Source organism: Oncorhynchus kisutch, unplaced genomic scaffold, assembly GCF_002021735.2.
Source record: "Oncorhynchus kisutch isolate 150728-3 unplaced genomic scaffold, Okis_V2 scaffold1157, whole genome shotgun sequence".
Taxonomy (NCBI): Eukaryota; Metazoa; Chordata; class Actinopteri; order Salmoniformes; family Salmonidae; genus Oncorhynchus; species Oncorhynchus kisutch.
The window spans coordinates 1,748-72,937 of record NW_022263102.1 but is presented as its reverse complement, the minus strand read 5'-3'; the positions used below and the strand labels follow the sequence as shown (position 1 = coordinate 72,937).

The 71,190-nt window shown below is 42.5% G+C and overlaps 4 protein-coding genes across 6 annotated transcripts in view; 3 read left to right on the top strand and 1 right to left on the bottom strand.

The window, feature by feature from the left end:
* LOC109878618 (collagen alpha-1(XXIII) chain) overlaps positions 1–21,558 on the top strand; it is a 24,328-nt gene extending 2,770 nt beyond the window's left edge. Inside the window, exons 6-28 of the mRNA XM_031817802.1 lie at positions 466–537; positions 624–659; positions 762–821; positions 2,174–2,218; positions 2,506–2,541; positions 3,126–3,161; positions 3,246–3,302; positions 3,515–3,586; positions 3,766–3,837; positions 3,941–3,976; positions 4,105–4,185; positions 4,296–4,349; positions 4,444–4,497; positions 4,752–4,814; positions 5,061–5,123; positions 5,275–5,391; positions 12,347–12,424; positions 12,563–12,616; positions 12,738–12,786; positions 13,261–13,491; positions 14,797–14,877; positions 15,678–15,863; positions 20,588–21,558. Coding sequence (XP_031673662.1) covers positions 466–537; positions 624–659; positions 762–821; positions 2,174–2,218; positions 2,506–2,541; positions 3,126–3,161; positions 3,246–3,302; positions 3,515–3,586; positions 3,766–3,837; positions 3,941–3,976; positions 4,105–4,185; positions 4,296–4,349; positions 4,444–4,497; positions 4,752–4,814; positions 5,061–5,123; positions 5,275–5,391; positions 12,347–12,424; positions 12,563–12,616; positions 12,738–12,786; positions 13,261–13,491; positions 14,797–14,877; positions 15,678–15,863; positions 20,588–20,607 — 1,653 coding nt within the window. The 3' untranslated portion in view covers positions 20,608–21,558. The remainder of the gene's footprint in view (positions 1–465; positions 538–623; positions 660–761; positions 822–2,173; positions 2,219–2,505; positions 2,542–3,125; positions 3,162–3,245; positions 3,303–3,514; positions 3,587–3,765; positions 3,838–3,940; positions 3,977–4,104; positions 4,186–4,295; positions 4,350–4,443; positions 4,498–4,751; positions 4,815–5,060; positions 5,124–5,274; positions 5,392–12,346; positions 12,425–12,562; positions 12,617–12,737; positions 12,787–13,260; positions 13,492–14,796; positions 14,878–15,677; positions 15,864–20,587) is intronic.
* Positions 21,559–33,467: 11,909 nt separating this feature from the next.
* LOC116365062 (urocortin-3-like) lies at positions 33,468–33,926 on the top strand. Its single transcript, XM_031817809.1, has one exon. It carries the CDS (start codon positions 33,468–33,470, stop codon positions 33,924–33,926), a length of 459 nt encoding a protein of 152 aa, XP_031673669.1.
* A 4,579-nt stretch (positions 33,927–38,505) lies between these two features.
* On the top strand, positions 38,506–51,204 carry LOC116365060 (coatomer subunit gamma-2). The gene is made up of 21 exons (XM_031817805.1): positions 38,506–38,651; positions 39,324–39,457; positions 39,545–39,616; positions 39,876–40,031; positions 40,243–40,335; positions 40,445–40,531; positions 40,732–40,889; positions 43,776–43,909; positions 44,069–44,136; positions 44,233–44,421; positions 44,708–44,803; positions 45,026–45,269; positions 45,592–45,667; positions 45,761–45,864; positions 46,078–46,272; positions 48,971–49,152; positions 49,476–49,605; positions 49,912–50,009; positions 50,172–50,310; positions 50,398–50,496; positions 50,715–51,204. The coding sequence occupies exons 1-21, from the start codon at positions 38,615–38,617 to the stop codon at positions 50,843–50,845; spliced, it is 2,622 nt and encodes an 873-aa protein (XP_031673665.1). The 5' UTR covers positions 38,506–38,614; the 3' UTR covers positions 50,846–51,204.
* LOC116365061 (mesoderm-specific transcript homolog protein-like) lies at positions 50,795–69,733 on the bottom strand. Of its 3 annotated transcripts, none has more exons than XM_031817807.1 (12): positions 69,656–69,733; positions 69,120–69,312; positions 66,991–67,070; positions 66,648–66,725; positions 66,199–66,335; positions 65,869–65,927; positions 59,143–59,183; positions 58,972–59,042; positions 57,109–57,210; positions 56,633–56,709; positions 53,943–54,006; positions 50,795–51,905 (listed from the first exon to the last, which is right to left on the bottom strand). In XM_031817807.1, the coding sequence occupies exons 2-12, from the start codon at positions 69,271–69,273 to the stop codon at positions 51,788–51,790; spliced, it is 981 nt and encodes a 326-aa protein (XP_031673667.1). In that variant the 5' UTR covers positions 69,274–69,312; positions 69,656–69,733; the 3' UTR covers positions 50,795–51,787. The 3 variants fall into 3 exon arrangements, with proteins under 3 accessions (XP_031673667.1, XP_031673666.1, XP_031673668.1); XM_031817806.1 differs by having other exon boundaries at positions 69,584–69,669; XM_031817808.1 differs by lacking the exon at positions 69,656–69,733 and adding an exon at positions 69,437–69,539 and having other exon boundaries at positions 51,214–51,905.
* Positions 69,734–71,190: the final 1,457 nt, after the last annotated feature.

The following is a 71,190-nucleotide window of genomic DNA, read 5'->3' as shown; positions in this document are numbered from 1 at the left end:
CACCTTGTACTGTAGTTTTAATAAACTCAACACCTTGTACTGTAGTTTTAATAAACCCAACACCTTGTACTGTATCTATAAGTAACCCAACACCTTGTACTGTAGTTTTAATAAACCCAACACCTTGTACTGTATCTATAAGTAACCCAACACCTTGTACTGTAGTTTTAATAAACCCAACACCTTGTACTGTAGTTTTAATAAACCCAACACCTTGTTCTGTACTTTTAATAAACTCAACACCTTGTTCTGTAGTTTTAAGAAACTCCTGGCCTTGTAGTTTTAGTCTATTTCCTGGTCAGATCACGTAGTCCAAAAAATGTTGCAGACAAATTTATGTCAAATTCACCAATAGCCAGAAACCCAGAACAAAGATAAGTGTTTTCAAAGAGCAAGAATTCTGCCTACTAAGTAGGAAGATAATTGTGATAAAGTATGATGTGTACTGTTTTTGTTCATCTGTAGGGAGACAGGGGTAGAAGGGGTAAGAATGGATCACCCGGGACTCCAGGAGCTAAAGGGACACCAGGAATAGAGGTATGGTGAAATATAACTTGCCCTAGTCATTGTTTGCCTTCCTATGGTTATCATGTAACATAATGGATGCTTTCTGTTTCCCAAAGGGTCCACCTGGTCTACCTGGGACGAAAGGAGAAAAGGTAAGACAATAGCCTGTTTGGTGGTGGTGTTGTTGTTGTCGTTGTCATGTTGTATATGAGGAGATAATAACATTAGCACTCACTTCTTGTTGTTCCCAACAGGGCGACAGTATCCCGGGGGAACCAGGGGCCAGGGGTGTGGTCGGCATCACAGGTCGCAGGGTGAGACGGAACAATGGACTTAATTACCACAGAGAGATGGACTTAATTACCTCAGAGAGATGGACTTAATGATCTCAGAGAGATGGACTTAATTACCTCAGAGAGATGGACTTAATGATCTCAGAGAGATGGACTTAACCTCAGAGAGAGATCCTAGGCAGCATTGTAAAATATGGAAAAGCTGCTCGTCGCAACAGGATGGCACAATATGCACACATTTACACTGGACATAAATATAAAAACAGCATGTAAAGTGTTGGTCCCATATTTCATGAGCTGAAATAAAAGATCCCAGAAATTATTTTTTTTGTCTCAAATTTGGTGCACAAATTAGTTTACATCCCTGTTAGTCAGAATTTATTCTTTGCCAAGATAATCCATCCACCTGACAGGTGTAGCATATCAAGAAGCTGATTAAACATTATCATTACACAGGTGCACCTTGTGCTGGGACAGTAAAAGGCCACTCTAAAATGTGCGGTTTTGTCACACACAATGCCACAGATGACTCAGGTTTTGAGGAGTGTGCAATTGGCAATAACATTTCTCTACCATAAGCCACATCCAACGTCGTTTTAGAGAATTTGGCAGTACGCCCAACCGGCCTCACAACCGCAGACCACCTGTATGGCGTTGTGAACAGGGTGCCCCATGGTGACAGTGGAGTTGTGGTATGTTATGATATGGGCAGACATTTTATCTATAGCAATTTGAATGCACAGAGATACCCTGATGAGATCCCGAGGCCCATTGTCGTGCCATTCATCCGTCACCATCACCTTATGTTTCAGCATGATAATGCACAGCCCCATGTTGCACGGATCTGTACACAATTCCTAGAAGCTGAAAATGTCCCAGTTCTTCCATGGCCTGCATACTCACCAGACATGTCACCCATTGAGCATGTTTGGGATGCTCTGGATAAATGTGTACGACAGCGTGTTCCAGTTCCCACCAATATCCAGCAACTTCGCAAAGCCATTGAAAAGCGGGACAACATTTTACAGGCCACAATCAGCAGCCTAATCAACTCTATGCGAAGGAGATGTGTAGCGCTGTATGAGGCAAATAGTGGTCACACCACATACTGACTGGTTTTCTGATCCACACTCCTACTTATTCGTTTTTTAAAGGTATCTGTGACCAACAGATACATATCTGTATTCCCGGTCATGTGAAATCCATAGATTAGGGCCTAATGAATTTATTTAAATTTACTGATACCAATTGACCTCATATGATACCAACTGACCTCATATGAAGTGTAACTCAGTAAAATCTTTGACATTTTAGCATGATGCATTTATCTTTTTGTTCAGTATAATATTTGTGATGTGTTTTGTTTGTGACAGGGTGAAAAGGGCATTGCAGGAGTCTTAGGAGCCCCAGGACACACTGTGAGTTAACATCATCACCTTTTATGACATGGACAGTCCAGAGGAGGCCGGTGGGAGAAGATATAGAAGGACGTGCTCATTGTCATGTCTGGAATGGAATAAATGTAACGGAGTCCAACGTGGTTTCCATATGTTTGATGTGTTTGATACTGTTCCATTTATTCCATTCCAGCCATCACAATGATCCTGTCCTCCTATAGCTCCTCCCACCAGCCTCCTCTGATACAGTCATGCAGTTACGGACATTTGTTTCATAGCTACCTTTACCTTTGACCTCTTTTACTTAGGGTCCAAAGGGCTTCCCGGGCAGCAAAGGAGCAAAGGTAGGTTGACGGTTACTTCTTTGATGACATGATAATTTTGGTGGAAATGTCTGCGATTGAGTGGCTCTTACTAAATACTTTGATATTTGAGATTTTCATACCCTCATACGTCCACTCAGGTTCTCCAGATACTTTAGATATTTTTACTTCAGAGACCGTTTTAAAGGTGGTTTTGACAGCCCGGTGTTTCAGCGTTCAGTCAAATTCTCTGCTCGTTCTATTGAAGTGTCATCACTCTAGTCACTTCTGTCTCTTCAAACCCTCTATAGAACCTTCTTTTTGAAACATGTTTCAACGCTCACCATGTGGCCAGTCTATTTCAATTAACTTCAGTCCATTTTTCTATGTATGTTGGGATGTGGACAATGAAAATGAAGAGTCAATGTTTTTATGCAACTACCTGATACAGCCATATAGTATATAGTTTGTGTTTTCTACACACAGACTACAAATGAATAGTGTCTCATAAGCCCATACAGGCTGGGCACCATTTGGTGTATGACACTAAAATACAAATATTGTCAATCAATTATTGTATGAATGTTATAAGCCATTGATTCCTTTCATAAAACATATTTTCACAGGGCGACAGAGGTTTAGCAGGAATACAAGGAGAAAGGGTAAGCCAAACATGACATAAGTACTACACAAACAGTATTTTGTATATGATTCATTCATATATGATGTACGTTCTTTATGTTTAGGGAAGCCCCCTCCAAATCCAGGGACCGAGAGGCTACAAGGGCTTAAAAGGAGAAGGGGTGAGAAACAAGTCCCCTAAAACAAGTCCCCTAAAACAAGTCCCCTAAAAACAAGTCCTCCACAATGTATTCTGAATTCTAGTTTTAGTTCCAGAGCAATCCTCATTAAAAAAAAAATATTTTAGAGAGACAGATTTTGCAGTTTCACTTTGTGTGTTTTCCCTTTTAAGATGCTGTTTATCTCTTTTTGTTTGTTTGGTTGTTTGTTTTAGGGAGAGCGAGGCTCCCCAGGTTTCGATGGAGATAAAGGAGAGAAGGGCGAGGATGGGCCCCCGGGGTTCAAGGTGCTTCCAAATGCTTGATGACAGAAAATTTTATGTGGAAAAAGAGAAAAAGAAAGATTGTTAAAAGATGTAATGAAAGAGAGACAAACAACAACAGAAAGAGAAAATACATTTTCCAAATGGCAGCCAAAGAACATAGTGTTCTCACATTCAGCTTTTTGTCTGTTCTCCATCTGAAGGGCCTCAAAGGAGAGGCAGGGGCCAAAGGAGCCATGGGGCTGTTTGGGGTCCGTGGACCAGTGGGCCAAAAGGTCAGCAGGAAATACAGCATGTATCTATCTACAGGCTACATGGAACCACTGTTATCAGATCTATGCTGCTACGTGTTTGCTCACTGTTGCTCTGTGCCTCCAGGGAGATACTGGTGAGCCTGGAGTCAATGGAGAAGTGGTGGGTATTTATCTAACACACTTTAACAGTTTAATATAGAAACAGTATCTGTATAACTGTATATATACTATGGTGGCTTGGCATGAGGTCAAAAACAGGCTTTGTTGATTGGCTTGTTGTTGTCACAGGGTCGTAACGGGGACGATGGATTGGACGGAGCCACAGGAGCCAAAGGAGACATGGGACTCCAGGGACAGAAGGGAGATCAGGTGAGGAGAGTGTGGCATAGAGCATAGAATTTAGAGTCTAGACAAATAGAACCTGTCATCTGTGATTCATTATACAGTAATTCTGTTCCGTTCTGGTATTCTATTCCTAGGGTGACAGAGGTGAACCTGGCTTACCAGGGGATACTGGGCAGACAGGAGTGAAGGTCAGGGCTTGATCCTAATGCATTAGGCATGTTAATGAGATGGTAATGCAATGATCAAAGGTAACTCTTGGTGTCGGTTGTGGTTGTTGCACAGGGATTCCGAGGCTTACCTGGACGCATAGGAAGCACTGGGCAAGACGGAGAAAAGGTGAGTTGCCTGCTGTGGGATTCAATACAATGATCACAACAACACAATGTGCTCCAGGAAGAATCGTCAGTACCACTGACCTGCAAAAGTAAAGGTTTACAGTAGTGCCAACTAGCTGCCACACGCTGCATACAATTTAGTATACGGTTCAATTGTCTGACCTAGTAGGCCACTGTCAGACTATGGTCAATGGTTGCACAGTTTCAGACACAGTTTCAGTGAAAATGTAAGTATTTAATCGTTGTTTGACACAGGGAGAGATGGGTATTCCTGGAACCCCAGGACATCCAGGGCTCAATGGACTCACAGGACGGAAGGTAGACACACACACACGCACACACACACACACACACAGACACACACACACACACACACACAGACACACACACAGACACACACACACCACTCTCCGAGGGTGCCTCATGGGGTTGGGATATGCAAGAAAATGCCTTTCCTATTCACATGTATAATACACACGCATATTTATTAATTAATTATTTATACACACACAAATCAAAATCATTCTCACTGATCTTCTGAAAAGTGTTGATTGTGATGTGTAGGGTGAAAAAGGGGACGGGGGTATCAATGGAGTAGAGGGAGCACCAGGACTAAGAGGAGAGAAGGTTGGTTCAAATCACATGTAAAAACAATATTGAAATGATGACTATTAATAGTCTATGTACTACAGAGGAATGTGGAAATATTCATGTAGTTCTTGAAGCGTTCTGTTTTTCTTCCATCATGCACCATTCATGTTGTCCCTGTCTTGTGCAGGGTGCCACTGGTTTCCCAGGGTTCCCTGGGTTTAAGGGGTCAGCAGGGACACCAGGCAGTGATGGAGCGGAGGGGCGACCAGGACGTAATGGGTCCAAGGGAGAGACAGGAACCAAGGTAGATTGAGGTTGCCTTCCAGTCAAGGTTTTTATAGTAAACGAAAACTGAACCTAAAATAAAAACTCAAACTTTATAGTAAATTGAAATAAAAACAAAAAACATTTGAAAAACTAAAACTATACTGAAACTATCATCTTTGCCAGCAAAACTAACTAAAATAAAAATAACTCAAATAAAAATCTCATTTCAAATGGGGTTTTCAAGCTTCTGAATCTGGTGGTATAGGCCTAGTTTGTGCATCACTATCACTAGCCAGCACTTGCTAACAGGGAAGAAATCCAAGGGCGAGCACGGAGCGTGAGTGGGCCAAGCTAGAACAGCTTGTGAAGTTAATGGAGCCGTTTGCAATCCACACCGACCAACTTCAAACTGACAGCCAAACTGATGTGGTGCCGTGCCCTCTCAACCTTGAGGCACACTTGCAGTCAACAACTGTTGCAAAACAGTTGTCACAGGTCCTGCTGAAGTCACTGCATGACTGCTTCGCATGCATACTGAATGGCAGCCAACTTCAGTCCAACCCCTGCAGCAGCTTGCCTGATGGACACAAGTGTGTCTCTGGCACTTGGCTCAACAAAGATGGAGGGCAGAATAATCTTTTGTACTTCAGCAAATCAGAGATTACAGCCGTGGACCAGCAGGACCCCAGGAAGAATCCGGCAAGCATCTCGACCACCGTGCTTCAGAAATATAGCATCCTCGCATCGAAGATTGTGTCTGAGGTCACGGTCCAGTCAGAGGGTCAACCTGACAAGGCATTAAGTGCCCCGTGTGACCTGCGGAAATACCTGGAAGAGGTAAAGGAGAGCATGTTTACAGAGTCATCTCTCCAGTTCTGGATGGAAAGGATGGCTGTTTATCCAAAGCTGTGCACTGTGGCACTGGATCTGGTTTCTGCCCTGGCATCCCAAGCGTTTGTGGAGAGAATATTCTCTCTGTGGACAACTGTCATCAGGCTTGAGAAACTGAACCAACACCTCTCTTGAAGATAAACCAGAAAATATTGTTTGCTCGAACAGAAACAGAACACAAACAAGCTGGCTGGCTGTGAACTGATAGATTTGTGAAGTGTTGTATTGGTAATGTTTTTGCTGTTGTTGCAACTGTTTTATCAACCCTATTGGAAGGGGTTAAATCCAAGTCACAATAGGATTGACTTATAATTTACACCTAACCAAACGTGTGTCCTGGCCATGGAGTTGTACAGAGTCCTCTAGTGGCCAAAAGACTGTGTTAGCATGGGCAGTTCCATGGACGACTTTCGCCATTTTGATTCAGTCAACTGGCCGGGACTTTCAACTTCATTGGCTGATCCCACCTGATGACCCGGTTGCCATGACCTGATGACCCTGTTGGAGTAGTGACAGCCGGGTCATCAGGAGGGATCAGCCAATTCATTTCACTTGTGAAGAATAAAACTGACTATTTCAAGATTGCGTCTGTGAAAGCTGCCTTTGCTTTTACAGATGACAATTTGACACAGATGGAATGTTATGTTTATCCAAGTCTATGGTCCTGGCCCATCACCTTACTGCCCCCCACTGACAAGAAGTGACATCACAAAAAAAACTATAGGCCTACAACACATAATGGCTCCTTGCCATTGAACACTGAAACGAAATCCTCTAGAAATGAAATAGAAAGGTTTATATCAAACTGAAAATAAATAGATACTAGTAAATCAATTCTGAAAACTAACTGAAAATAAATAGATACTAGTAAATCAATTCTGAAAACTAACTGAAAATAAATAGATACTAGTAAATCAATTCTGAAAACTAACTGAAAATAAATAGATACTAGTAAATCAATTCTGAAAACTAACTGAAAATAAATAGATACTAGTAAATCAATTCTGAAAACTAACTGAAAATAAATAGATACTAGTAAATCAATTCTGAAAACTAACTGAAAATAAATAGATACTAGTAAATCAATTCTGAAAACTAACTGAAAATAAATAGATACTAGTAAATCAATTCTGAAAACTAACTGAAAATAAATAGATACTAGTAAATCAATTCTGAAAACTAACTGAAAATAAATAGATACTAGTAAATCAATTCTGAAAACTAACTGAAAATAAATAGATACTAGTAAATCAATTCTGAAAACTAACTGAAAATAAATAGATACTAGTAAATCAATTCTGAAAACTAACTGAAAATAAATAGATACTAGTAAATCAATTCTGAAAACTAACTGAAAATAAATAGATACTAGTAAATCAATTCTGAAAACTAACTGAAAATAAATAGATACTAGTAAATCAATTCTGAAAACTAACTGAAAATAAATAGATACTAGTAAATCAATTCTGAAAACTAACTGAAAATAAATAGATACTAGTAAATCAATTCTGAAAACTAACTGAAAATAAATAGATACTAGTAAATCAATTCTGAAAACTAACTGAAAATAAATAGATACTAGTAAATCAATTCTGAAAACTAACTGAAAATAAATAGATACTAGTAAATCAATTCTGAAAACTAACTGAAAATAAATAGATACTAGTAAATCAATTCTGAAAACTAACTGAAAATAAATAGATACTAGTAAATCAATTCTGAAAACTAACTGAAAATAAATAGATACTAGTAAATCAATTCTGAAAACTAACTGAAAATAAATAGATACTAGTAAATCAATTCTGAAAACTAACTGAAATAAATAGATACTAGTAAATCAATTCTGAAAACTAACTGAAAATAAATAGATACTAGTAAATCAATTCTGAAAACTAACTGAAAATAAATAGATACTAGTAAATCAATTCTGAAAACTAACTGAAAATAAATAGATACTAGTAAATCAATTCTGAAAACTAACTGAAAATAAACCGAATTTCAAATAAATATCTAAAAACAAATATAAATTAAAACTGATCTTAAATCACCAAACTATAGTAACCTTGCTTCCGGTAACCTATTGTATATTAGTGTCATGGAAGCACAATATTTGTCCTGTCTGTCTGTCTGTCTGTCTTTCTGTCTTTCTTTCTTTCTTAACAACAACAACCACAGCCCACCAACCCCAAAACATAGTTTTACCCAGTCAGAGTGCACCTTAAAAAATCCACTTTTCACAAAAATAAAAGAAGAACCACACATTGTGATGATTAGATAAAACAAGCCTGATTCTGTCAGGCACATTGTCCACCTAGCAGAATGCCTGTCAGATATGTAGATAGACAGGCAGTAGACAACATTCCTATGTATAGCAACGCATAGGAAGGAATAGAATAGAAGCATAATTAAGACACAGAAATGGGTCTATTTTCTGATGCGGCGGGAGCGCTAACCAAACCTCTATGCTAATAGACCCTTTCAGCCACAATTAGCAGCCTCTTGATGTTGATAGGAGAGAAGGGATGGAAAGGATGCAATGACGTTCCTATGGGACGTTTTATCACAAAACATCTGGATATGTTTGATATTTATAGGATAACTAGAGGGGCAAGGTAAGCCTAATGATCAGGTTGAGCTTTATTTAGGCAACTACGTAGTAGGGAAGTACGTTATAAGGAAGTACGTAGTTGGGAAGTACGTTATAAGGAAGTACGTTGTAGGGAAGTACGTAGTAGGGAAGTACACAGTAGTGAAGTACGTAATAAGGAAGTACGTAGTAGAGAAGTACGTAGTTGGGAAGTACGTAGTTGGGAAGTACGTAGTAGTGAAGTACATAGTAGTGAAGTACATAATAAGGAAGTACGTAGTAGGGAAGTACGTAGTAGGGAAGTACATAGTAGTGAAGTACGTAATAAGGAAGTACGTAGTAGAGAAGTACGTAGTTGGGAAGTACGTAGTTGGGAAGTACATAGTAGGGAAGTACATAGTAGTGAAGTACATAATAAGGAAGTACGTAGTAGTGAAGTACGTAATAAGGAAGTACGTAATAAGGAGGTACATAATAAGGAAGTACGTAGTGTGGAAGTACGTAGTGTGGAAGTATGTAGTGGGGAAGTACGTAGTAGGGAAGTACGTAGTTGGGAAGTACGTAGTTGGGAAGTACATAGTAGGGAAGTACGTAGTGGGGAAGTACATAGTAGGGAAGTACGTAGTGTGGAAGTATGTAGTGGGGAAGTACGTAATTGGGAAGTTCGTAGTTGGGAAGTACGTAGTAGGGAAGTACGTAGTTGGGAAGTACGTAGTGTGGAAGTACGTAGTGGGGAAGTACGTAGTAGGGAAGTACGTAGTGGGGAAGTACGTAGTAGGGAAGTACGTAGTAGGGAAGTACGTAGTAGTGAAGTACGTAGTTGGGAAGTACGTAGTAGGGAAGGACGCGGAAGGGAGGTACGTGGAAGGGAAGTAAGTAGTAGGGAAGTACGTAGTAGGGAAGTACATAGTTGGGAAGTACGTAGTGTGGAAGTACGTAGTAGGGAGGTACGTAGTTGGGAGGTACGTAGTGGGGAAGTACATAGTAGGGAAGTACGTAGTGTGGAAGTATGTAGTAGGGAAGTACGTAATTGGGAAGTTCGTAGTTGGGAAGTACGTAGTTGGGAAGTACGTAGTTGGGAAGTACGTAGTGTGGAAGTACGTAGTGGGGAAGTACGTAGTGGGGAAGTACGTAGTGGGGAAGTACGTAGTAAGGAAGTACGTAGTAGTGAAGTACGTAGTTGGGAAGTACGTAGTAGGGAAGGACGCGGAAGGGAGGTACGTGGAAGGGAAGTAAGTAGTAGGGAAGTACGTAGTAGGGAAGTACATAGTTGGGAAGTACGTAGTGTGGAAGTACGTAGTAGGGAGGTACGTAGTGGGGAAGTACGTAGTGGGGAAGTACGTAGTTGGGAAGTACGTAGTAGGGAAGTACGTAGTTGGGAAGTACGTAGTAGGGAAGTACGTAGTTGGGAAGTACGTAGTAGGGAAGTACGTAGTTGGGAAGTACGTAGTTGGGAAGTACGTAGTGTGGAAGTACGTAGTGGGGAAGTACATAGTAGAGAAGTACGTAGTTGGGAAGTACGTAGTGTGGAAGTACGTAGTGGGGAAGTACGTAGTTGGGAAGTACGTAATAAGGAGGTACATAATAAGGAGGTACGTAGTAGGGAAGTACGTAGTGGGGAAGTACGTAGTGTGGAAGTACGTAGTTGGGAAGTACGTAATAAGGAGGTACATAATAAGGAGGTACGTAGTAGGGAAGTACGTAGTGGGGAAGTACGTAGTAGGGAAGTACGTAGTGTGGAAGTACGTAGTAGGGAAGTACGTAGTGGGGAAGTACGTAGTGGGGAAGTACGTAGTTGGGAAGTACGTAGTAGGGAAGTACGTAGTGGGGAAGTGCGTAGTGGGGAAGTACGTAGTTGGGAAGTACGTAGTTGGGAAGTACGTAGTGTGGAAGTACGTAGTGGGGAAGTACGTAGTGGGGAAGTACGTAGTGTGGAAGTACGTAGTAGGGAAGTACGTAGTGGGGAAGTACGTAGTTGGGAAGTACGTAGTAGGGAAGTACGTAGTGGGGAAGTACGTAGTTGGGAAGTGCGTAGTTGGGAAGTACATGGTTGGGAAGTACGTAATAAGGAGGTACGTAGTAGGGAAGTACGTAGTAGGGAAGTACGTAGTTGGGAAGTACGTAGTAGGGAGGTACGTAGTAGGGAAGTACGTAGTTGGGAGGTACGTAGTAGGGAAGTACGTAGTTGGGAAGTACGTAGTAAGGAAGTACATAGTAGTGAAGTACGTAATAGGAAGCACGTAGTAGTGAAGTACGTAATAAGGAGGTACGTAGTAGGGAAGTATGTTGTTGTGAAGTACATAGTAGGGAAGTACGTGGAAGGGAAGTCCGTAGTAGGGAAGTACGTAATAAGGAGGTACGTAATAAGGAGGTACGTAGTAGGGAGGTACGTAGTAGTGAGGTACATAGTAGGGAAGTACGTAGTGTGGAAGTACGTAGTAGGGAAGTACGTAGTGGGGAAGTACGTAGTGGGGAAGTACGTAGTTGGGAAGTACGTAGTAGGGAAGTACGTAGTTGGGAAGTGCGTAGTGGGGAAGTACGTAGTTGGGAAGTACGTAGTTGGGAAGTACGTAGTGTGGAAGTACGTAGTGGGGAAGTACGTAGTGGGGAAGTACGTAGTGTGGAAGTACGTAGTAGGGAAGTACGTAGTGGGGAAGTACGTAGTGGGGAAGTACGTAGTTGGGAAGTACATAGTAGGGAAGTACGTAGTGGGGAAGTACGTAGTTGGGAAGTGCGTAGTTGGGAAGTACGTAGTTGGGAAGTACGTAATAAGGAGGTACGTAGTAGGGAAGTACGTAGTAGGGAAGTACGTAGTTGGGAAGTACGTAGTAGGGAGGTACGTAGTAGGGAAGTACGTAGTTGGGAGGTACGTAGTAGGGAAGTACGTAGTTGGGAAGTACGTAGTAAGGAAGTACATAGTAGTGAAGTACGTAATAGGAAGCACGTAGTAGTGAAGTACGTAATAAGGAGGTACGTAGTAGGGAAGTATGTTGTTGTGAAGTACATAGTAGGGAAGTACGTGGAAGGGAAGTCCGTAGTAGGGAAGTACGTAATAAGGAGGTACGTAATAAGGAGGTACGTAGTAGGGAGGTACGTAGTAGTGAGGTACATAGTTGGGGAGTACGTAGTAGGGAAGTACATGTCCCTCTTATAATACTATACCATTTTTGTACAATGGAATTTAGATTGAAGGAAGTTGTAGGTTTGTATGTATATTTGAGAGAGTGTGTGTCTGTGTGTGTGTCTAACTGTGCGTGTGTCTGTCTGTGTGTCTGTGTGTTGTCTATTTGTGTGTGTGTGTGTGTGTGTGTGTGTGTGTCTGTCTGTCTGTGTGTGTCTATCTATCTGTGTGTGTGTGACTATTTGTGTGTGTGTGTCTATCTTTGTGTGTGTCTATCTGTGTGCTTGCCTGTTTGTGCATGTGCCTGTGAGAGCACATGTGCGTGGGCTCACTAGCACGCGCAGCACCTGTGTGAGTAAGAGCGTTCTTCATTTTGCTGTGTTGTTGTCCCAGGGAGAGAGGGGCAGGAGAGGCAGAGGGAAGCCTTGTCAGACAGGACCACCTGGAAGTCCGGGACAAAGAGGAGGCAGTGTAAGCTCCTTCATAGACCAGACACATAACACTCACACACACGTTGTTGTTCATGTATCAATACCTAATGGGAGTTACTGTCACTAGGCTGGGTGACAGTAATAATTGCTGTGATAATAACCACTGTGTCTTTTCCAGGGAGAGCTCGGAAACGAGGGACTAAAGGGAGAGAAAGGGGAACCCGGACTCTCTGTAAATACATCTTATTCCCACACACACGTTTCACACCTGCCTGGCCTAAGACATATTTGTATTGACAGACAGCTTGGTTGAAGACAAGGTCTAAGCAGCACTCTGCTCTCTCTGTTTTCAGGCCGAGGAGGTGAAGGATCTGGTCAACCAAGAGGTTGTGAACCAGTGCGGTGAGTGTTTCTGTGTTTTGCTGTGTGTGCGCATGCAGGTCTGTGTGGCTGTGTGACGGTTCTACATTCCAAAACTCCCACTGCTGCGGCATGGCACCCCTGTGTGTTCTGCCATCTGGTGTGCCCACTCTGTGGAATGGCCCGTTGAGAGAGGGGACACCGTGACCGTCCGGAGTCATTCACAAACACCAGACTCATAAACCACCCACCAGAACCCATAGGGCCCTACAACCACAGGGCCAAACGCATCTTTAGTTTACACCTCCACAACTTTGAGGAGAAAGGCATTGTTGCCTTATCCGTAGTGAACATCATTAAAGTAGAGAATGCGTTTTATGTCAACATATCATATCAAATTTCCTCCATTAGTTTCCAGGTGTGAAATTGTCAATTGAATCCAGTAAAAGCCTGTTTAAGCCTCATGTTTATTCAATGGCAGGAAAACACTGACTATTCTGTCTGTGATTGTTGCAGGGATGGACTTGAAGTTTATGGTGAAGTCCAAGGACCCGGATGCTGAGAGCATGTTGTTTGAGAGGGAACCGGACGAGCCTGTATCCATCTTCACTCGCAGCCTACCTGAGGGTGAGATGGGAGAGGAGGAAGAGGACAAGAAAAGACTTGTAAAGGAGCTGGTAGGATCAACCACTCCTCCCCCCGTCCCCTTGCGAGAGGAGGGGACCCCAGGTGATGACAACCTTACCGGTAAGTCAAAGTTAGAGGTTTGTGCCGTATCAGGTGTGGTGGTCCAAGCTCCTGACCACATATATGCCCCTGGTCCTGATGCGATGCTGCTTTCCATTCCTGTACAGCATAGCCACACTTTCTTACACAGAAGAAAACCTAAACGTCTCTTGTCTGTCACGAATGTTGAATAAAGTTATATTTAAACTGTGGGATTGGTTCTTATTCGGGTCGAAATTCCAGACAAATATCCATAGAGAACTATTGTTTATCCCCCACCTATTTGAGTAACTAATAAATAAAAAGCTGTTGTTTTTCCCTTCATGTAAACACTGCCCTTGTCCCTAAGTGAGACCCTCGCTTAGACCAATCTAATATCCTATCCATCTTTTTACTAACCTCCAGAGTTCACCCCAACCCTGAAGCTAGACTCTCCATTCTGAGTGCTTTATTACTGTGAGTAGAAAAAGACGAGGATAAAGACAGAGGGAAAGAGAGAGAGAGAAGCAGAAAAAAAGCAATGAAAACACAGTGTTTATCGCGGGTCATTATCCTAGCCAGCCCTAGGCTTGCCAGCCGTAGGCTACTGGGCTTCTCATCCCATTTGAATCCCTATTTCAGGTTCCATTGAACCAAAGGGATCGGAAATAATCAAAGGCTCACATTGCCCCTGTCAATGTCATTGTGTCCATTGTTAGGTGTAATCCCGCGCCCGGGATCGTGACATCTAGCTTAATCTACAGGTATATATACATATGACCTGAGTTCCAAAATATTTGATATTTTCAAATGCACTGAGCGTTTGATTGAACTTGCCAGGTGTGCCAGATGGGCGGGGTTTTCACTCTTGGGAGTATTACATTGATTCCATTACACCAGACCTGATTTGCCCGATAAAAAAAGTGAAATAAGAATATAATCCAAACTCCATAATCTCCCCGTAAATGCAGTATATTTTACATGCAAAATGTATCAGTCACAGACAAACATCCGACTTGGAGATTCGTAGACATTTCCATCTTTCATCATCCTTTCCTCCATGTCTCCCTGTTCATCCTCCAGTATGAACCTATAGAGAGTCAGTACAACAGACCAAGTCAGTCGGACAGACTTAAGAGGGTCAGTGCCGAGTCTGCAGACCAATACAGGCTGTATTCCAAATGGCACTCCATTCCCTGTATAGTGTATTACTTTTGACCAGGGCCAATAGAGTAGACATTTATCAAGAGCCCTGTGTGTTGATTAGAGGAGTGGGACGCAGCAGACCCCACTTAGTAATAAATAGTTGAATCTGCCTTTCTGTAAGCTAATGAGTTCTCTCTTCAGACTCTGGAGCCAACAGGGGAGCGGATTGGGGACTGAGGCACAGGAGAAGAAGGGTTCCAGGAGTTGGGCCACGCTCATCAGGTGAATGAATGGAACTTGTTTTCCATCTCTCTTTTCTCTCTCCGTCTTTCCTCTTCCTCTTGTTCCTGCTTCTTCCTCTCCTCTTCTCATTTTGATTCTTCATTTTTTCTCTTGCACTCTCTCGCTTTCAATCCCTCCCTCCCTCTTTCTCCCTCTCTCTCTCTCTCCCATCTCTCTCTCTCTCTTTATCTCTCTCTCTCTCTCCCTCTCTCTCTCTACCCCCCTCCCCTATCTTTCTATCTCTCTCCCCCTTTCTCTCTCTCGATCTCTCTATCTCTCTTCATCTTTGTCTCTCTGTCTCTCTCCATTTTTTTTTCTCTCTCTCTGTCTCTCCCTCTCTCTCTTATATTAGTTTGTAATGAGGAGGGAGTGTATGGGGCACAATGCGGGACGAGAAAGATAAGAGTGTGTGTGTTGTTGTGCACTAGAATTTATGAATGAATGTTCAACCCACATTGAAAGGCAAAACTATTAAAAACCATTATTCACTTAATTAATGGATGATCTAACAATGACTCATACGCTTGATATCACAGCACAATGGACATCATTTTTTGGTTTCCACAAAGGATTTTAATTCACTGAGGATAATATTCCTAATTCTACGTGTTTTTGAACATGTTCACTCTTGTCAAACATGCCTCAGAAAAGATTTTCTTAATTATCTGCTACTTAACTCCTATAATTTAGTGATTAGCCTGGTCCCAGATCTGTTTGTGCTGTCTAGCTCCTACAGTCATCGTCATGTTTGGCACAAACAGATCTGTGACCAGGTTATATTATCTCTACTTTTGCTTTAGACTTGACCCCTGACCCCTGCCTGCTGCCCATGTCAGAGGGGGGATGTTGGGAGCATGTCCTGCTGTGGTACTACCACCCCCACTCCGGGGAGTGCCGGCCGTTTGTCTACGGGGGTTGTGAGGGCAACCACAACCGCTTCAACACCAAACAAGAATGTCAGAGGTGGTGTGGGAAAGAGAGGAGAGGTAGGGAACTACTTGGTGCCGGTAGTAGTCTCCAGGTTAGAGTTGACAAGGAGGAATCCCTTAGTTTACAGGGGACATCTGGGGGAGGTGAACCAACAGCCGGAGGGTTACTGGCTTCAATAACCCATGTGCTGTCTAGCGCCTTTGTGCCCTTGAGCATGGCACTGTACACCTAATTGCTCCAGAGGCAGATTGGGTACCGTGACAGAAAAACAATAAGGACGTTTCAGTCCAAATGGACCAATAAAGCAAATATTTTATTCTATTGGAATAACTCCAGAAGATTTGGGAAGCAGAGGAGAGGTCAGGAACCGCTAGGGATGACTAGGGAATGACAAGAGGAGATTTGGGAAATATTGATCAGAAATACAGTGTAGACATTGTTAATGTTGTACATGACTATTGTAGCTGGAAATGACAGATTTTTAATGGAATGTCTACACAAGGGTACAGAGGCCCATTATCAGCAACCATCACTCCTGTGTTCCAATGGCACGTTGTGTTAGCTAATCCAAGTTTACCATTTTAAAAGGCTAATTGATCATTAGAAAACCCTTTTGCAATTATGTTAGCATAGCTGAAAACTGTCGTTCTGATTAAAGAAGCAATAAAACTGACCTTCTTTAGTCTAGTTGAGTATCTGGAGCATCAGCATTTGTGAGTTCGATTACATGCTCAAAATGGCCAGAAACAAAGCACTTTTTTCTGAAACTCGTCAGTCTATTCTTGATCTGAGAAATGAAGGCTCTTCCATGCGAGAAATTGCCAAGAAACTGAAGATCTCGTACAACGCTGTGTACTACTCGCTTCATAGAACAGCGCAAACTGGCTCTAACCAGAATAGAAAAAGTGGGAGGCCCCGTGCACAACTGAGCAAGAGGACAAGTACATTCAAGTGTCTAGTTTGAGAAACAGATGCCTCACAAGTCCTCAACTGGCAGCTTCATTAAATAGTACCCGCAAAACACCAGTCTCAACTTCAAGAGTGAAGAGGCGACTCTGGGATGCTGGTCTTCTAGGCAGAGTTGCAAAGAAAAAGCCATGTCTCAGACTGGCCAATAAAAATAAAAGATCAAGATGGGCAAAAGAACACAGACACTGGACAGAGGAACTCTGCCTAGAAAGCCAGCATCCCGGAGTCGCCTCTTCACTGCTGATGTTGAGACTGGTGTTTTGCGGGTACTATTTTCTTATGGCTGCAGGGGCAGTATTGAGTAGCTTGGATGAAAGGTGCCCAGAGTAAACGGCCTGCTCCTCAGTCCCAGTTGCTAATATATGCATATTATTATTAGCATTGGATAGAAAACACTCTGAAGTTTCTAAAACTGTTTGAATGATGTCTGTGAGTATAACAGAACTCATATGGCAGGCAAAAACCTGAGAAGAAATCCAAACAGGAAGTAGAAAATCTGAGGTTGGTAGATTTTCAACCCAGCCCCTATTGAATACACAGTGGGATATGGATAAAGTTGCACTTCCTAGGGCTTCCACTAGATGTCAACCGTCTTTAGAAACTTGAATGAGGCTTCCACTGTGTTGTGGAGCCGGATGGGAGCTCCTTGAGTACATGGTCTGGCAGAGAGCCAGGTCCTGGTCATGCGCATTTCACATGATAGCGACCTGCGTTCCATGGCTTCTCTACAGACATAGGAATTCTCCGGTTGGAACTTTATTGAAGATTTATGATAACAACATCCTAAAGATTGATTCTATACTTAGTTTGACAAGTTTCTTCGACCTGTAATATAACTTTTTTATAGTTTTCGTCTGATGTTCGGATGGACCTGCACGAGCGTTTGGATTTGTGTACTAAACGCGCTAACAAAAGTAGCTACTTGGACATAAATAAGGGACATTATCGAACAAATCAAGCATTTATTGTGGAACTAGGATTCCTGGGAGTGCATTCTGATGAAGATCGTCAAAGGTAAGGGAATATTTATAATGTGATTTCTGATTTATGTTGACTCCAACATGGCGGATAATTGTATTTATTTTCCGAGCGCTGTCTCAGATTATGGCATGGTGTGCTTTTTCCGTAAAGTGTTTTTGAAATCTGACACAGCGGTTGCATTAAGGAGAGGTGTTTCTATATTTCCATGTCTAACAATTGTATTTATCGACATGTATAATGAGTATTTCTGTAAAATGATGTGGTTCTCTGCAATATCACCGGATGTTTTTGGAACTAGTGAACGTATGTATACGTTGTATACTGCGCCAATGTATACTGAGATTTTTATTATATAAATAGGAACTTTATCAAACAAAACATACATGTATTGTGCAACATGAAGTCCTATGAGTGTCATCTGATGAAAATCATCAAGGGTAAGTGATTCATTTTATCTCTATTTGTGCTTTTTGTGGCTCCTATCTTTGGCTGAAAAATGGCTGAATTATTCTGTGAGTTGGTGGTGACCTAACATAATCGTTTGTGGTGCTTTCGCTGTAAAGCCTATTTGAAATCAGACACTGTGGAGGGATTAACAACAAGATTACCTTTAAAACGGTATAAGATACATGTACAGTGCCTTGCGAAAGTATTCGGCCCCCTTGAACTTTGCGACCTTTTGCCACATTTCAGGCTTCAAACATAAAGATATAAAACTGTATTTTTTTGTGAAGAATCAACAACAAGTGGGACACAATCATGAAGTGGAACGACATTTATTGGATATTTCAAACCTTTTTAACAAATCAAAAACTGAAAAATTGGGCGTGCAAAATTATTCAGCCCCCTTAAGTTAATACTTTGTAGCGCCACCTTTTGCTGCGATTACAGCTGTAAGTCGCTTGGGGTATGTCTCTATCAGTTTTGCACATCGAGAGACTGACATTTTTTCCCATTCCTCCTTGCAAAACAGCTCGAGCTCAGTGAGGTTGGATGGAGAGCATTTGTGAACAGCAGTTTTCAGTTCTTTCCACAGATTCTCGATTGGATTCAGGTCTGGACTTTGACTTGGCCATTCTAACACCTGGATATGTTTATTTTTGAACCATTCCATTGTAGATTTTGCTTTATGTTTTGGATCATTGTCTTGTTGGAAGACAAATCTCCGTCCCAGTCTCAGGTCTTTTGCAGACTCCATCAGGTTTTCTTCCAGAATGGTCCTGTATTTGGCTCCATCCATCTTCCCATCAATTTTAATCATCTTCCCTGACCCTGCTGAAGAAAAGCAGGCCCAAACCATGATGCTGCCACCACCATGTTTGACAGTGGGGATGGTGTGTTCAGGGTGATGAGCTGTGTTGCTTTTACGCCAAACATAACGTTTTGCATTGTTGCCAAAAAGTTCAATTTTGGTTTCATCTGACCAGAGCACCTTCTTCCACATGTTTGGTGTGTCTCCCAGGTGGCTTGTGGCAAACTTTAAACGACACTTTTTATGGATATCTTTAAGAAATGGCTTTCTTCTTGCCACTCTTCCATAAAGGCCAGATTTGTGCAATATACGACTGATTGTTGTCCTATGGACAGAGTCTCCCACCTCAGCTGTAGATCTCTGCAGTTCATCCAGAGTGAGCATGGGCCTCTTGGCTGCATCTCTGATCAGTCTTCTCCTTGTATGAGCTGAAAGTTTAGAGGGACGACCAGGTCTTGGTAGATTTGCAGTGGTCTGATACTCCTTCCATTTCAATATTATCGCTTGCACAGTGCTCCTTGGGATGTTTAAAGCTTGGGAAATCTTTTTGTATCCAAATCTGGCTTTAAACTTCTTCACAACAGTATCTCGGACCTGCCTGGTGTGTTCCTTGTTCTTCATGATGCTCTCTGCACTTTTAACGGACCTCTGAGACTATCACAGTGCAGGTGCATTTATACAGAGACTTGATTACACACAGGTGGATTGTATTTATCATCATTAGTCATTTAGGTCAACATTGGATCATTCAGAGATCCTCACTGAACTTCTGGAGAGAGTTTGCTGCACTGAAAGTAAAGGGGCTGAATAATTTTGCACGCCCAATTTTTCAGTTTTTGATTTGTTAAAAAAGTTTGAAATATCCAATAAATGTCGTTCCACTTCATGATTGTGTCCCACTTGTTGTTGATTCTTCACAAAAAAATACAGTTTTATATCTTTATGTTTGAAGCCTGAAATGTGGCAAAAGGTCGCAAAGTTCAAGGGGGCCGAATACTTTAGCAAGGCACTGTATGTTTGAGGAATTTTAATTATGAGATTTCTGTTGTTTTGAATTTGGCACCCTGCACTTTCACTGGCTGTTGTCATATCGATCCCATTAACGGGATTGCAGCCCTAAGAAGTTTTAATGAAGCTGCCAGTTGAGGACTTGTGACGCGTCTTTTGAATGGTTATCTACATGTATTCAAAATATGTCCATTGTGACAACTAACATGTCCGTTGACAACTACCAACAGTACATTTCCTAAAAGAAAATGCAGCACTTGAATGCACCATCAATCAGGGCCAAGGATGGTATTCAGGAATAGAAGGGGTCAAAGATGGAAGGAACCAATCAGACTAGCCGGAGCAGGCACTAGAAAAGAGAGCGGTGATCTAGACAGCCATTGTGAATCTTGGGATAAACATGGGAAAACACCAGACAGCCTGGTCAAACACATTATTTGAAGTGCACTTGATTTAGCTTGCCGTTTGACAATTGTATTTGACGTCAGTCTGGCACACACAAATGCATTCTCAAAGGAGGGGCATCACGCTATTGTTGCATTACATAACACATTCATTGTTTCTTCACAGGTCTTGAGCCTAGAAGGTGAGAGGGAGCTGCCAATCAAGACAATTATTTTTTTTGTAAATGTCACACTGTAAAATGTTCGAATTTTTGTGCAGATCTGGATTTCTTAAATATTTAAAGTTAACTAATGATTTTCCACACTTGAGAGAAATGCCCATATAGAGCAGAGCTGCATGGGTTTCATATATTTGCAAAATCATTCGAAATGCTTTATCTGTGCCTGTTTGAGCTTGCCTGGCTTAATTACCCAATAGAAAAGTCCCAAAACTGCAAAACCCTGTCCATCTGGGACTCCAGGCAGTCTTTTAAGGTAACGCTCAAATTATTTTAAAAGTATTTGAACCCAGGTCTAATACAGCTATTGTATTTTCTATGGACTATGCCAATTACAGTTGACTCACCATGTGAATGTTATGAATGTGTTCTTTCATGTTTTAATCAAAAGGTAGCCTTCACATTCTATATTAGTATAGTATAGCACATTCTATAGTACTATAGTATAGCACATTCTATAGTACTATAGTATAGCACATTCTATAGTACTATAGTATGGCACATGCTATAGTACTATAGTATAGAATAGCACATTCTATAGTACCATAGTATAGCACATTCTATAGTACTTTAGTATAGTATAGCACATTCTATAGTACCATAGTATAGCACGTTCTATAGTACTATAGTATAGCACATTCTATAGTACTATAGTATAGCACATTCTATAGTACTATAGTAAAGCACATTCTATAGTACTATAGTATAGCACATTCTATAGTACTATAGTATAGAACTTTCTATAGTACCATAGTATAGCACGTTCTATAGTATAGCACATTCTATAGTACTATAGTATAGCACATTCTATAGTACTATAGGAAAGCACATTCTATAGTACTATAGTATAGCACATTCTATAGTACTATAGTAAAGCACATTCTATAGTACTATAGTATAGCACATTCTATAGTACTATAGTATAGCACATTCTATAGTACTATAGTATAGCACATTCTATAGTACTATAGTATAGCACATTCTATAGTACTATAGTATAGCACATTCTATAGTACTATAGTATAGCACATTCTATAGTACTATAGTATAGCACATTCTATAGTACTATAGTATAGCACATTCTATAGTACTATAGTAAAGCACATTCTATAGTACTATAGTATAGCACATGCTATAGTACTATAGTATAGCACATTCTATAGTACTATAGTATAGCACATTCTATAGTACTATAGTATAGCACATTCTATAGTGCTATAGTATAGCACATTCTATAGTGCTATAGTATAGCACATTCTATAGTACTATAGTATAGCACATTCTATAGTACTATAGTATAGCACATTCTATAGTACTATAGTATAGCACATTCTATAGTACTATAGTATAGCACATTCTATAGTACTATAGTATAGAACATTCTATAGTACTATAGTATAGCACATTCTATAGTACTATAGTATAGCACATTCTATAGTACTATAGTATAGCACATTCTATAGTATTATAGTATAGCACATTCTATAGTACTATAGTATAGCACGTTCTATAGTACTATAGTATAGCACATTCTATAGTACTATAGTATAGCACATTCTATAGTACTATAGTATAGCACATTCTATAGTACTACTTCTAAGTGCATCATTTTGTTCTAGTTGTTTTTAACACTTAAACCCTGATACTACTGAAAGAGTTTTTAACACTTAAACCCTGATACTACTGAAATAGTTTAAACCCTGGTACTACTGATAGTTTAAACCCTAATACTACTGAAATAATGTTTAACACTTAAACCCTGATACTACTGAAATAATGTTTAACACTTAAACCCTGATACTACTGAAAGAGTTTTTAACACTTAAACCCTGATTCTACTGAAATAGTTTTTAACACTTAAACCCTGATTCTACTGAAATATGTTTATTGTATTGGTACATGAATCTACACCAATGGCACTGTTAATGTGAATTGATAATGAGTATTTACTGTTTTAATGTGTGTCATTAAATCACAACAGCCTATGAGCCTATGACGTTCCTTTACCACTGTGTGTGTCAGTGAATCACAACAATGAGCCTATGACGTTCCTTTACCACTGTGTGTGTCAGTGAATCACAACAATGAGCCTATGACGTTCCTTTACCACTGTGTGTGTCAGTGAATCACAACAATGAGTCTGACGTTCCTTTACCACTGTGTGTGTCAGTGAATCACAACAATGAGTCTGACGTTCCTTTACCACTGTGTGTGTCAGTGAATCACTACAATGAGCCTATGACGGTCCTTTACCACTGTGTGTGTCAGTGAATCACAACAATGAGCCTATGACGTTCCTTTACCACTGTGTGTGTCAGTGAATCACAACAATGAGTCTGACGTTCCTTTACCACTGTGTGTGTCAGTGAATCACAACAATGAGTCTGACGTTCCTTTACCACTGTGTGTGTCAGTGAATCACTACAATGAGTCTGACGTTCCTTTACCACTGTGTGTGTCAGTGAATCACTACAATGAGTCTGACGTTCCTTTACCACTGTGTGTGTCAGTGAATCACAACAATGAGTCTGACGTTCCTTTACCACTGTGTGTGTCAGTGAATCACAACAATGAGCCTATGACGTTCCTTTACCACTGTGTGTGTCAGTGAATCACAACAATGAGTCTATGACGGTCCTTTACCACTGTGTGTGTCAGTGAATCACAACAATGAGCCTATGACGTTCCTTTACCACTGTGTGTGTCAGTGAATCACAACAATGAGCCTATGACGTTCCTTTACCACTGTGTGTGTCAGTGAATCACTACAATGAGTCTGACGTTCCTTTACCACTGTGTGTGTCAGTGAATCACTACAATGAGTCTGACGTTCCTTTACCACTGTGTGTGTCAGTGAATCACAACAATGAGCCTATGACGTTCCTTTACCACTGTGTGTGTCATTAAATCACAACAATGAGCCTATGACGTTCCTTTACCACTGTGTGTGTCAGTGAATCACAACAATGAGTCTGACGTTCCTTTACCACTGTGTGTGTCAGTGAATCACTACAATGAGTCTGACGTTCCTTTACCACTGTGTGTGTCAGTGAATCACAACAATGAGTCTATGACGGTCCTTTACCACTGTGTGTGTCAGTGAATCACAACAATGAGCCTATGACGTTCCTTTACCACTGTGTGTGTCAGTGAATCACAACAATGAGCCTATGATGTTCCTTTACCACTGTGTGTGTCAGTGAATCACTACAATGAGTCTGACGTTCCTTTACCACTGTGTGTGTCAGTGAATCACTACAATGAGTCTGACGTTCCTTTACCACTGTGTGTGTCAGTGAATCACAACAATGAGCCTATGACGTTCCTTTACCACTGTGTGTGTCATTAAATCACAACAATGAGCCTATGACGTTCCTTTACCACTGTGTGTGTCAGTGAATCACAACAATGAGTCTGACGTTCCTTTACCACTGTGTGTGTCAGTGAATCACTACAATGAGTCTGACGTTCCTTTACCACTGTGTGTGTCAGTGAATCACAACAATGAGTCTGACGTTCCTCTACCACTGTGTGTGTCAGTGAATCACAACAATGAGCCTATGACGTTCCTTTACCACTGTGTGTGTCAGTGAATCACAACAATGAGCCTATGACGTTCCTTTACCACTGTGTGTGTCAGTGAATCACAACAATGAGTCTGACGTTCCTTTACCACTGTGTGTGTCAGTGAATCACAACAATGAGTCTGACGTTCCTTTACCACTGTGTGTGTCAGTGAATCACAACAATGAGTCTGACGTTCCTTTACCACTGTGTGTGTCAGTGAATCACAACAATGAGTCTGACGTTCCTTTACCACTGTGTGTGTCAGTGAATCACTACAATGAGTCTGACGTTCCTTTACCACTGTGTGTGTCAGTGAATCACTACAATGAGTCTGACGTTCCTTTACCACTGTGTGTGTCAGTGAATCACTACAATGAGTCTGACGTTCCTTTACCACTGTGTGTGTCAGTGAATCACAACAATGAGTCTATGAAGTTCCTTTACCACTGTGTGTGTCAGTGAATCACAACAATGAGTCTATGAAGTTCCTTTACCACTGTGTGTGTCAGTGAATCACAACAATGAGTCTATGACGGTCCTTTACCACTGCGTGTGTCAGTGAATCACAACAATGAGTCTATGAAGTTCCTTTACCACTGTGTGTGTCAGTGAATCACAACAATGAGTCTATGACAGTCCTTTACCACTGTGTGTGTCAGTGAATCACAACAATGAGTCTATGAAGTTCCTTTACCACTGCGTGTGTCAGTGAATCACTACAATGAGTCTGACGTTCCTTTACCACTGTGTGTGTCAGTGAGGGTCAGTGCCCTTAAAGATGAGGGAGGACAATTTTTTTATTACAGCATATTGTAAGACTTTCATTCATATTCCATTCACCCTACTACTACATGATACTCACATTTTCCCTGTACCCATCATGAGGTTGCTACAACCTAGCCTATGAATGAATGTTTACAACGTAGGAGCACACAGGCCAAGAGAAAGATTTGAGGTGACAGACGGACAGACAGTGACACATTCAATACCGCCTTGCACACTCTTGCCTGCATCTAGCTGATCTACGGTGTAATCATGTTACCAGAATTATGTTCTCAATGTTCATAAACTGAACTTCAATTAAACTACTCAGTCTGCAACCCAGAATTTGTAAGATTCTAGTTGAATGAAACAGACGAGTCCCAACTTACAATAATCCAAATGTTTATTCACGAGAGCTCTAAAAACCATACAATGCACATAGCCTTTTATACCTCACATTTGGTCATATCAATGCCCCTCCTCCTCTCTAACACTGTCAATGCTGTTTACATGTTTTCTCCAACATATACATTGCTTATCATATCCTACAACATGTTACATAATCTACTGCAAGCCTAACGGTTTCTCCCCTCCCTGGGTGGGGAGACCTCCTTCCCTGTTATCAGTTTCATAGTGGTCACAGGTTGTCTGCCACGGTTCCTTGTCTGCTAACAGTTCCTCTTTTTCTATGCACATACATTCAAGAATTCTAGTCTTATGATTCAGTGACAGGGTGGAATACTCTTAGTTATTGTCTTAACATTACTTTAAAAGTATAAATCATTTAGTCATTATCTTATCTTCATAAACATATAAATCATATGGATTTCTACAACAAATCATTAGTCCAACAGTTGCAAATTAGAGTTCAAATTCATGGATGTTTATCCCCGTTCAATTCTGTCTGCTTCCGTTTAAAAAATGTTTTTCAACAGAATCGGCGGAATGAATACACCCTTGATCACATGCAAACAGCACGTAAAATAGCCACATACAAACAGCTTGTTGTGTTCCTTCTTGCATCTATGCACACTCCTCCTCTCACCTTTTCCCTTTGCTTGTGGACTTCAATTAACAACACATCAGCTGTATGTGACCAGGCGAAAAAACCTTTCCAAGCCAAACCTTCAGATCATGACCGCTACACACAGCCTACACCGTTGTCACCATATTAGCTGAAGTAACATCATAGAACTAACGTGTTAGTAAACCTGCTACAATCATGCAGTAACATTACAGTGTACCGTCAGTAAGCAGTTTAACAGTTACACCGGGGGTCCCAGTGGCAATAAATTAGTCAAACCAAAATCTTGGAAAACAGAAAGGAAAACGCTGAACACTGCTGCTCATGCTCCCAGGTGATATTTATAACACCTGCTATAAATAAATAACACCTGGGAGCATGAGCAGCAGTGTGGAGCATTTTCCTTTCTGTTTCCATGAGTTTGCCTACAACTCCAGCACCCGCGGAAAGTACCTGGATGTGCGTATGTTCTTCAGATTTTGTACATAAAACCAAAAGCTTACCTTGTCATGGAAGAGTTCCAGTGTTGGATAGTCATAGCCAGCTAGCTAACATAGCATCCCTATGTTTGAGCCGGGTGTTTGAGTAGGCTAAACTAGCTAGCTTGCTGCATTTGCTAGCTAAGTAAGTGAAAGTGAAAAAAGGACCAAATATAGCTCTCTCTATCTCTTGCTCGTCCTTCATTTTTATGTTAATTAATTTGTTAAAAACGGTTCAACTATTGTCTTTCGCTCTCTTTTAGTCAACTATTCGCCACATTTTATGCATTTATGCACTGCAGTGCTAGCTAGCTGAAGCTTATGTTTTCAGTTCTAGATTCATTCTCTGATCCTTTGATTCGGTGGACAACATCTCAGTTCATGCTGCAAGAGCTCTGATCGGTTGGAGGATATCCTCCGGAAGTTGTCATAATTACTGTGTAAATCTAAGGAAGGGGGTGAGAACCATGAGCCTCCTAGGTTTTTGAAGTCAATGTACCCAGAGGACGGAAGCTAGCTGTCTTCCGGCTACACCGTGGTGCTACCCTACAGAGTGCTGTTGAGGCTACTCTAGGCCTTCATTGCAATTGCAATTGTTTTAATCAATTATTTGGTGACGTGAATATATTTTGTAGTTTTATCTGAAAAGGATAACTTTTTAAATTATTCACTATTTAAAATGTTCCTGAAATTCATGGAGGATGGTCCTCTCCTTCCTCGGAGGAGGAGCCTCCCCTGGTGTGTGTGTGTACGTGCATACGTGTGTGTATGTGTATAAGTGTGTGTGTACGTGCATGTGCACATGCGTGGGTGTGGACGTGGGTGCGTGTCGTGACCTATTTTTTGCACTTGTATTTGGACGGCTACTTTGAATCTTGGCTAAGTAACTGGTCTAAATGCTGCCGTGTTGGCTCTCTCAGGACTCTCTCTCTGCTTGGGCCACTGAATTCCCTATTGAGAGAATCTCTCTCCAACCCACACACATACACTCACTCTCTTTCCCACGCTCTTCTATCACTTTTTGTCTCTCTTCTCACAATTATCATATTCTCCCCTTTCCCAAACCTCTCTCCATCCCTCCTTTCCCCCTAGCTCACATTACCCAACCCTATCACCTACCGTACATAAAGCACCAGTATCCCACCAGGCTTAAGGCTAAAACACCCAGGGGTGGCTGACTTCCCACCTGCCTGCCTGCCTTGCCACCTCTCTCTACTACATATGTCCCTGCAACAGGGGGTGACATCATGCAGGCTGAGGGCCAGAAGAGAGCCCAGCAAGGTAACAGAGTATTTGTATTTGTTAGAGGAGAGGACACACCGTCTACGCTCGGTAGCAGGGGAATCCTGCTTGAAATAGGTTGATAGGATGGATGGAAGGGGATTGGTAAAGGAACAGACTTGACTTATTAATTTTACAATATTGTTACATAAATAGCTGACAAATTCAAAATGTTGTTCACAACAAAGGGAACTAACAAAGACAAATCACTTTGACAACTAAAACAACCCAGAAAGGGGTTCTGAAAGTCACCCATGTGGGTGCCCACTGAAAGTTGATAAAGCCACTAGTAAGGGTTTCTAAAAGATACCCACCATAGATGCCCACTAGGTTTGCCTCCGAAAAGCCAAACTAAAAGAAAAACCCACAACAACTTAGGATAGGGAATAAAAAGAATATGAACCAAAATAAACAGGGAAAACCCAAAACTCTGGCTTCTTTCAAACTTAAATAGGTTGAGCTCGAAATTGCGCCTCAGCTGATGTGAAGTGTAGCTCTCCCAACATCTCTCAAGCTCAACTGGAGCACTGGGCCAGCCACTCTTAAATATCACCTAGGCCAGCCACTCTTAAATATCACCTGGTCCAGCCACTCTTAAATATCACCTGGGCCAGCCACTCTTAAATATCACCTGGGCCAGCCACTCTTAAATATCACCTGGGCCAGCCACTCTTAAATATCACCTGGGCCAGCCACTCTTAAATATCACCTGGGCCAGCCACTCTTAAATATCACCTTGGCCAGCCACTCTTAAATATCACCTGGGCCAGCCACTCTTAAATATCACCTGGGCCAGCCACTCTTAAATATCACCTGGGCCAGCCACTCTTAAATATCACCTGGGCCAGCCACTCTTAAATATCACCTGGGCCAGCCACTCTTAAATATCACCTGGGCCAGCCACTCTTAAATATCACCTGGGCCAGCCACTCTTAAATATCACCTGGGCCAGCCACTCTTAAATATCACCTGGGCCAGCCACTCTTAAATATCACCTGGGCCAGCCACTCTTAAATATCACCTGGGCCAGCCACTCTTAAATATCACCTGGGCCAGCCACTCTTAAATATCACCTTGGCCAGCCACTCTTAAATATCACCTGGGCCAGCCACTCTTAAATATCACCTGGGCCAGCCACTCTTAAATATCACCTGAGCCAGACACTCTTGATACCTCCTAAGGATCTGACCCTTTTTTTCAATTTTCGCCTAAAATCACATACCCAAATCTAACTGCCTGTAGCTCAGGACCTGAAGGAAGGACATGCATATTCTTGACACCATTTGAAAGAAAACACTTTGAAGTTTGTGGAAATGTGAAATTATATAACACATTGGATCTGGTAAAAGATAATACAAACAAAAAAACATTTTTCTACCTTTGAAGAGAATACATTGAAATAGGATTCCAGGTGTAATTTAGATGTTGTCCACAAGACAGCAGCAGTGTGTGTGTGCAAAGTTTCAGACTAATCCAGTGAAGATTTACATCACTACACAAGTCTGCCAGGAGTTTGCCCAAATGTGCCGATTTCGTCAATTAATTCATTTTCAAGTACATGACTATAGAGAACATACACAAATGCTATGGTAAAAAAAAATATATGTTTACACACTCCCAGGAATGTCATGCATGATGGATCACTAGCTTCCCTACAGAAAATACACTAACTTTCACACATCTATATCACCTGGGCCAGCCACTCCTAAATATCACCATGGCCAGCCACTTTTAAATATCACCTGGGCCAGCACAGGTGAAACACATCCCGACTAACGAGATGGACAAGCCAGCACAGGTGTAACACCTCCGACTAACAAGATGGACAAGCCAGCACAGGTGTAACACCTCCGACTAACGAGATGGATAAGGCAGCACAAGTGTAACACCTCCCAACTAACGAGATGGACAAGCCAGCACAAGTGTAACACCTCCCGACTAACGAGATGGACAAGCCAGCACAGGTGTAACACCTCCCGACTAACGAGATGGACAAACCAGCACAGGTGTAACACCTCCGACTAACGAGATGGATAAGGCAGCACAGGTGTAACACCTCCGACTAACAAGATGGATAAGGCAGCACAGGTGTAACACCTCCCGACTAACGAGATGGACAAGCCAGCACAAGTGTAACACCTCCCGACTAACGAGATGGACAAGCCAGCACAGGTGTAACACCTCCCGACTAACGAGATGGACAAGCCAGCACAAGTGTAACGCCTCCCGACTAACGAGATGGATAAGGCAGCACAGGTGTAACACCTCCCAACTAACGAGATGGACAAGCCAGCACAAGTGTAACACCTCCTGACTAACGAGATGGACAAGCCAGCACAGGTGTAACACCTCCCGACTAACGAGATGGACAAGCCAGCACAGGTGTAACACCTCCCGACTAATGAGATGGACAAGTCAGCACAGGTGTAACACCTCCCGACTAATGAGATGGACAAGACCGCACAGGTGTAACACCTCCAACTAACGAGATGGATAAGGCAGCACAGGTGTAACATCTCCCGACTAATGAGATGGACAAGCCAGCACAGGTATAACACCTACTTACTAACAAGGTGACACCAATCGGTGCGAATTAAATCTCCCAGTGTATGTTGGAAAGAAGACTGAACCAGGTTTTCCTCTAGGATTTTGCCTGTGCTTAGCTCCATTCCATTTTTTTTTACCTGAACAACTCCCCAGTACTTAATTATTACAAGCATACCCATAACATGATGCAGCCACCACTATGCTTGAAAATATGGAGAGTGGTACTCAGTAATGTGTTGTATTGGAATTGCCGAAACATATCACACTGACTAGCTCAGTCACTTCGTTCACAGTCCCTGCTGTCCTCGTCTGTTCCTAAGGCTAGAACTGAGATGGGGAAACAATATTTTTCCCATAATGCCCCTTCATCCTGGAACATGCTTCAAAGGATATTAAAGTTAGGGGAGTTAGTGTCCTTGCCTGTTTTTAAGACTCTGATCGATAACACTGTTTGTGATAGCTGCAGTTGTTTCTAATATTCAATTGTATCCGTAACTTGTGACAGTTTGTATTTTGGGTGTAGTGTGTAAATGTTTTATGTTCAGGCTGCTATTTCCCTGTTTTGCCTTCTTGCCAGGTCACCCTTCCAAAAGAGGTTCTTAACCTCAATGGGTCTTACCTGGTTAAATAAAAATAAAAACCGTTGTATTCAGGACAAAAAGTGAATTGGTTTTCCACATTTTTACCAGTACTACTTCAGTTAGCCTTGTTGCAATCAGGATGCATATTATGGAATATTTGTATTCTGTATAGGCTTCCTCCTTTTCACTCTGTCATTTAGGTTAGTATTGTGGAGTAACTACAATGTTGTTGATCCATCCTCAGTTTTCTCCTATCACAGCCATTACACTCTGTAACTGTTTTAAAGTCACCATTGGCCTCATGGTGAAATCCCTGAGTGGTTTCCTTCCTTTCTGGCAACTGAGTTAGGAAGGACGCCTGTATCTTTTTAGTAACTGGGTGTATTGACACACCATCCAAAGTTGAATTATTAACTTCACCATGTACCATGTAGGTAAAATGTAATATGTCAAACGTATGTAAATGTAACCAAAAAGCTGTAAAAACAACAACAAAAATGATTTTTGTCATCCAAAGATGGGGGTTGATGGATGGTTTGATTTAAAAAATTATAATAATACAAAGTCTCCGTGCTCAAAGGGATATTCAATGTCTGTTTATTTCATACCAAGCTACCAATTTGGTGCCCTTCTTTGCGAGGTATTGGAAAACCTCCCTGGTCTTTGTGGTTAAATCTGTTTGAAATTGTGTTTTAATGGATCCATGCAACTTATTATGTGACTGATTAAGCACATTTTTACTCATGAACTGATTTAGGCTTGCCATAACAAAGGGGTTGAATACTTATTTTTTATTGATTTGTAAAAATGTCGACAAACATAATTCCACTTTGATTTATGGGGTATTGTGTGTCGGCCAATGACAAAACAAATGTAAATGTAATCCTGTAACAACAGAATGTGGAAAAAGACTCGGGGTCTGAATACTTTCTGAAGGCGCTGTATATGTCACTGAGCACACTCTTTTATCGAAAGCGCCTTACAGTTTGTGACACGTGTTAATTGAACTCATTGCTTTAGCACCATGCTCTTACCAAGTGAGTCACACGGAACCTTACTGAATTAACAGCAGCAGAGGTCAACCCTTCTATAAAGCATGCTTGATTACATATTTCCTGAATTAAGCATTTTGATACAATCACCTCAAAACCAAAGATGGACTAGGATGTATCCAGCATAATGGGCATAATGGGCAGCAACCATATGGGCACACAGTGTGGATGAGCCTGCCTGCTGAGATGAACGCTGTCCTTGCCTATACATTCACCCAAGTCACGACTCGGTTCGGACGTTACAGACGTTTTAGTGAGAATACTTTTTGGGATGTCTCCTGGTCTGATACACAGCGCTGTAGCTCTGCGGTTGAAAGTGGCGAAAAAAATGACATCTTTACCTTAAACTGACGGATTATGTTAATTATATACTCTTAAGGATAGGAGATAAGCTCAAGGAACTTTAATTGAAAGCTCATGAAGTGGACCTGTTGTTTACCTCATGGAATATTCCAAGACATCTTTTAGTTCCCTCTATCCTTCCTCATGCCTACTCTGATCTGTGCAACGCCCCTACCCTATAGCCTGTAATAACAAGATAACGTCCTAAAAAGTTATTTTTAATACAAGTATTTATTTGTCTTGATTGGCAGATATTTTTTAATCAAGAGAATCAAGGTCCAAAGGTAAACATCTGAAAATATTGTTCGGAAGGTTGTGCACCGCGCAATGGAAAGCATGGTGCGCATGGAGCTGTCCATGGTACTGAATGCCATAGCATCAACAAGTAGTGAGCTTTTCATTTTCTAGGCTACTCACGAGCGCTATGTTGAAACTATTGGAAAAACATGACATTGGCTGACACAATATGGTTATAACGTTTGAAACTGCAAATAGCTTTGTAGGATAAATCGGATGTGTTACAAAAGTATCAGAAGGGATGACGAAATGTATCATTGCAAGGGGGTATCAACGCATCAGAGTCAGTGTGTGATCTTTGAGAGAGAGGAGACCAAAAATGTCAATCCTATGACGTTAGTTCTGGCGCACGAATGAATTCCGAACGAATGGACGTGCGAGCCAAATTCGTGATCAGAAGACGCGGAAAGAACAAGGCGAGAACGAGGTTGGGAGATCAGGGAAGCCCGAATTTTAAAACGCTGGGATTGTCAATATTTTATAGCCTATTCAATTGTTATCTAGAGTGTTTTTCTTTGTTTGTACTGGTCACACGTGACTTTCTGGCGGAAACTGTCTTCTAGAATTACAGTGCACGGAACTTGGTAAGTTATTTTGTTGATCTGGCACATTTCCGTGTGCTCAAATCATGAATATAGTTACATATTTCAATACCATTCACTTAATGTATTCATCTTATCATTTTTAAATCATAAAGTGTTGCTTTATATCCTTTACAATAGGGAAGACAATAACGCATAAAACGGATCTACTCGTTTGGACTATTGTCTTTCCGCATGGTGAACATGGACAGGGTTATATTTGTCAGATATCTGGGAACTTTTAAAGTTTAGTGACCAATAAACGAACGGTTCTCTCTCTCTCTCTCGCTCTCTCCGACCGCTTAGGACATCATGATGCCGTTCCTAAGAACCCTGGTTGTGCTGGCTGTCCTCTGCGCGCCAACCTCCAGCCTCTGTCTCAGACTGTACCAGAGCGACTACAACCTCCTCTGTGACGATGACATACTAGCTGAGGTCCAGACGAACGACGTTCCCAGTGACACGTTCCCAGTGTCGGAAAGCTTGGGCTCCCTCTTCAAGTCCGGAGACACTCTCTCCTCCGCAGAGTCGCGGGAGAAAAGGACGTCGACTTACCCCGCCAACTACAGGTTTCTCAGTCAGACGCAGCTAAGGAGTAAGATGTTCCAGAACAGCATTAATAATGATCGGCTACGCAAGTTTACCCTGTCTCTAGATGTGCCCACCAACATCATGAACATTCTCTTTGACATCCAAAAGTCCAAGAACCTGCGCGCAAAAGCGGCCGACAACGCGCGTCTGATGGCGCAGATTGGACGAAGGAAGAGACAGTAGACTATCTCTCCGACGGTTGAAGACGCTACCCTGATTATCCATTACATATTAGATTTTAGGAAGTTAGGAAGTTTTATTTTTCCTCGAATCAAACTTTCAGATGCAGTATTTGTGAGATGTTTTTTTTTTCTGTGGGTATGTTCTAGCAAATTTAAATACGAAACATAGGGATTATTGAGATGTACTTTTCTGAAGTACAATTGGATTGTTTACTGTACAGGCCTATTCCATTTTAGAATCCCTGAAATGGAATGAAAATCAAAATACAATTCCAGATCATTTTGAACTAGTCTACACACTGAATGATTTATTTTCTCTTCAGAATATACATTTCAATTCATTAAAATGAAAGTACTTTCAAGATAAGGTTAGGCCCTTTAAAGATATACAACTTCTAGTCTTCCACTGGACCAGGAAATATGGTGTAAAATCAGTGGGTAACGTGTAATTAGCCTGTCAATGGAAATGGTTTGCATTTCTTCTCATTTGTGCCCGCGTTTTATAGGAAAAGCAAGGCATGCATATGCTTGAAATACAGGACAGTACGGTACAATACAAATTATGCATAAAATCAGTGGGTAACGTGTAATTAGCCTGTCAATGGAAATGGTTTGCATTTCTTCTCATTTGTGCCCGCGTTTTATAGGAAAAGCAAGGCATGCATATGCTTGAAATACAGGACAGTACGGTACAATACAAATTATGTGAACAAATTGCTTTCATTGAAATTCGCACGCATGTTGCGGCATATTTAGTGTAAAGAGAAGCGAGTTAGCCTATATACCTTTGTGAATAGACGCTAGAATGTGAAATGATTATGAGTTATTTCAAGGAAAATGCATGGTAGCCTCAATGTTTGATCATCAAATGTCTGTTATTTTTATACACAAAGGGATTATTTTTCCTCAAATAAAAGCAGATGAATTAAACGTTGTCTTCAATAACGGCCATTTTCACATTTAGAAGGTGCTGTAATTTAGGTGTTAGGCATAATCAAGTCAGTCAGTCAGCCAATGGAAAACAACAGCTTTGTCTATATGAACTAAATATATTATCGTCCCTATATATGCTATAGCTTTCAGGTGCGTTAAACACAGGTGTGTTAAACACACACACACACACACACACACACACACACACACACACACACACACACACACACACACACACACACACACACACACACACACACACACACACACACACACACACACACACAATTGGGAGTCATCAGTGACCATTACATTTCCTCCTCTCTAAATATTTTAGAGGCATTTAAAGATGTTATTTATTATTACATTGTATTATATTAAAAATTGCATTTATTATGACAACAAGTGAGCCTATATGCAAACTTGAATGTGTGAACCAGCTTCAGGTTAGGATTTAGGCAGCCCCAGCTTCAGGTTAGGATTTAGGCAGCTCCAGCTTCAGGTTAGGATTTAGGCAGCTCCAGCTTCAGGTTAGTTTGGCAGCTCTGCAGAGTGGTCACTAGCTGGCACAGCCACAAAGTCGAAAGATCTGATTTTATACCTAAACCCAGTGGCGACCCGTCATTCAGGGCTGGTGGGACAGAGCCCCACTTGTTTTGAGCCCCACATTTTTTGCCAAAAAATTGTCTTTGCCTGTATTGCATGTTATTTTGTGTCAGATATCAGTTTTCAAACAATGTAAAAAAAATATGTATATTATTGAGTTAATAAAGCTGCACACAAACATGGTCTCTTTTTTGTTTTCTTGAGTAAGGCAGCTCCAAAATGCAGGTGTTTCAGGCGATCTCAGCTTTTTGTGGTGGTAGGGCAAGCCAGCAGAAATACGGACTGTTGCGTCATGATTGGCTCAGTGTTCTGTCACTCATGGGGACATCCTGGTAACTTTGAGAAAACACACTTTATATCAGAGTTGTCTCAAAATGGCTATGCATATTCATGACATGAGGCTAGTAGCATAGCATCTCTCTCGATTGAATACAGGAGGGTGAAGTCAACAACCCTCGTCGAATATTCAAAATAAGATTACAATAATGACATGCATTAATCCATCAATCCAAACAAAGGATAGGCGGAAGCTAGACAGCCCGCTGTGCCTCTTTGTGGACAATGACTCCCATTGTTGGGGCAGAGAGACATGTATCTTGTCAGTATATCCATAATCTTTGCTACAATTAAATTACATTTCATTTGATTGCTGCTGCGATGGCACACTGGTATTTCACCCAATAGATATCCGTTTATTGTGGGTCTGTAATCTGAGGGAAATATGTGTCTCTAATATGGTCAGACATTTGGCAGGAGGTTAGGAAGTGGAGCTCAGTTTCCACCTCATTTTGTGGGCAGTGTGCCCATAGCCTATGGCGTCCTCTCGCAATAGCAAGGCTATGTTCACTGAGCCTGTACATAGTCTAAGCTTTCCTTAATTTTGGGAGGATTCTCCCAAGGTTGCTGTTGACGCATATTCCACGGTAGTTATTGGGGTCAACTTTGTCTCCACTTTTGTGGATTGGGGTGATCAGTCCTTGGTCTCAGGCTGTTGGTGGTAGGTGCAGACATTTCAGCTGCCCTGGTGCCAGATAGGCAAACTGTTGCCATTTCATGTGTCCGAAGGTACAAACTCCCACCACTTCCCCGTGGGCCTGGAGAAGAAATCAAGTGCACTATGCTACCGCTGGCCAATCAGATTGCTCAGATTGCTCAGATGAGTCTGCAGTAAGGTAGCAGGCATAAAAGAAAGCTATGGCAAAATTGATACTGTGAGATTTCAAAACGTTTAAAACCATGACTAGAGAGAAACTGCCAACGAATACAGCAAAGAGCTGCTGTGTTTATGAGTGAGTTCATGTTTAAGTTCTTACTCAGCACTGTCAACACTTTGTATTCAACACTTTTATAACCCATAAAATGTGCATTCTTCCTATTTCCACTCAACGCTACAACAATCAGCACAGTAGTAATGAATGAGTAGGGATGTGTATTGATAGGCTGGCGTTGTTATTATTACCGGCTTGGGTCTTTTATAACCTATAAAAGGTGCATTCTTCCTATTTCTCAACGCTACAACAATCAGCACAGTAGTAATGAATGAGTAGGGATGTGTATTGATAGGCTGGCGTTGTTATTATTACCGGCTTGGGTCTTTTATAACCCATAAAATGTGCATTCTTCCTATTTCCACTCAACGCTACAACAATCAGCACAGTAGTAATGAATGAGTAGGGATGTGTATTGATAGGCTGGCGTTGTTATTATTACCGGCTTGGGTCTTTTTTTATATTCAGGAATATTTCACTTTCTCTATTCATGTGAGTAACAACATTCATTTGTGCATGAGACAGAAATAATGCAGTGCGACTCGAGTTTCGCCATCAGCTGGAAGACGGTGTCCCCTTTTGGTCAGTGTCAGTGGAGAAAAGGGAGAGCGGAGGGATGTTGAGAGACGGACCCTCAGTCTGCTGCTCTGTCCCTCAGATGCAGGCACCATCGGCTCAGTAAAATAAAAAGCTAATTATTTAAATGTATGCTCACTCAGCTGTGCCTCACAAGTAATACAAGAATGGATCTATTACCGGTGTGATCATATAGCCTACCTCAAATTTTGAAATATAATTTTCCCGAAAAACAATGCATTGGCTGGTCAATTCAAGCAAAGCCAGTATGCGGTGATAATGTATTGGGCCTATAGCTTACTGCACAAACCTCATTGCTACAGTGCTGTTTTTAATTGGTTAATGTTACATAGGCTTACATTTTTTAAGTCATGTTCTTAAACAAATCAGAGCAATGTCTCAGCCTCCAGTATTTATGCTGCAGTAGTTTATGTGTCGGGGGGCTGGGGTCAGTTTGTTATATCTGGAGTACTTCTCCTGTCCTATTCGGTGTCCTGTGTGAATCTAAGTGTGCGTTCTCTAATTCTCTCCTTCTCTCTTTCTTTCTCTCTCTCGGAGGACCTGAGCCCTAGGACCATGCCCCAGGACTACCTGACATGATGACTCCTTGCTGTCCCCAGTCCACCTGGCCATGCTGCTGTTCCAGTTTCAACTGACCTGGGCCCTAGGACCATGCCCCAGGACTACCTGACATGATGACTCCTTGCTGTCCCCAGTCCACCTGGCCATGCTGCTGCTCCAGTTTCAACTTCCACCTGACTGTGTAGCTGCTCCAGTTTCAACTGTTCTGCCTTATTATTATTCGACCATGCTGGTCATTTATGAACATTTGAACATCTTGGCCATGTTCTGTTATAATCTCCACCCGTCACAGCCAGAAGAGGACTGGCCACCCCACATAGCCTGGTTCCTCTCTAGGTTTCTTCCTAGGTATTGGCCTTTCTAGGGAGTTTTTCCTAGCCACCGTGCTTCTACACCTGCATTGCTTGCTGTTTGGGGTTTTAGGCTGGGTTTCTGTACAGCACTTTGAGATATCAGCTGATGTACGAAGGGCTATATAAATAAATTTGATTTGATTTGAATAGATCTCGGCATGCATTTTGACTCAGAAAGTTATCTTGAAAAGGTTTGTGACCACTGATCTACGCGCAGCTCACTACTCCCACTGCTACAAATCATTACATTTGACGTCATTTCCGTCGACATGGACACAGACAGGAAGGTTGCATTTGGCGACGTGGAAGTGACTAGTCGTCTGTTGTGAGGCTGTACACCAACCACACTGATCCACAAACATTCCGTAACAATGATAAAGAAATTTGACAAGAAGGACGAAGAGTCTGGTAAGATAAATTAAGTGTAAAGAAGTCAATATAGCTGCTTGGAAATAGGTTACGTTTTTTTGCCAACTAGTTACCACTGACGTTAGCTAGCTAGTTGCTAGCATTCCAGCTAGGTAACGTTAACTACACTAAGTTGGTATTCGTTTAGTGGATATTTTTTTGTTGTCAAATAGACGTGTCTGTCTTTGTTGACCACACTAGCTACATGTCTCTATTTGTTGAGCAGATATGTCAATTGCTTGGTAGCTAGCTTAAAGCGTCTCTGTCAAATTAGCTTGCAAACTAGCTAAACTAACGTTAGTTGGTTAGAAGACTACGTTAACTGTGCCTAGTAAAAAATGCACATATTCTATTTTGTCTGTTCCGTGTAAAATATGATAAGAGATTAAATATCTAGTTAGCTACATGTGTCTATCGATGTACCGTATACTGGTAGTTAGCTCGCTAATTTTGTTAATTTAAAAACTGTCAATGTCGTCTTGCTCGCTCAAGCTTGTTGACCATAATTAGACGAGGTTTAAGCTACTACCTAAGTTATCTATTTACGAAATCCACATTCAACACGATATAGTAATGACGCATAGTAAGCGAACTACCTAGTTAGTCTTTATAGTTCCAATATAATCAAATTTTGTCTTAATGTGGCTGTTTTTTCTTCACTGCAACAATTAGGAAGTGGCTCTAACCCTTTCCAGCATCTTGAAAAGAGTGCAGTGTTGCAAGAGGCTCGCATCTTCAACGAGACTCCGATCAACCCCAGAAGATGTCTCCACATCCTCACCAAGATCATTTACCTACTCAACCAGGTGAGAAACAAACCCATAACATGCAAACCAATTATATGCACGTATACCCTTTGATATTAACAGAAGATGCTTTTATGTTCTGTCTAGGGGGAGCACTTTGGAACTATGGAGGCGACCGAGGCCTTCTTCGCAATGACCAGGCTCTTCCAGTCCAATGATGTGAGAATAAGTTATTGCTTTGGGTTTAGTCAAATTATTGCTGATCATACAAGTAAACAACATTATTGACAGAACATGCCGCAACATATACAGTACACGACGACATAAACTCACAAACTAACCTCAAACAGGTCCAACTAGTGCCTTTTAAATTAGTATACAATGAGTAGTGTTGTAATTGACCTATTGTAGAGATGTGGCGCATAGTGTTTTTGTATAGCATTATCTGCTTTTTGAAAATGTCTCTGTATTCCTCCAGCAAACCCTGAGAAGGATGTGCTACCTGACCATCAAGGAGATGGCCAACATCTCTGAGGATGTCATCATTGTCACCAGCAGCCTGACCAAGGACATGACTGGCAAGGAGGATGTGTACAGAGGACCTGCCATCAGAGCTCTCTGCAGGATCACGGATGTCAGTCTCTCTCGGTCTCTCTCCCTCTGTCTTTGTCTCTCCCTCTCTATTTCTCTCCCTGCTTTTTATTAGGCTGTGTTATCTTTTTGTTTCCATTCTGATAGCTGAACAGTATTTTATTTTTTACATCCAGCTTGCATTGTGTTATTGGACTAAACCTATGCTTTTTGGTCAATAAACTCAAGCCCTACTTTGTCACTCTGTCCCACAGACCACCATGCTGCAGGCCATTGAGAGATACATGAAACAGGCCATCGTTGACAAAGTGCCCAGTGTGTCCAGCTCTGCCCTGGTCTCATCTCTGGTAAGAAATTAGCCACACGGTGCCTGGATGTCTCAAGGTGACTGTGCCATTTGTAAGTACTCCCATTGCTTTGTGGGTAATGTATTTTGTGGTTTCTGTGTGTCTGTAGCACATGGTTAAGATGAGCTACGACGTGGTGAAGCGCTGGGTGAACGAGGCACAGGAGGCAGCTTCCAGTGACAACATCATGGTCCAGGTTGGTTACACACATTCTGTTGATAACATGTTCATTAGGCACCAAGCTGAAGAAATAACCTATGTTTTACTGTTATCTTCAGTCATTTAATATGAAATGCACTGAAAAAGGTTTTGGTATGTTGTTCCCTAATGAACACAACCCGGGTAAGTTGAAAGAGAATCACTTCCACTGTGACCTCTCTGTGATTTTCCCCCCAGTACCACGCCCTGGGCCTGCTGTACCACCTGAGGAAGAATGACCGACTGGCCGTATCCAAGATGCTCAACAAGTTCACCAAGTCTGGCCTCAAGTCCCCCTTTGCCTACTGCATGCTCATCCGCATCGCCAGCAAGCTGTTGGAGGAGACCGAGGCAGGGTAGGTAGAACCATGGAAGATAGAGGTCGACCGATTATGATTTTTCAACATCGATACCGATTTATTGGAGGACCAAAAAAAGCCTATACCGATTAATCGGACGATTTAAAAAAAATATATATATATATTTATTTTATTTGTAATAATGACAATTACAACAATACTGAATGAACACTTATTATAACTTAATATAATACATAAATAAAATCAATTTAGCCTCAAATAAATAATGAAACGCGTTCAATTTGGTTTAAATAATGCAAGAAAGTAAGTGCAATATGTGCCATGTAAAAAAGCTAACATTTCAGTTCCTTGCTCAGAATATGAGAACATATGAAAGCTGGTGGTTCCTTTTAACATGGGTCTTCAATATTCCCAGGTAAGAAGTTTTAGGTTGTAGTTATTATAGGAATTATAGGACTATTTCTCTCTATACGATTTGTATATATACCTTTGACTATTGGATGTTCTTATAGGCACTTTAGTACTGCCAGTGTAACAGTATAGCTTCCGTCCCTCTCCTCGCTCCTACCTGGGCTCAAACCAGGAACACATCGACAACAGCCACCCTCGAAGCAGCGTTACCCATGCAGAGCAAGGGGAACAACTACTCCAAGTATCAGAGCGAGTGATGTTTGAAACGCTATTAGCGCGCACCCCGTTAACTAGCTCGCCATTTCACATCGGTTACACCAGCCTAACCTCGGTAGTTGATAGGCTTAAAGTCATAAACAGCTCAATGCTTGAAGCACAGCGAAGAGCTGCTGGCAAAATGCACGAAAGTGCTGTTTGAATGACTGCTTACGAGCCTGCTGGTGCCTACCATCGCTCAGTCAGACTGCTCTATCAAATCATAGACTTAATTATAACAGACAGAAATACGAGCCTTAGGTCATTAATATGGTCGAATCCGGAAACTATAATTTCGAAAACAAAACGTTTATTCTTTCAGTGAAATACGGAACTGTTACGTATTTTATCTAACGGATGGCATCCCTAAGTCTAAATATTGCTGTTACATTGTACAACCTTCAATGTTATGTCATAATTATGTACAATTCTGGCTAATTAGTTTGCAACGAGCCAGGGGCCCAAACTGTTGCATATACCCTGACTGCTTGCAAGAGAAATGACACAATTTCCCTAGTTATAAGAAATTCATGTTAGCAGGCAACATTAACTAAATGTGCTTTTTTCACACATGCGCTAGGCTGTGATTCAATGAGAAATTAACAGGCACTGCATCGATTATATGCAACGCAGGACATGCTAGATAAACTAGTAATATTATCAACCATGTGTAGTTAACTAGTGATTATGTTAAGATTGATTGTTTTTTTTACAAGATAAGTTTAATGCTAGCTAGGAACTTACCTTAGCTTCTTGCGGGCCTCGTGTAACAGGTAGTCAGTGGAGTGCAGACGTAGACAGGAAGGTGGCACCGTGGAAGCACTGTCACGCAGACGTAGGCATTGTAGATGGCACTGTCACGCAGACGTAGGCATTGTAGATGGCACTGTCACGCAGACGTAGGCATTGTAGATGGCACTGTCACGCAGACGTAGGCATTGTAGATGGCACTGTCACGCAGACGTAGGCATTGTAGATGGCACTGTCACGCAGACGTAGGCATTGTAGATGGCACTGTCACGCAGACGTAGGCATTGTAGATGGCACTGTCACGCAGACGTAGGCATTGTAGATGGCACTGTCACGCAGACGTAGGCATTGTAGATGGCACTGTCACGCAGACGTAGGCATTGTAGATGGCACTGTCACGCAGACGTAGGCATTGTAGATGGCACTGTCACGCAGACGTAGGCATTGTAGATGGCACTGTCACGCAGACGTAGGCATTGTAGATGGCACTGTCACGCAGACGTAGGCAGGGTAGATGGCACTGTCACGCAGACGTAGGCAGGGTAGATGGCACTGTCACGCAGACGTAGGCAGGGTAGATGGCACCGTGGAAGCACTGTCACGCAGATCGAGGCAGGGTAGGTGGCACCGTGGAAGCACTGTCACGCAGATCGAGGCAGGGTAGGTGGCACCGTGGAAGCACTGTCACGCAGATGGAGGCAGGGTAGGTGGCACCGTGGAAGCACTGTCACGCAGATCGAGGCAGGGTAGATGGCACCGTGGAAGCACTGTCACGCAGATCGAGGCAGGGTAGGTGGCACCGTGGAAGCACTGTCACGCAGATCGAGGCAGGGTAGATGGCACCGTGGAAGCACTGTCACGCAGATGGAGGCAGGGTAGATAAACACTGTCATGGACTGTTTACTTGAATGTGTTTTCTAGTCTGTCAACAGTGGGTTGGTGTCTAGTATTCCCTTTCATTCATATGTATAGTTTGTATTCATCACCAAGGGGAATGATCTGTATAGTGAAATCATGCATTTTTAATTTGATTTAACTAGGAAAGTCAGTTAAGAACAAATTCTTATTTCCAATGACTGCCTACCAAAAGGCAAAAGGCCTCCTGCAGGGACGGGGCCTGGGATTAAAATAAATACAATATAAATATAGGACAAAACACTCATCACACATCACGACCAGAGACAACACTACATAAAGAGAGACCTAAGACAACTTAGCAAGGCTGCAACACATGACAACACAGCATGGTACAGATGCAACACAACAACATGGTAGCAGCACAAAACATGGTGCAAACATTATTGGGCTCAGACAACAGCCCAAAGGGCAAGAAGGTAGAGACAACAATATATCACACAAAGCAGCCACAACTGTCAGTCATACACATGGCAGCGGAGGACACAGAATGCACACTATCAAATTTTACTTTATAAACATATTGGTATATTTTTGTCGTGTGTGTGTGTGGCATTGTATTACAAATGGTTGGCTATTTTCTGTTTGCAGACATGACAGTCCCCTGTTTGACTTCATTGAGAGCTGTCTGAGGAACAAGCATGAGATGGTGGTGTACGAGGCAGCCTCTGCCATAGTCCACATGCCCAACTGTACTGCCAGAGAGCTGGCCCCCGCTGTCTCTGGTGAGTCTCTGTAATTACAGCCAGTTTGGTAAATACACCTTACTTTCTGGTGTCCACATGTAGGTACCTACCTGTAGAAATAGAAATTAGAGGTTGTAGTATCCTATCAACCTAGTACCTCTGGTTTTACCACTTGACTGTCAATGTGTTTCTCTCCAGTCCTGCAGCTGTTCTGCAGCTCTCCCAAAGCAGCCCTGAGATATGCAGCTGTCAGGACCCTCAACAAGGTGGGTCTCCACTTCTCCATGCTCTTCATTACTCTGAGTTACCTGTGTTTTACAGTATACTGTATTTACATCCGCATTCCCCCGTTTGTCCACCAGGTGGCGATGAAGCACCCGTCGGCGGTGACTGCGTGCAACCTGGACCTGGAGAACCTGATCACGGACTCGAACCGCAGCATCGCCACGCTGGCCATCACCACGCTGCTGAAGACAGGCAGCGAGAGCAGTGTGGACCGCCTCATGAAACAGATCTCCTCCTTCGTCTCTGAGATCTCTGACGAGTTCAAGGTGAGGAGGAGGATGTGTTTTAATGTGTACTTTCTCCTCAATGATATGCTCTTGTTTTTCCCCTCTACAATACTCTAGTTGAATCATTTATGAATTGAAATAGTTGGATAATCAATTAGAATACACTCAATATGTAACCTCCCCCAAAAGAGTATATAGTTATACTATAGCCTATAGCATCATTCTGCATTTCTTAAACAAACCACAACTACTTTAATCTATTTCCAAATGGGGTATTATTTCACCAAAGTGAAGTTCTATCCTCTGACTGCTGAGTGTGTTTCAGGTGGTGGTTGTGCAGGCTATCAGTGCCCTGTGTCAGAAGTATCCCAGAAAGCACAGCGTCATGATGAACTTCCTGTCCAACATGCTCCGAGACGACGTGAGTGGAACACCCTGACTGAGCAGCCTGTCTTTTTTCAGGGACAAGAGAACCTATTGAAGCACATTTATGTCCTTCTCACTGACATGAAACCATCTGGACTACAGACAAACAGCTCTTTGGCCAACTCTGGCACATTTACATTGATATGACCACTCAGTTTTCTGATTTAATGTACGACTGTCCCTGAAACACATCTTTAAATGATGCCTCTCCTCTCAGGGTGGCTTTGAGTACAAGCGGGCCATCGTGGACTGCATCATCAGCATCATCGAGGAGAACCCAGAGAGCAAGGAGACGGGGCTGGCCCACCTCTGTGAGTTCATTGAGGACTGTGAGCACACGGTGCTGGCCACCAAGATCCTTCACCTGCTGGGCAAGGAGGGCCCGCGCACGCCCTCGCCATCCAAGTATATCCGCTTCATCTTCAACCGCGTGGTGCTGGAGAGCGAGGCCGTCAGAGCCGGTGAGAAACGGGGGGGGGTGTGTGTGTGTGTGAACCCCTGCTGGCCCGGAGTTGTCAATAGCATGTGTGTTTGAGAGACAGTTGTGTGTGTCTGGGTGCAACATAATGGTAGTTCTGATAAGTCTGTTGGGATTGGCTCCATTAACTGGTGACATCACCAACCATGAAAGGCTCAATTCACTAATATAAAGACAAATGGTATTTGCATCTGGCTTTTCAACAAAAACTCACTGTTACTCATGAAGGTTTAAACTAATGTGAGTTACCACGTTGTTGTTTGTACACATTGCGTAATAACTAAGCTCCTTTCTCATCCCTGTAGCTGCGGTCAGTGCTCTGGCTAAGTTTGGAGCCCAGAATGATGACCTTCTCCCCAGTGTGTTAGTCCTGATGCAGAGGTAGACAGCCTTTCACTGGCTCCCTGTCATAACGATCCATTCCCTGTGTGGTTACCACTCTGAAGTGTGGTGACGTGTGGTGTGTGTTTCTAGGTGTATGATGGACAGTGATGACGAGGTGAGGGACAGAGCCACCTTCTACATGAACGTGCTGCAGCAGAAGCAGAAAGCTCTCAACGCTGCCTACATTTTCAACGGTGAGAACACACACTGTGCTCCTAGTCTGAACTTGAGAGCACTAGTGTGTGTGGACATATCTGGTCCAATTCAGGAAGTAAGGTTGTGTTCTTTGACTGGTCACTCAAACTCTCTCAGTGAATTGACACGTGCAGAGAATGAATGTTTCTCCATGGAACCTCAAAATGAATAAATGTATTTCCTTTATTGAACCGTCTGTCTCCTCCCATCAGGTCTGTCGGTGTCTGTCCCGGGTCTGGAGAAGTCCCTCCACCAGTACACCCTGGAGCCCACAGAGAAGCCCTTCGATATGAAGTCGGTTCCCCTGGCCAACACACCCATCACAGAGCAGAAGACCGAATTCGCTCCTGTGGCCACTAGCAAGCTTCCAGAGAAACCAGGCCCGACGCGCCAAGACATCTACCAGGGTACAGTCACCTTACTTGAAACTATCATGGCAAGACATGGTGTTATCACAAGGAAACAAAACATTTGGTCTGAATTTATGGAGTAAAAGGACCCAGTCACATTTATTTTCCAAACGGAAGTGCGTTCTTAATGAACCATAGAATTCAGTCTGCTAAGCGTTATTAGCCAAACCAAGTATCATAGCAGCAGTAGTTATGATACTAGTATTGTGGCATCAACAACTTCAGAGCAGCAAAAACTTGAGGGCCGCTATAATATTGTAGTAGTTAGGACTAGGGCTGGATTCAGCTATAATATTGTAGTAGTTAGGACTAGGGCTGGATTCAGCTATAATATTGTAGTAGTCAGGACTAAGGCTGGATTCAGCTATAATATTGTAGTAGTCAGGACTAGGGCTGGATTCAGCTATAATATTGTAGTAGTTAGGACTAGGGCTGGATTCAGCTATAATATTGTAGTAGTCAGGACTAGGGCTGGATTCAGCTATAATATTGTAGTAGTCAGGACTAGGGCTGGATTCAGCTATAATATTGTAGTAGTCAGGACTAGGGCTGGATTCAGCTATAATATTGTAGTAGTTAGGACTAGGGCTGGATTCAGCTCTAATATTGTAGTAGTTAGGACTAGGGCTGGATTCAGCTCTAATATTGTAGTAGTTAGGACTAGGGCTGGATTCAGCTATAATATTGTAGTAGTTAGGACTAGGGCTGGATTCAGCTATAATATTGTAGTAGTCAGGACTAGGGCTGGATTCAGCTCTAATATTGTAGTAGTTAGGACTAGGGCTGGATTCAGCTATAATATTGTAGTAGTCAGGACTAGGGCTGGATTCAGCTATAATATTGTAGTAGTTAGGACTAGGGCTGGATTCAGCTATAATATTGTAGTAGTTAGGACTAGGGCTGGATTCAGCTCTAATATTGTAGTAGTTAGGACTAGGGCTGGATTCAGCTCTAATATTGTAGTAGTCAGGACTAGGGCTGGATTCAGCTATAATATTGTAGTAGTCAGGACTAGGGCTGGATTCGGCTATAATATTGTAGTAGTTAGGACTAGGGCTGGATTCAGCTATAATATTGTAGTAGTCAGGACTAGGGCTGGATTCAGCTATAATATTGTAGTAGTTAGGACTAGGGCTGGATTCAGCTATAATATTGTAGTAGTTATGACTAGGGCTGGATTCAGCTATAATATTGTAGTAGTTAGGACTAGGGCTGGATTCAGCTATAATATTGTAGTAGTCAGGACTAGGGGTGGATTCAGCTATAATATTGTAGTAGTTATGACTAGGGCTGGATTCAGCTCTAATATTGTAGTAGTTAGGACTAGAGCTGAATCCAGCCCTAATATTGTAGTAGTTAGGACTAGGGCTGGATTCAGCTATAATATTGTAGTAGTCAGGACTAGGGGTGGATTCAGCTATAATATTGTAGTAGTCAGGACTAGGGGTGGATTCAGCTATAATATTGTAGTAGTTATGACTAGGGGTGGATTCAGCTATAATATTGTAGTAGTCAGGACTAGGGCTGGATTCAGCTATAATATTGTAGTAGTTAGGACTAGGGCTGGATTCAGCTATAATATTGTAGTAGTTAGGACTAGAGCTGAATCCAGCCCTAATATTGTAGTAGTTAGGACTAGGGCTGGATTCAGCTATAATATTGTAGTAGTCAGGACTAGGGGTGGATTCAGCTATAATATTGTAGTAGTTATGACTAGGGGTGGATTCAGCTATAATATTGTAGTAGTCAGGACTAGGGCTGGATTCAGCTCTAATATTGTAGTAGTTAGGACTAGGGCTGGATTCAGCTATAATATTGTAGTAGTTAGGACTAGGGCTGGATTCAGCTCTAATATTGTAGTAGTCAGGACTAGGGCTGGATTCAGCTATAATATTGTAGTAGTCAGGACTAGGGCTGGATTCAGCTATAATATTGTAGTAGTTAGGACTAGGGCTGGATTCAGCTATAATATTGTAGTAGTCAGGACTAGGGCTGGATTCAGCTATAATATTGTAGTAGTTAGGACTAGGGCTGGATTCAGCTATAATATTGTAGTAGTTAGGACTAGGGCTGGATTCAGCTATAATATTGTAGTAGTTAGGACTAGGGCTGGATTCAGCTATAATATTGTAGTAGTCAGGACTAGGGCTGGATTCAGCTATAATATTGTAGTAGTTAGGACTAGGGCTGGATTCAGCTATAATATTGTAGTAGTTAGGACTAGGGCTGGATTCAGCTATAATATTGTAGTTAGGACTAGGGCGGGATTCAGCTATAATATTGTAGTAGTTAGGACTAGGGCTGGATTCAGCTATAATATTGTAGTAGTCAGGACTAGGGCTGGATTCAGCTATAATATTGTAGTAGTCAGGACTAGGGCTGGATTCAGCTATAATATTGTAGTAGTCAGGACTAGGGCTGGATTCGGCTATAATATTGTAGTAGTTATGACTAGGGCTGGATTCTGCTATAATATTGTAGTAGTTAGGACTAGGGCTGGATTCGGCTATAATATTGTAGTAGTTAGGACTGGGGTGGATTCGGCTATAATATTGTAGTAGTTAGGACTGGGGTGGATTCGGCTATAACATTGTAGTAGTTAGGACTAGGGCTGGATTCGGCTATAATATTGAAGTAGTTAGGACTAGGGGTGGATTTGGAGCTGGGCCTCTCCTCTAATCTCCTCTGTCAACAGAACAACTGGCAGCCATTCCAGAATTCCAGGGCCTGGGTTCTCTCTTCAAGACGTCAGAGGCGGTGCAGCTGACCGAGGCGGAGACTGAGTATGTGGTGCGCTGCGTCAAGCACACCTTCGCCAGACACATGGTGTTTCAGTTCGACTGCACCAACACGCTCAATGACCAGCTCCTGCAGAAGGTAGGGCTACACTGGTGATTGGTGCACTTTAGGAAGTTCACGTCTCCTAGAATGCACAGCGATTGTCAATGTGTGAAGGTCTAGTTGGGTGCAAAATGGCTGCAGTGGCATCACCCCAAATCCCTCCTTACACTGTAGATATCTTTGAGCAGTTTGAAAAGCATAATCGTATTCAATTATTTTTCTAAAGCTTTATTGTCCATTCAGTAGACAGAAGTGTCTTTGGTGCCTCACATTTAAAATCTACAACACTGACATTAAGACACAGGACTAAATGTATAGAAATGTATTAAATGGACGTCCACTGGGTTGTTGTCCTTCAGGTTATGGTTCAGATGGAGCCGTCGGAGGCCTACGAGGTTCTCCACTACGTCCCTGCTGCTAACCTGCCCTACAGCCAGCCTGGCTCCTGCTACAGCCTGGTCAGACTGCCTGAAGATGACCCCACCGCAGGTTACTTTTATTAAACCTCTGTGTGACTGTGTGTGAGAGAGAGAAATGAGCCATTTTCACGAGGGCAACTCTCTGAAGTGCTTAGTGTGACGTCAGTGTTGTAACTCTGTTAAAACCCTTCTCAGAACTAAAGAATCTGAATGGGGATCATGTAGCACCTAACAATGTGGTTTTCCATTGAGAGAGAAAAGCACTTATCTGCTGGCCTTCAAACACTAAGGACACTAAGGACGTATTTACATCACGTAGCGTAGTCATGTAATATCTGCACTGTCTGTCATATTAAATGTGTTCTCTGCTCTCCAGTGTCCTGTACGTTCAGCTGTACTCTGAAGTACCTGGTGAAAGACTGCGACCCCAACACAGGAGAGCCTGATGACGACGGTTACGATGACGAATATGTGGTATGAGCTCAATATAAAACCTATTTTTAAAATCTTAACAAAATAATGATATCTTGTTTATCATAATATCTAATGATATCTTGATATCTTGTTTATCATAATTTGCCTAAATTCTCTCTTCTCCCCTTTTTCTACCCCCCCCCCCCCCTGTGTGTATGTCAGCTGGAAGACTTGGAGGTGACCGTAGCAGACCACATCCAGAAGGTGTTGAAGCCTAACTTTGCCGCAGCCTGGGATGAGGTGGGAGGCGACTTTGAGAAGGAGGAGACGTTCGCCCTGGCCTCTGTCAGAACGTTAGACGGTAATTATTTCAATGGGGATCTTTGGATTTATCACCAACATTGAAACACAGTGTACATTCTGTGAGCTGTTCCCCTTGTTTCTGTAGAGGCTGTTGGTAACATCATCAGTTTCCTGGGCATGCAGCCCTGCGAGCGTTCAGACAAGGTCCCAGAAAACAAGAACTCACACATCCTCTTCCTTGCCGGTGGGCGTTTCATTTATTTATTCTATCTTGATTTGAATTAATTATTGTTTTGCTTAGTGAATTGTAGGCTCATTCTGTACCCTTTATCACCGGAAATATGTTAAGTTCAGTTTCTAACCTTGACACGGCAGCTTGTTCAACTTCCTGTCAATAGTGTGATGGAAGCAAGCCCCCCCATGGTATGGATGACAGTTTCTGTGTCCCTCCCCTTCCTCCAGGTGTATTCCGGGGGGGTCATGACGTGCTGGTTCGCTCGCGCCTGGCCCTGGCCGACGGTGTCACTATGCAGGTGACGGTCCGCAGCTCGGATGAGACTGTTGTTGACATCATCCTAGCCTCCGTGGGCTAGAGGGGCCTGTTCACCAACAGGCTGTGTGAATACAATGGCATATTCTGATTGTTTTGTCCACTTTCCCCCGTTTCACAATATTCTCTTTGCTATGTCCTCCACTGCTTTATGTCGTTGGAATGTGTCTTGTGTTTTTGGGTAGTCTGAGATGAATACATTATGGTGAGGTGTGTGTACTACTGGCACCCTTCAACTCATCTCTGTAGACTGGCCCCAGATCTGTTGGTGCTGTATAACCAACTCCAATGATCATTCGTAGGTGTTTGCAAGGCAACACAAATAGATCTGGGACCAGGCTAGTGTCATTAATGGCCCACGTTTTATCAAATCTATTAAATGTTGACCATGGAAATACTGAATTATTGTTATAAGCTTTATGGAAAACTCCTTTTTATTTCTAGAAATATCAAAATGATTTTCTTTGTAATTCGTAACAGGTTGCAACCCATCAATTTGTCATAAACAACAAATAGATTGGACCCCATAGATGAGATTACCTTAGGAAATCTTACTGGAAGCATGAAAGATCATCCATTCAGTACTGTCATTTTATTTATACCGAGTAGCAGGAGACAGTATCTGTCCAACTTGGCTTGGCTCTTTGATGACATACCAGGAATGGATTCAAGATTACTGTGTGTCATATCAGCTATGATTCAATGTGCACAGTTCTCATCCAGGTTGGAGGTGTTTGTTCACGACCGACCCAGTCAGAGCTGAATCCTCACAACTTTTTCCACAATGGGAGATGTGAAAATGTGTGTTCATTAGGCACCAAATGGAAGAAAACACTGAAATAGGGCTGAACTCCAATAAGAAATGCGTGTTTCTGTTTTCCTATTGCAAAAATGTTTTAACCTTCCCGTTGTGAGCCCGAATGAACATGACCCAGGTTATGCTCGCAGATGTCAAGTTGAGAATGTCTAATGCTGGTGAGTTGGCTCAGAAGGCGTTGATGAAGCTGAAGTAGGCGTTGAGGAAGCCAGTTGGGTCCTCCAGCTGGGGATAATGGCTGATGTGTTCATCTAGAACCGACACAGTAGACCTCTGCACCAGTTTCCTGAATGAAAATGACAACATTGGGTTGGGAGGGACAAAAGGAATACTTGCTCTCTGTAATACCCAAATGAATGATGGGGGATATATACAGAAACCCAAATACTTTGTCTACTACTGTATATACAGAATTTAAGCATTTGTCTCGGGGCTCTAATCAATCAGTTCCGGTTTAGCCGACATCCGCATAGTGGTGGAATGCATTAGCGCTGTCAAACACAAGCGTCTCCTAGCATTATACCTAAAGCGCACATTGCCATTGGCTGCACGGAGTCACATTTAGCGAAATTACATGCAGCCTTGTTTACAATTCCGAACACTGGAATGTGAGATCTAGCTACAGAGCCATTAGGCTGATAGAAATCATTTTCTGTAATGATTTTCAATTTGAGCAACATTTCTATATAGCCTACAATTTCTCGTTCTGGTCAGTCGCCTTCAATCGAGTCAGACGGGGTTCAAATCTTCACTTTAGTTCTGCATAATTGTGGTGCCTTACATCAGTCTACAAATCCCACACAACTCAAGGCCAATGGTGGTGCATTGTCTTGAGTAACTTTGAAATATAGATAATAAAAAAACTATCTAAATCCTGCAGTGGCTGAGTGGAATTGTCACTGGCTTGCAGAGCAAGATAATGGTTCAAAACCCGAGTGGTTCTGTAGCTAAGGTTATAGCCTCAATATATCCTGTGGCACAGAGGCTGTCAGAAGGCTACAGACCGACCGGAACAAGGAACATGTTTTCTGCTTTTTCGGACTACAACCTTATGTTGAAGGAGACAAAGACGTCATGAAAGATGGTGGCATAAGAGAAAGATGTCTGTCTGCCTCTCAGTGTCCATGGGAAAAGACTTGGCAGGGAGCGTAAGATATCCTGGGGTGGTAATTAGCAGTGTGAAGCGGTGGTTGGACAAATGGTGAGAGAGTCAAAAGAAGGATTTATCCAGATGGGTCCTAAAGACATGATCAAACTGGACCAGCTGAAACTCCAGCAACTGACACGGACCAGTTCAAGTATGGTGGTGGAGGAAGGTAGCAACCGAGAGGGGAGAAGTGAGTAGAATTCAAGGCAAGCAGAAGCAAAGACTAAACAATATATTTTTTCAAGATTTAACCATGGTGTTTCTGGTGAATTATTACATAGCCATCTGAATTTATATCTCTGAATACAGGGACCATATCCTCTTCGCTCCCCATCTCAGAGATGAAGGGTGGTCCTCTTCAATCCAGAGCCAGGACTGGGATTCCAACCAGCAACCTCATTTGTGTGAGGCAGGGAGCATCCACCAGCACCACAGACCCCTTCACACTAACTAGGAAACACTTGTTAAAGGTAGACATCTGAAGAAAGGAGGTTCATGTTAAAAATGACATTGGATGGGATTTGAACCCATGACCTTGGCGATGCCAGGCAGTGACAATTACTGTTAGTACGATAAACTGCTCTGACAAAGAGAGTGCATTTAACATTCTACACAACCTATGGACTGAGCTTTGAGGCCAAAAATACTTCTACAATATACTTTGTCTGTGTGTAGGGCTTAAATACCCTTCCTGGTATTTTTGCAGACATTAGAAGGAATGCACAGGCTTGTGCTCCAACAACAAGAGAAGAGGTACTACCTTATGTACCTTACTACAAAATAAAGGCCATAGAAAGTGTATTAAAGTAATATCACGTTTTAGACGTCAACCAAACATTGGATCCTATTTCAGTTGAATGCATTCAGTAGTACAACTGACTAGGTATCCCCTTTTCCCTGATTTCAGACAGGAAAAAACAGGAGTACATTGTGCCTCAGACACTCACTGTAAACACCCCCATCATGTGGTTTTACATGATACTACAGCTCTTCATATGGAAAGACCTCATTTACCATGCAAGCTCAACCCTAGCAAAACTCATTGAATATTTCTACACTCACAAATGTAACTACCCAATACAAGTGAATGGCAATGATCCCGTGCATGTGAATGAAACTCACTTAAATAACTCAATGCATGTCAATTGGATAAGAGTATGGAAGAGGTGCACTTACTGGTAAAGGAAGATGAATTGGGGGTGAGGGTTGACTGGATCCAGGGGTCCATAGATCATATGAACTGAAAGACAAGGAGGTAGAGAGATCACGTGGAGGAGTGGGATTCCATGAACTTGTTGCCTTTCAATGACAGTTTTGTCAATTAGCATCTAAGTAAAACCACATGCCTTCTCATAACAATCAAATGTTACAATGCATCTAGTGATGACACGCCGAAACGCTTCACGGTGAGATGTTGAACAGGATTCTATGGGGATGGGGACCATGTGTAGTAGGGAGGGAGGTGTGGATCACACCGTTCACACCACTACCAGCTAACCTTAATGGGGCACAGATGGGCTAATAAACTCCTGGGAGGTATTAGTCTGCGCTAAGTAGCTTAGCCTCACTGACTGACTCGCTGGTCACCTCAGTCTAAACTAGAGGGGAGTTTTACAGCTTACAGTCACTGTACAATGGCATTCAGAAGTGTACTAACTGACATGCCACTGTAACTTGTTTTTGTGCAGTTTCATAGTAGGCACAAACCTACCTATTGCAGGAAATCAACATCAACAGATAGTACATCATTATCTTAAACATCAACAGAACAGCAGTGGTGGAGTTGAATGACAGACAGACATCATTATCTTAAATATCAACAGAACAGCAGTGGTGGAGTTGAATGAAAGACAGACATCATTATCTTAAACATCAACAGAACAGCAGTGGTGGAGTTGAATGACAGACAGACATCATTATCTTAAATATCAACAGAACAGCAGTGGTGGAGTTGAATGAAAGACAGACATCATTATCTTAAATATCAACAGAACAGCAGTGGTGGAGTTGAATGAATGACAGACATCATTATCTTAAATATCAACAGAACAGCAGTGGTGGAGTTGAATGAAAGACAGACATCATTATCTTAAACATCAACAGAACAGCAGTGGTGGAGTTGAATGAATGACAGACATCATTATCTTAAACATCAACAGAACAGCAGTGGTGGAGTTGAATGAATGACAGACAGTACATCATTATCTTAACTTCCTGCCATTGCCCTTCTGTCATTACAGTACCTTCAGAAAGGATTCACAGTCCTTGACTATTTACACATTTTTCTTGTGTTTCATAATGTGATTAAAATAGGTTGGTCATTTTTTTTGTCAACGAACTATCCAAAATACTGTAATGTTAAAGTGGGGGGTGGTAATGGAAAATAAACAGTAATATATTTGGATAAGAAAGGTATTCAACTCCCTGAGTCAATATATGCTAGGATCCCCTTTGGCAGTGATTACAGCTGTGAGTCTTTCTGGGTCTGTCTAAAAGCTTTGCAAACCTGGATTATACAATATTTGCCCATTATTCTTTTAAAAATTCTTCAAGCTCAGTCAAGTTCGATGTTGATCATTGCTAGACAGCCATTTTCAAGTCTTGCCATAGATTTTCAAGTCGATTTAAGTCAAAACTATAACTAGGCCACTCAGGAACATTCAATGTCATCTTGGTAAGTAACTCCAGTGTATATTTGGCCTTGTGTTTTAGTTTATTGTCCTGCTGAAAGGTGGATTTGTCTCCCAGTGTCTGTTAGAAAGCAGACTGAGTCAGGTTTTCCTCTAGGATTTTGCCTGTGCATAGCTCTATTACATTTTTTTTCATATCCTAAAAAACTCCCTTGTCCTTTCCGATGACAAGCATACCCATAACATGATGCAGACACCACCATGCTTGAAAATATGAAGAGTGGTACTCGGTGATGTGTTGGCTTTAGCCCAAAAGTAATGCTTTGTATTCTGGACAAAAAGTTCATTTCGTTGCCACATCTTTTGTAGTATTACTTTAGTGTCTTATTGCAAACAGGATGCATTTTGAAATATTTTTATTCTTAACAGGCTTCCTTGTTTTCACGCTGTAATTTAGGTTAGCATTGTGGAGTAACTACAGTGTTTTTGAGTCATACTCAGTTTTCACCTATCACAGCCATTAAACTCGAACTAGTTTAAAAATCCCCATTGGCCTCATGTTGAAATCCCTGAGCGGTTTCCTTTCTGTTCATCAACTGAATTACGAAGGACATCTGTACCTTTAGTAGTGACTGGGTGTCCTGATACACCATCCAAAGTGTGATTAATAACTTCACCATGCTCAAAAGGGGTAATCAAAGTCTGCTTTAAAAAATAAAAATCTTCATCTACCAATAGGCTTTCCAATGCCTCCCTGGTCTTTGTCGTTGAATTTGTGCTTGAAATTCACTGTTCGACTGAGGAACCTTATAGATAATTGTGTGTGTGGTGCACAGAGACGGGGTAGTCACTCAAAAATCATGTTACCACCATTATTGCACACAGAGTTAGTCCATGCAACTTATTATCTGACTTGTTAAGCACATTGTTATTCTTTATGTTTATTTAGGCTTGTCATAACAAAGGGATTGGGGTATTGCGTGTAGATCAGTGACACAACATCTACATTGGATCCATTTTAAATTCAGGCTGTAACAACAAAATGTGGAAAAGGTCAAGGGGTTTGAATACCTTCTGAAGGCACAGTATATCACTCATCTATGAGAATATATCATTTTTTGTTTTCATTCAGTTATCAAAGGTTCAATCATAACTTGAGACACTCTAGTGTAACAAACTTCACATAAACCGGGCATTGATGTTTCAATCCTTGCTCAGCAACTAGACAGAACTCACCAGGGATGAAAGTAGAGGTGAGAGCACCAACCCATCTGTCTCGGTGCTGGTCCCTCTGGTTAATAAACTGCAGGATACTAGGAGAAGGGATATGCCATCTTATTACCATCACTATTAATCACAGATCAATCACTTTTATCCATCACTGAAATGGGAAACTAGCTTCATGCTAAGAAATTATATCAAATGAAAAGTACAAGGGTTGACAACATAATCTATGCTGGTGGAAACAATTATGTTTATATACAGTACGTTAGAATTTAGATGGAAAATGTGCACATTTATTCAGTGCAATTTGGTTGGGTTAAAATGTTTTTTTTAAATCAAATTCTTTCACCTATAACAATGTATCAAATAACACCAAATTTGACTAGCCATGTTAGTTTGAAATGAGTCAGTGATCTGTCTAGTGACTACTCTATTCCGTATGTATAGGTATTTAACTAGTGAGGTCTGAACAGTGTATGGTACAGTACCTGTCCATGACCAGGTTCCCATCATTGAAGCGGACCCCTGTCCACATGTCCAAGAACTCCGCGTCTGTGGGCTGGGTGTAAGGACCAAACACGTCCCCAAGCCTGACATGAAACCAAGAGTAAACAGGGTAAATGCTACATCTTTACAGTACATGAAATATGTTCACTCAAACACAGTTGAGTGCTGGTTAGGTCATCCTCCATGTTTTTATTCAGTTTGTTTCGTCAGCTATGCTTTGCAGCGAATATAAATACCTTCATAATATTTAAATAAAATGTGTTCATCTTTGAAACAGTAAAAATGGTTGAGGGGTTTATAATTTAGCTGAATGGACATAACTGTAAATGTACTATTTGTGCCAAGTGAACTTGCCAACGATGTTCTTACTGTAAATATGTCATTACGGTTACATGCACACATTAATGCGGTTATTGCGGATAGTCATTAATATACTAATTCGATTCAAACGTTTACATGCTTTGCAAGAATAACGATTTCTCTAATAATCATGTTTACATGGACACGTCTGGAATCAGGTTACCCGATGGCACTCTGACAAATGCAGAAAATCGCTAATCGAAATAAACGTTCTACCACCGCGACCACGTTATTTTTGGGAAGCATATTTGACATATAAAGCGTGTATGTGAAAACTACTTCTGAAGCCGAAACCACAGACACACGCCGTCAAAATTTGCGTGCGAGAGTAGAGTGCGTCAATTCACATACACAGCATCGCATATGCCAATTTAATGGTCAATACATAACAAACAGTTGTATTTATGTTCGCTATGTAGCCCGTGTTGTGTGTTCCTTTTGATTAACCTTATATCCTACAGGAGCCACCGCACATGCCTACTCTAAACAGTTATGTTAGCTCACGAATGTGAGGAGTTGATGCTAATACACCGGAGCAGATTTTAAAGAATTTATCTTGTCTCATTCTTTCTACAGAAGTATTCTCTCTTGAAATCAGAGTCCCTCGTGTTTCCTAGCCTGCCTAAGCTAAGTTATATTCCTGTGATGGAAATCAACACAGGTAGGCATAAAGTTAGTTTTCAATGTGCATTATTTGGCACTGGCAGTTAAATGTAACACTAAGGGCGTGTTCATCTACTTCGATTTCAGAGCGCTCTTGTCTGAGTGCCAGAGCGCAGAATAATATGGCCGGTGCCAGTAAATGTCGGCAAAAAAAAGCGTAATTAAATTGTTGCATGAAACATGATAACATGAAAACAGCCAAACCAGCTCTGCTAGGGCGAGTAAAATGGTCAGAGTGAGGTTCTCATTTTTGTCTGGAAGTAGCTAGCAATCTAGCCAACGGCTTGGGTGCTTGACTGCCGTTGTCAGGTCAGAACGCTTGGATCAACCCTACTCCTCAGCCAGAGCGTCCAGTGTGCGCTCTGAACGTTCAGAGAGCGAAACGCTCTGAATGTACTAACGGACAATCTGACAATGCTCTGAATTGACTAACGCCCAGAGCGCTCTCTGAGTGAATGTACGAACACGCCGTAAATAGACACTTTGGGTGTGTTCGTAAATTCCATCTGGAGTGCCAGAGTGCGCTCTGGGCGTTCATAAACACAGAACGTTGTCAGATTTTGATAAACAGAGTAAAGTGTTTACATGACTATTGCATAATCTGCCTACTGCCATAACTTGTAACTGTAATATTGATGTATGACTGTGCATGTAAAGGTAATGTAAAGGTAATGTATTTGACTGCAGATAATTCAAAATACACAATGACTGAGCCCCTTGCTGCAACGCTGTTAGCTTGAGCTCATGTGTCCCTTCTGTGTCCACGTTAAAGATTCAAGAGATGTGTACAGTAGGAGGAAAGGTATGTGAGAACACAGTACCCTTTAGAGAACACCATGTAGTTGGTCAGACGGGTCAGCACTGGAGAGAGGAAGCTGGAGTCCTTGAGGAGCTGTGTGGGAGACAGCATGGCGATGATTCAACAGAACAACAATAAGCAGTCATAATGCTGAGAACAGTCTGATAATCCAGAATAGTAAATGTTGACTAACCTTCTGAAGGAATCTGGGATGGTGTGTTTCTGGGAATATTCCTGTTCAAGAAAAAATGTTTTTTTTACTTACATTAAATATTTCATAATCAAACATGGCAAGTTAACAGTAAGACAAAGGCTATCAAAGCAATGTGTCACTTTGTCTTGAAGTTCTTGACCGGTAATCTACTTTGTACACATATGAAGTGAGTTTGAGGGGGTAAGAGTTTAGGGTAGGAACATCCCAAGGATTCCGGATAGCACTAACCCATAGGAAACTATTGCGGTATAGTGTGTATGACTCGGAGTAGAGGAATTTGTAAGAACAGAAAATCACTGATTTGAACGAGGGGTTAAACTAAGGGTGAGCTACTCTGGTACTGATGACAAGCAGGGTGTGCAGGATTTAGTGGGACAAATATCCAATTGGGCTGCGTGTGTAAATGCAGTCTTAGTAAAAAATAAAATAATAATAATCAGACAATACAGGTGAGTTTACACCAGCTGCCCATCGTTGTCTAATCAGGCTCTGATTGGTTACAGGTTGTCTGCTACACACAACATATAAATACACAAGTCTTTTCACCTCACTTCACCAGTACTGTTCATTGGGTGTCATGGCTGCTCGTACTGGCTCAGGGTAAGATGGTGGCAAGAGCAAGTTACTTTCATCACATTGAGAATGTTGTTTAACGGTCAACCTCTGTCTGTAGGTGCCTCCTTGCTTTGCTGAGCTGTTCATTGTTATCCTTATCAACAAGGTAAGAGCAACATTAAAGTACTGTTTGCTTCAATTGTTTTTGGATGTTTTATTTTTATCTGAAGTTAATGTTTCGTTTGTTGCTTCCCCAGTTTATAGGACTGTCTTTCTCCACCCTCTTCGAGCACGGCACTAGTCGTCTATGAGCACGGCACTAGTCGTCTATGAGCACGGCACTAGTCGTCTATGAGCACGGCACTAGTCGTCTATGAGAAAGGCACTAGTCGTCTATGAGCACGGCACTAGTCGTCTATGAGCACGGCACTAGTCGTCTATGAGCACGGCACTAGTCGTCTATGAGCACGGCACTAGTCGTCTATGAGCACGGCACTAGTCGTCTATGAGCACGGCACTAGTCGTCTATGAGCACGGCACTAGTCGTCTATGAGCACGGCACTAGTCGTCTATGAGCACGGCACTAGTCGTCTATGAGCACGGCACTAGTCGTCTATGAGCACGGCACTAGTCGTCTATGAGCACGGCACTAGTCGTCTATGAGCACGGCACTAGTCGTCTATGAGCACGGCACTAGTCGTCTATGAGCACGGCACTAGTCGTCTATGAGCACGGCACTAGTCGTCTATGAGCACGGCACTAGTCGTCTATGAGCACGGCACTAGTCGTCTATGAGCACGGCACTAGTCGTCTATGAGAAAGGCACTAGTCGTCTATGAGCACGGCACTAGTCGTCTATGAGCACGGCACTAGTCGTCTATGAGCACGGCACTAGTCGTCTATGAGCACGGCACTAGTCGTCTATGAGCACGGCACTAGTCGTCTATGAGCACGGCACTAGTCGTCTATGAGAAAGGCACTAGTCGTCTATGAGCACGGCACTAGTCGTCTATGAGCACGGCACTAGTCGTCTATGAGCACGGCACTAGTCGTCTATGAGCACGGCACTAGTCGTCTATGAGCACGGCACTAGTCGTCTATGAGCACGGCACTAGTCGTCTATGAGCACGGCACTAGTCGTCTATGAGCACGGCACTAGTCGTCTATGAGCACGGCACTAGTCGTCTATGAGCACGGCACTAGTCGTCTATGAGCACGGCACTAGTCGTCTATGAGCACGGCACTAGTCGTCTATGAGCACGGCACTAGTCGTCTATGAGCACGGCACTAGTCGTCTATGAGCACGGCACTAGTCGTCTATGAGCACGGCACTAGTCGTCTATGAGAAAGGCACTAGTCGTCTATGAGAAAGGCACTAGTCGTCTATGAGCACGGCACTAGTCGTCTATGAGCACGGCACTAGTCGTCTATGAGAAAGGCACTAGTCGTCTATGAGCACGGCACTAGTCGTCTATGAGCACGGCACTAGTCGTCTATGAGCACGGCACTAGTCGTCTATGAGCACGGCACTAGTCGTCTATGAGCACGGCACTAGTCGTCTATGAGCACGGCACTAGTCGTCTATGAGCACGGCACTAGTCGTCTATGAGCACGGCACTAGTCGTCTATGAGCACGGCACTAGTCGTCTATGAGCACGGCACTAGTCGTCTAGTCTATGAGAAAGGCACCTGTCGTCTACGAGCACGGCACTAGTCGTCTACGAGCACGGCACTAGTCGTCTACGAGCACGGCACTAGTCGTCTACGAGCACGGCACTAGTCGTCTACGAGCACGGCACTAGTCGTCTACGAGAAAGGCACTAGTCGTCTACGAGAAAGGCACTAGTCGTCTACGAGAAAGGCACTAGTCGTCTACGAGAAAGGCACTAGTCGTCTACGAGAAAGGCACTAGTCGTCTACGAGAAAGGCACTAGTCGTCTACGAGAAAGGCACTAGTCGTCTATGAGAAAGGCACTAGTCGTCTATGAGAAAGGCACTAGTCGTCTGAGAAAGGCACTAGTCGTCTATGAGAAAGGCACTAGTCGTCTATGAGCACGGCACTAGTCGTCGATGAGAAAGGCACTAGTTGTCTATGAGAAAGGCACTAGTCGTCTATGAGAAAGGCACTAGTTGTCTATGAGAAAGGCACTAGTCGTCTATGAGAAAGACACTAGTCGGAGCGACACCGACAAGCATATGCTGCCCCCCTCTCCTCCTGAGACTGAAGGCTCTATTCCCGTTCCATACCGACTAGCTGGTGTCAGCTCCGGCAGGTTCAGGAAGAGCCTGAAGCCTGTTTTTCCAGGGTGGAGAAGACCCTTTAGTGCACCATTGGTGCCCTGGCTCTATCAAGATTCCTTGGCATGAGCAGAACAACCTAAATTTATTTGTCACATACACATGGTTAGCAGATGTTAATGCGAGTGTGGCGAAATGCTTGTGCTTCTAGTTCCGACAATGCAGTAATAACCAACGAGTAACCTAACAATTTCACAACAACTACCTTATACCCACACAAGTGTAAAGGGATGAAGAATATGTACATAAAGATATATGAATGAGTGACAGTACAGAATGGCATAAGCAAGATGAAGAAGATGGTATAGAGTACAGTATATACATATGAGATGAGTGATGTAGGGTATGTAAACATTATATAAAGTGGCATAGTTTAAAGTGACTAGTGATACATTTATTACATACATTTTTCCATTATTAAAGTGGCTGGAGATGAGTCAGTATGTTGGCAGCAGCCACTCCATGTTAGTGGTGGCTGTTTAACAGTCTGATGGCCTTGAGATAGAAGCTGTTTTTCAGTATCTCGGTCCCAGCTTTGATGCACCTGTATTGACCTCGCCTTCTAGATGATAGCGGGGTGAACAGGCAGTGGCTCGGGTGGTAGTTGTCCTTGATGATCTTTATGGCCTTCCTGTGACATCGGGTGGTGTAGGTGTCCTGGAGGGCAGGTAGTTTGCCCCCGGTGATGCGTTGTGCAGACGTCACTACCGTCTGGAGAGCCTTACGGTTATGGGTGGAGCAGTTGCCGTACCAGGCAGTAATACAGCCTGACAGGATGCTCTCGATTGTGCGTCTGTAAAAGTTTGAGTGCTTTTGGTGACAAGCCGAATTTCTTCAGCCTCCTAAGGTTGAAGAGGCGCTGCTACGCCTTCTACACCACGCTGTCTGTGTGGGTGGACCAATTCAGTTTGTCTGTGATGTGAACGCCGAGTAACTTAAAACTTACTACCCTCCCCACTACTGTCCCGTCGATGTGGATAGGGGGGATGCTCCCTCTGCTGTTTCCTGAAGTCCACGATCATCTCCTTTGTTTTGTTGATGTTGAGTGTGAGGTTATTTTCCTGACACCACACTCTGAGGGCCCTCACCTCCTCCCTGTAGGCCGTCTTGTCATTGTTGGTAATCAAGCCTCCCACTGTAGTGTGGTCTGCAAACTTGATGATTGAATTGGAGGCATGCATGGCCACGCAGTCGTGGGTTAACAGGGAGTACAGAAGAGGGTTCAGAACACACCCTTGTGGGGCCCCAGTGTTGAGGATCAGCGGGGTGGAGATGTTGTTACCTACTCTCACCACCTGGGGGCGGCCCGTCAGGAAGTCCAGTACCCAGTTGCACAGGGCGGGGTCGAGACCCATCAAGCTTTATGACGAGTTTGGAGGGTACTAGGGTGTTAAATGCTGAGCTGTAGTCGATAAACCGCATTCTCACATAGGTATTCCTCTTGTCCAGATGGGTTAGGGCAGTGTGCAGTGTGGTTGCGATTGTGTCGTCTGTGGACCTATTGGGGCGGTAAGCAAATTGGAGTGGGTCTAGGGTGTCAGGTAGGGTGGAGGTTATATGGTCCTTGACTAGTCTCTCAAAGCACTTCATGATGACGGAAGTGAGTGCTTAGTTGTTTAGCTCAGTTACCTTAGCTTTCTTGGGAACAGGAACAATGGTGGCCCTCTTGAAGCATGTGGGAACAGCAGACTGGGTTAAGGTTTGATTGAATATGTCTGTAAACACACCAGCCAGCTGGTCTGCGCATGCTCTAAGGACGCGGCTGGGGATGCCGTCTGGGCCTGCAGCCTTGCGAGGGTTAACACGTTTAAATGTTTTACTCACGTCGGCTGCAGTGAAGGAGAGTCCGCAGGTTTTGGTAGCGGGCCGTGTCAGTGGCACTGTATTTTCCTCAAAGCGAGCAAAGAAGTTGTTTAGTCTGTCTGGGAGCAAGACATCCTGGTCCGCGACGGGGCTGGTTTTCTTTTTGTAATCCGTGATTGACTGTAGACCCTGCCACATACCTCTTGTGTCTGAGCCGTTGAATTGTGACTACTTTGTCTCTATACTGTCGCTTAGCTTGTTTGATTGCCTTGCGGAGGGAATAGCAACACTGTTTGTATTCGGTCATGTTTCCGGTCACCTTGCCCTGGTTAAAAGCAGTGGTTCGCGCTTTCAGTTTCGTGTGAATGCTGCCATCAATCCACGTTTTCTGGTTTGGGAGTGTTTTAATAGTTGCTGTGGGTACGACATCGCCAATGCACTTTCTAATAAACTCACTCACCGACTCAGCGTATTTGTCAATGTTGTTGTTTGACGCAATGCGGAACATATCCCAATCCACGTGATCGAAGCAATCCTGAAGCGTGGAATCAGATTGGTCGGACCAGCGTTGAACAGACCTGAGTGCGGGAGCTTCTTGTTTTAGTCTCTGTCTGTAGGCAGGGAGCAACAAAATGGAATCGTGGTCAGCTTTTCCGAAAGGGCGGGGGAGGGCCTTGTATGCGTTGCTGAAGTTAGAATAACAATGATCCAGGGTTTTACCAGCCCTGGTAGCACAATCGATATGCTGATAGAATTTAAGGAGTCTTGTTTTCAGATTAGCCTTGTTAAAATACCCAGCTACAATGAATGCAGCCTCAGGATATGTGGTTTACAAAGTCAAATAAAGTTAGTTCATGGCCATCGATGTGTCTGCTTGGGGGGGAATATATGAATCTGTGATTATAATCGACGAGAATTCTCTTGATAGAGAATGCGGTCAACATTTGATAGTGAGGAATTCTAAGGTAGGTGAACAGAAGGACTTGAGTTCCTGTATGTTGTTATGATCACACCACGTCTCGTTAATCATAAGGCATACCCCCGCCCCTCTTCTTACCAGAAAGATGCTGGTTTCTGTCGGCGAGATGCGTGAAGAAACCAGCTGGCTGTACCGACTCCGATAGCGTGTCTCGAGTGAGCCATGTTTCCATGAAGCAAAGAACGTTACAGTCTCTGATGTCTCTCTGGAATGCTACCCTTGCTCGGATTTTATTAACCTTGTTGTCAAGAGACTGGACATTGGCGAGTAGTATGGTAGGGAGCGGTGCACGATGTGCTCGTCTCTGGAGCCTGACCAGAAGACCGCTTCGTCTGCCCCTTTTACGGTGTCGTTGTTTTGGTTCGCCGGCTGGGATCCGATCCATTGTCCTGGGTGGTGGGCAAAACAGAGGATCCGCTTCGGGAAAGTCGTGTTCCTGGTCGTAATGATGGTGAGTTGACGTTGCTCTTGTATCCAGTAGTTCCTCCCGACTGTATGTAATAAAACCTAAGATTCCCTGGGGAACCAATGTAAGAAATAACACATTAAAAAATTAAATACTGCATAGTTTCCTAGGAACGCGAAGCGGCCATCTCCGTCGGCGCCGGGATGTTTCCAGGAACCAGCAGTAAGGTTCTGATATCTTCTGGTTTATGTTCATGATTTCTTAGTATTGACCCAACTTCATGAATAATCCATGTTTCTTGTTGGCTACAACATGGTTCTTCCCAGGCTAAGGGTGGTGTCTGGTTGGAGTCTTCCCAGGCTAAGGGTGGTGTCTGGTTGGAGTCTTCCCAGGGTGTATTTGTCTGGGTAACACCAGTATGGCTACTAGGTAAGGTTGTTACATCTTTCTGATGTTGCAGATTTAACACTTTTCTATTCCTGGCTCAGCAGCTCTGTATTAACCTGGATCCTGATATCATTAGGCTATGATGCTCTACAACTTTGAATAAATTACTTTAAAATGTTTGTCTGGCTTTCTTTGTCCATTTAAATGGTACATTTGACTTAAGTATGGTTTATGCTACCTGTAGCCAATCAGGAAAAGGTCTGAAACTGTACTCTACCTCCATTGGACAAACAGAGGCTGTTGATGGTCAAGTGTCCAGTCCTGTTGTGGTCACTCCTGTGAGATACAAAGATGGGGAAGGGGTCAGTCAGGAGAAGCTCTACAGCCTCCATCATATTTCACCTTTCCTGTGTTGTTGGGTAATGGAAGGGAAAACACGACTATTGAGACGCAGCCCTATGATGTCAGAGTGCTTTCAGTGATGATGGTTCCTCCAGGGTTGGCTTCCAAGCCCAACGTTGACCATTAGTGGGGGAAATGCAAACTGACACAGGCTCATTGTTTAGGGGCAACTTCATTGTACTTGGTGCAGCAGTGCAGAGCTCACCTGTAGAGCAATTCCAGGGCCACAGTGTCTCCATAGTCATGGGAGAGCAGGTTGACCCTCTGCTCTGTCAGACCCAGGTGGGACACCAACGCCTCCACAACACTGGCCTGCTCAAAGATGGAGTAGCGGTGGGGCCTCTGTCAGGGAGAAAGGTCAGTCTAGGTGAGCACCTTAGCTAGAACAAAATGTGCTTATTTGGATTTTTTTTTAAAGATTGTTAATGCAATTTTCCTACTGGTCTACTTTCCTGTAGTGTATAGGTTAGCATAACTTGCCTTTCCTCAGTTATTGGCAATTGTTTGCTTGCTTTGTCATTACAGTTGTACACAATAACCCACAAACAGTGTCGTCTCTCTCCCTGGTAGATTCCCTGGCATTCTAACCGATGCCTCAGACCGTTTCACCCCGAACTAGCCCACAATTCAAGTCTGCCATAGCCTGCGACTCACAGGTTTGTCACTGAAGCCAAAACCAAGAAAGTCCAGAGCAATGACACGGTTAAAGCGCCGATTCAGGGGCTCCCATATCTGTAAGACAGAAACAGAGCTGGCATTCAGACACCTGTCCAGATACCTGGGTCGTGTTCATAAGGCATACAAAAATACATGAATCCAAAAAGGGATGTTTGTTTTCATGTCCGGTTGCAAAACCATTTGCTACGGTGTGCCCTATTGAACATGGCTCTGTTCACAATATACCATCTGAGAGAGTGTGGAATAAGAATTATCCCAGCAAACCAATTGATCTGTGCATAACATTTTATAGATAAGCCCCTTTCTCTCATCTCCTTACCTTGTACCAGTCCAGGCTGGAGGTAGGGAAGCCATGGAGGAGAATGACCACATCAGAGCTGCCTACAGCACCATAGGTCTCTGGTAGAGGAAAAAGTCAAGCATACACATTGTTCCTCACATACCATGACCTGCTACACGCACCACAAATATGTTACATCGGTCAAAGTAAAGGGCTAAAACTGCTGCTTGGAACATGGGCTCCAACTTCTAGCAGTCCAGACTGTTCACTGTACTGATGAAGGAGCCACTAGATGGCTACAGTAGTCTGTACTGATGAAGGAGCCACTAGATGGTTACAGTAGTCTGTACTGATGAAGGAGCCACTAGATGGTTACAGTAGTCTGTACTGATGAAGGAGCCACTAGATGGTTACAGTAGTCTGTACTGATGAAGGAGCCACTAGATGGTTACAGTAGTCTGTACTGATGAAGGAGCCACTAGATGGTTACAGTAGTCTGTACTGATGAAGGAGCCACTAGATGGTTACAGTAGTCTGTACTGATGAAGGAGCCACTAGATGGTTACAGTAGTCTGTACTGATGAAGGAGCCACTAGATGGTCACAGTAGTCTGTACTGATGAAGGAGCCACTAGATGGTCACAGTAGTCTGTACTGATGAAGGAGCCACTAGATGGTCACAGTAGTCTGTACTGATGAAGGAGCCACTAGATGGCTACAGTAGTCTGTACTGATGAAGGAGCCAGATGGCTACAGTAGTCTGTACTGATGAAGGAGCCAGATGGCTACAGTACAGTCTGCACCACTGCATGCATCTCAATAATGTAATGAGACGCTAATTAAAGCTTGGTTTCTTTATTTCGCCCACATTCATGTGTGACAACTGGACAGGTGAAATAAATGCCTACCCCGCTCCTGTCAATTAAATTGAATGAAATGTGCTTTATTGGCATGACTTAAGAGTACATATTGCCAAAGCTTACTTTGGAGATTTACTATATTAACATCATTAAAATAATATTGTCAACATGACAACAGTAAAAACAACAATCAAGTGTCAAAATAACCAGACATTGAACAATAACAACGGCATAGAGGACATGTGAAGGTTGGTTGGTCTATCAGACACTGTCCCTCATTTTATGTCAGGCAGCAATGTAGTGGGCTGCCAACCCACAGCTCTCGGCATCCTCCCCCAACAGGACGGGTAGCCTTTTCTCATCAGAGAGGTCTTTGAAACCTTGAATAAGGGTTTCAAATTTGGGGTAATTACACTCAAATTGTTATATATTTTTACATTTTGTCAGGAAATGCAGCTCTGTCTCAGGTTCTGCTGTTGTGCAGTGGTTGCACAGCCTTTCCTCTACAGGGAGCCAGGTTCTGCTGTTGTGCAGTGGTTGCACAGCCTTTCCTCTACAGGGAGCCAGGTTTTCCTCTGTCTACCCTTCTCAATGGCAAGGCTGTGCTCACTGAGCCTGTACTTTGTCAAGGTTTTGATCAGAAACCATGCTTAAATAGTTTGCCGTGGTGTACTGTCAATTTAGGGCCAGATAGCACTGCATTTGTTTTGTGCTTTGTGTTTCCCAATAAGTAATGTCGTTTTGACTGTTGTAATTTGGTTTATTCTGATTGGATGTTCTGGTCCTGAGGCTTCAGTGTGTTTGTAGAACAGGTTTGTGACCTCAGCCCCAGGAACAGCTGGATGAGGGGACTCTTGGCATTGCAGGGCTTGGTAATAATATGAGAGGGGGTCGCTGTATTTTAGATGTTAACAAAACTTAATTGCTCATGTTTTTAGTTTGTATTATTAGTGGATATTGGTCTAATTCTGCCCTGCGTGCATTGTTTGTAGTTTTCCTCTGGACATGTAGGTGAATCTTACAGAACTCTGCATTCAGGTTTCAATGGGGTGTTTGTCCCATTGGGGGAAATCTTGTTTTGCAAGTGGACTCCACACTCGCTGCCATAAAGTGCAATTGGTTCAATGACACATTCAATTAGTCTTTAAAAATCAGTACAGTGCACTACTATCAGGTATGTGCAGGGGATAGAGAGATGGATTCATAAGCAAGTTCAATTTCAAATGTATGATGTTTGGAGTATATAATCTGAATCAAATGAGAATACACCCGATCCTTCTATTCTACTCTTACTGATGCCAAATCTTACCCCTGTAGAATATATTGTTGCTCCTGAAAGTGAAGAATGCTCCAGCAGAGCGCCAGGTCAGGAGGGCTGGAGACAGTTGGGGAGGAGGGATGTGCAGGTAGACTGCCAGCAGAGGAATGCACAGCAAGCCCACAAGAAGCCACCATTCCCTCATCTTTCCGTTGGTAGGAGGGCCGGTCTCGCATTCCGCAACCTGGAAGACAACACTGGGGTCACGGCACGACATTTAATTTAGGCTACTATCAACCTTTAACATGAATGGTCTATAAGTGCCAGACCTATTGTGTGATAATGTCATGCGACACCCCGCTACTTACTGTCTATTATTAAATTCTAGAAGCAACATATTCGGCAAAACTAGACTTTGGAATACCGTCAAAATAGTGGGCTACATGTAAACGTCACGGTCTCCTTGCAACAATAGGCTATACTATCGTTGTTTAAAAAAATAAGCATTAGCCTACCTCTTGGAAATGTGTCAATTCTTAACACTAAAATAACACTTCCGCCCGGGGCACTGTCAGTGCTGTACCTACCTACAGCCGAGTCGCGGTTCTGTCATTCCTATGCGCTCAGTGCGTCCGGTCACTTGGGTAGGTTTCGAACCTTGGCCCAGTGCACTGCATTAATGCAGGGTCGGGGAATTGTATTATTTTGTGGTGTCGCATGGAGAATTGCCAGGGTGCTGAGCGCTAAATCTTCAGGAGCCATCTGTCGGTGTGGATGTCCAATAAGCATGCCAATGATACATGTCACTTGTGTTGGAGGTTTTGTATTCGTGCGCCCCGTTCCAAATGTCCACTTTCGTGTAACAAACCATATACTGATTTGAATATGACTATTACAATCAAAATTACACTAGGGAAGGCTACTCATTGCATGAATCAATGGAACAGCAGTCCAGAAGGAACGTAAGTTACCCTACTGATTATCAGTGCCATAATCAATATCACTGACTGATTATTAAAATGAGACAAGGCGAATGTGGTATATATGATGATTAAATAATCCTATATTTTTCTTGTCCATGCATGAGGAAATAACCTTGCTGCAGCCATCCAGAGGACGAACTGTTAGTGTCGGGTTACCCGTTTCCGCGTATCTTTCAAACCCCACCCAGACTCGCCACTAGATGGCAGCGTAGCAACTAAAGCACTAAGCAGACATCTGACAGAATGGGTGTTTCACTTTAAGCAGAATCATACGATTATTAAAAGGACAAGTATATTTAAATGTATTTTTTTTTAATACCAAATCTGCATTTTAGATGTAAACATGTTATAGGTCAACAATTATTTTTTTTTTTGCAATTTCACTTCAATTTGAGAAACATATCTCACCAGAGATAAACCTCATTCAGATGCAGGCGCACAGATAAAACATGAAGGATCCGAAACGGCAAAGCTCTGTGATCCACGTCTTACACATCACACATGAAAGTGTGTCATTTCAAACTTCATCAGCAACCTTCTATTCCAGTTTGTTGGATTTGAGCAATACTTTTCCATGTGCGCGTGCACAGGCTATTTATGAGCCATTTTCAGCCAAAATACAGGATTAGGATTTTTTTATTTTTTATTCTTTAAAGTGGCCTTTTACTCATGATAATGAAAACATGGCTTATTTAGGCTAAATATCAATTTTTTATTTTTAAAAAACCATACACATTACTTCAAGTTTCAATTGTAAATCAATCACGATAATCATTTAAATTACTCAAGAAAAACAGACATGAAGTAGTTTTTATTTCCAAATGTTAAGAATAAAAAATGATAATCCATAAAAAGAATACATAGGTTTTGTTCTGTAGAGATTCTATCCTCTTAACGGAATGAATGTTTATCACATCTGTTTATGGATTATCATTTTTTTATCTTAACATTGAAATAAAAACTACTTACATGTCTGTTTTCTTGAGTAATTTAAATATTATCCGTGATTGGATTTACATTTGAAACTTGAGTAATGTGTATGGTTTTTAAAAATAAAAAAATTGATATTTAGCCTAAATAGAGCCATGTTTTCATTTATCATGAGTAAAAGGCCACTTTAAAGAATAAAAAATAAAAAA

What these genes read in the sequence shown, in the direction of transcription:
- LOC116365062 (XM_031817809.1), top strand. Translation starts at nt 33,468, where the DNA reads ATGCCGTTCCTAAGAACCCTGGTTGTGCTGGCTGTCCTCTGCGCGCCA.
- LOC116365060 (XM_031817805.1), top strand. Translation starts at nt 38,615, where the DNA reads ATGATAAAGAAATTTGACAAGAAGGACGAAGAGTCTG. An exon ending in CAAGAAGGACGAAGAGTCTG is followed by an intron (nt 38,652 to 39,323) that starts GTAAGATAAATT and finishes TGCAACAATTAG; the next exon opens with GAAGTGGCTCTAACCCTTTC. An exon ending in GTGACAACATCATGGTCCAG is followed by an intron (nt 40,532 to 40,731) that starts GTTGGTTACACA and finishes TTTTCCCCCCAG; the next exon opens with TACCACGCCCTGGGCCTGCT.
- LOC116365061 (XM_031817807.1), bottom strand. Translation starts at nt 69,273, where the DNA reads ATGAGGGAATGGTGGCTTCTTGTGGGCTTGCTGTGCATTCCTCTGCTG. An exon ending in CCTCTGTTTGTCCAATGGAG is followed by an intron (nt 59,184 to 65,868) that starts GTAGAGTACAGT and finishes TTTCTTGAACAG; the next exon opens with GAATATTCCCAGAAACACAC. An exon ending in CACCTCTACTTTCATCCCTG is followed by an intron (nt 54,007 to 56,632) that starts GTGAGTTCTGTC and finishes CTTGTCTTTCAG; the next exon opens with TTCATATGATCTATGGACCC.